Source organism: Candoia aspera, chromosome 1 (genome assembly GCF_035149785.1).
Source record: "Candoia aspera isolate rCanAsp1 chromosome 1, rCanAsp1.hap2, whole genome shotgun sequence".
Taxonomy (NCBI): domain Eukaryota; kingdom Metazoa; phylum Chordata; class Lepidosauria; order Squamata; family Boidae; genus Candoia; species Candoia aspera.
The window spans coordinates 159139511-159211599 of record NC_086153.1 but is presented as its reverse complement, the minus strand read 5'-3'; the positions used below and the strand labels follow the sequence as shown (position 1 = coordinate 159211599).

General features: G+C 41.4%; 1 pseudogene; it reads left to right on the top strand.

Annotated features, from left to right (window-relative positions):
• Window positions 1-45845: 45845 nt before the first annotated feature.
• On the top strand, window positions 45846-46493 carry LOC134495526 (uncharacterized; annotated as a pseudogene).
• Window positions 46494-72089: the final 25596 nt, after the last annotated feature.

The window sequence follows — 72089 nt, the reverse complement described above, 5'->3', positions numbered from 1 at the left end:
TCATCCTGTCTTAACTCCACATTCTTTACTCAAGATTGACCAAAATAAGCAGTTGATAAACAAAGCAGACAATAAAATGCCAGATGTTCTCTCAGCATGCAAACTAGGTTTATGATGTTCTTTTCAATAAATGTATATCTTGCATCTTTACTATATGTGCAACATACTGGTAAGCTATTTAACTCTGATTTTTATGAGGCAGAAATCTACATGTATGCCAGGATCTTACAACTCAGACAGAAGGTCCCCCCTCCCTCCATGCTCCCAGTTGCATGAACTTACCCATCCTATCCTCATTTTTTCACTAGCTCATAAATTCCTACATCAGTGCTCTGCACAGTGGATGCATTGGAAAGGGAAGTGGCCAGGCTGTTTTTCCTGCCTGTCCCATCCTTTGGTGTTCATGAACACACGGTGAGTGCTTGATGATAGTTTTTTGAACTTTCATGAAAGAGAGAGAAAAGTCTCTTGGGTTGCCTTCACTTTGCATCCATTGTTTCATTGTAGCTCTTTTCAAAATAGAAGGATAGCCTTTTATGCTGTTTGCTGTTTTCCTTCTGACAATGGCATATATGCAAGACTTCTGTTTAGGGGCTACTGCTGCCCAACTACACAAAACATCCAAAGAGTAGATCTGCTGGGCTTTCATTTGGACTAACATATTGAGAGGAATAAACAGGAAATACAATACGAACTTTGAGCTATTCAGCTTTTTTTAAAAAAAAAACAAGAAATCAACTTTTTTTGGTAACTTTTGTCTTCAAGGAAATAATTTCATGACTGTCATTTTTATATGATAATTGATTGCTCATGTTTTTGTTGTTTATTCGTTTAGTCGCTTCCGACTCTTTGTGACTTCATGGACCAGCCCACGCCAGAGCTTCCTGTCGGTCGTCAACACCCCCAGCTCCCCCAGGGACGAGTCCGTCACCTCTAGAATATCATCCATCCACCCTGCCCTTGGTTGGCCCCTCTTCCTTTTGCCTTCCACTCTCCCTAGCATCAGCATCTTCTCCAGGGTGTCCTGTCTTCTCATTATGTGGCCAAAGTATTTCAGTTTTGCCTTTAATACCATTCCCTCAAGTGAGCAGTCTGGCTTTATTTCCTGGAGGAGGGACTGGTTTGATCTTCTTGCAGTCCAAGGCACTCTCAGAATTTTCCTCCAACACCACAGTTCAAAAGCATCAATCTTCCTTCTCTCAGCCTTCCTTATGGTCCAGCTCTTGCAGCCATATCTTACTACGGGGAACACCATTGCTTTAACGATGCGGACCTTTGTTGTCAGTGTGATGTCTCTGCTCTTCACTATTTTATTGAGATTTGTCATTGCTCTTCTCCCAAGGATTAAGCATCTTCTGATTTCCTGACTGCAGTCAGCATCTGCAGTAATCTTTGCACCTAGGAATACAAAGTCTTTCACTGCTTCTACATTTTCTCCCTCTATTTGCCAGTTATCAATCAAGCTGGTTGCCATAATCTTGGTTTTTTTGAGGTTTAGCTGCAAACCAGCTTTTGCACTTTCTTCTTTCACCTTCATCATAAGGCTCCTCAGTTCCTCTTCGCTTTCAGCCATCAAAGTGGTATCATCTGCATATCTGAGATTGTTAATGTTTCTTCCAGCGATTTTAACTCCAGCCTTGGATTCCTCAAGGCCAGCTTGTCGCATGATGTGTTCTGCATACAAGTTGAATAGGTAGGGTGAGAGTATACAGCCCTGCCGTACTCCTTTCCCAATCTTAAACCAGTCCGTTGTTCCGTGGTCTGTTCTTACTGTTGCTACTTGGTCGTTATACAGATTCTTCAGGAGGCAGACAAGATGACTTGGTATCCCCATACCACTAAGAACTTGCCACAATTTGTTCTGGTCCACACAGTCAAAGGCTTTAGAATAGTCAATAAAACAGAAATAGATGTTTTTCTGAAATTCCCTGGCTTTTTCCATTATCCAGCGGATATTGGCAATTTGGTCCCTAGTTCCTCTGCCTTTTCTAAACCCAGCTTGTACATCTGGCAATTCTCGCTCCATGAACTGCTGAAGTCTACCTTGCAGGATCTTGAGCATTACCTTACTGGCATGTGAAATGAGTGCCACTGTTCGATAGTTTGAACAGTCTTTAGTGTTTCCCTTTTTTGGTATGGGGATATAAGTTGATTTTTTCCAGTCTGATGGCCATTCTTGTGTTTTCCAAATTTGCTGGCATATAGCATGCATTACCTTGACAGCATCATCTTGCAAGATTTTGAACAGTTCAGCTGGGATGCCATCGTCTCCTGCTGCCTTGTTATTAGCAATGCTTCTTAAGGCCCACTCAACCTCACTCTTCAGGATGTCTGGCTCTAGCTCACTGACCACACCGTCAAAGCTGTCCCCGATATTGTTATCCTTCCTATACAGGTCTTCTGTATATTCTTGCCACCTCTTCTTGATCTCTTCTTCTTCTGTTAGGTTCTTGCCATCTTTGTTTTTGATCATACCCATTTTGGCCTGGAATTTACCTCCAATGTTTCTAATTTTATGGAAGAGGTCTCTTGTCCTTCCTATTCTATTGTCTTCTTCCACTTCCGCGCATTGCTTGTTTAAAAATAATTCCTTATCTCTTCTGGCTAACCTCTGGAATTTTGCATTCAATTGGGCATATCTCCCCCTATCACTGTTGCCTTTTGCTTTCCTTCTTTCTTGGGCTACTTCTAGTGTCTCAGCAGACAGCCATTTTGCCTTCTTGGTTTTCTCTTTCTTTGGGATGTATTTTGTTGCCGCCTCCTGAACAATGCTGCCAACTTCTGTCCAGAGTTCTTCCGGGACCCTATCTACTAAGTCCAGTCCCTTAAATCTATTCTTCACCTCCACTGCATATTCCTTAGGAATGTTAGTGAGCTCATATCTAGCTGATCTGTGGGTCTTCCCTAATCTCTTGAGTCTGATCCTAAATTGTGCAAGAAGAAGTTCGTGATCTGAACTACAGTCAGCTCCAGGCCTTGTTTTTACCAACTGTACAGATGTCCGCCACCTTTGGCTGCAAAGGATGTAGTCAATCTGATTTCGGTGTTGTCCATCTGGTGAAGTCCATGTATAAAGCCGTCTCTTAGGTTGTTGGAAGAGAGTGTTTGTTATGCAGAGTGAATTGTCTTGGCAAAATTCTATCAGCCTATGCCCTGCTTCATTTTGTTCTCCCAGGCCATACTTACCTGTAATTCGAGGTGTCATTTGACTGCCCACCTTAGCATTCCAGTGTCCCGTGATGAAAATAACATCTCTTTTAGGCGTGTTGTCCAGTAGGTGCTGCAGATCCTCATAGAACTGCTCTACTTCAGCTTCTTCAGCATTTGTGGTTGGGGCGTATATTTGGATCACTGTGATGTTAGATGGCTTGCCCTGAATTCGAATTGAGATCATTCTGTCGTTTTTTGGGTTGTATCCAAGCACTGCTTTAGCCACTTTACTATTAATTATGAAGGCTACTCCATTTCTTCTGTGGTCCTCTTGTCCACAGTAGTGGATAAATTACAATAATAGGTGCATTTTCCTACCAACACTTATAAACCAACTTTTGAAATAGCCATTCCTCATGGTTTATGGCATAAAATAGGGCTCCAAATTCTTCATTGTTTACTGGGCGGGTCCGACCTTTCTCTCCCTCCCTGCCTGTCCCATCCTTTGGTGTTCATGAACACCAAATATATTCACAGATATCATGTGTTTAATTTGGTTCTGAAAGAAATTATGAGTTTTCAGTTAGACTCCAAATGAAATTTCATGTTCTGAGTTTATTTCCAGCAGGCTTTTATGACTAATGAAGTTAGTGCAATTCTTCAGATGCATGGAGTATTACCTTGAGGGAAAAATATACACCAAGGTGGGATTGTGGATCGGGGAAAGAGTAAACAGTGAACTCAGAGAAAAATTAAATTCAGGATGTATAATGATTACCACCTTGACAGGAACCATTCACAGAACTGTTGCCTTAACTAATTTGAACTTGTAAGTTGGAGCATAGTGTGAAGTAACGCCTCTTTCTTCCAGAAGTTCACACTTAATAGCTGACTGCACTTAGCACATTTGAGGGAGCTGAAATCCAGTTGGGTAAGTTTGTGGTTCAGCATATTGTGGGAACCCAGCCTTTATCTTGGCACGTGAACAAGGTCATTGTGTTTTGGGGGCATAGCATAGTACACTGTGATTTGTTAACCCAGAGTTAGAGATCAGTGTGTTGTGTGAACCCAAGGAAGGGGGCTATATTATTTATTTATTTATTTATTTATTTATTTTCTGTCCCACCTTTATTGTTTTTATAAATAACTCAAGGCGGCGAACATACCTAATACTCCTTCCTCCTCCTATTTCCCCCACAACAACAACCCTGTGAGGTGAGTTGGGCTGAGTGAGAGGGATTGGCCCAAGGTCACCCAGCCAGCTTTCATGCCTAAGGCAGGACTAGAACTCACAGTCTCCTGTTTCTAGCCCAGCACCTTAACCACTAGACCAAACTGGCTGTCTAATTAGACATGTATATATGGGAAGGGAATTGATGTCAGCCCTATAGACCAGACTAAGAAACCAATGCCATACAGGTCTAAACTATTTTTATTAGAACAGCTGTAGTAACAGAATCTTGCAAGTCTGAATGTACTTCCAACCTCTCTCACTTTAGCTTTGTGTGAATTAGGGAGAGGCCTGCTGGAGACATTTCCTCACATTAGTTGCTTAGAATGGACTTAATCCCTGCTTGTCTGATTGTTGCTTGGTAACAGATCTTCCTACTGTTCTTCAAGGCCATTCTCTGTGTCCTCTACAGCTACTGTACTCACCTATGTAGTCACCGTGTAACTGCTCAAATGAGCAGTAAATAAAACACCTGAAGACAGCTAGAGACATCGTTGCACTGGCAATTGAATGTGTTGTGATAGGAAACCTTAGGTACTGTTAATGTAATCAAAGTTAGTTCCTCGTTAACTTCAGCATTACATAAAGCTAGAGCATGATTTCATGATGGCATTGACTGCAATACATGTGTCCTGCTTCTCAGCCTTTTGACTAAGATCAAGTATAGGATCACATGTAGCATTTATTTGTCCCAAACCGACAGTTACTGGGCTGACATGGGTCTCATCCCTACCAGCAGACTGGCCACTGCATCTTCTTTAGAAGAATGTGTAAGTAAGCAACTGAATTACTTTTACAGAAATGAACACTCCTTCGGTCTTCCCTCTGTAGAGCCAAAGAGGCTGACCGTGTCCACAGTTCAGCCAGGTTTGTACTCACAGTTAGGCAATAATGTAGTTCAAACTGAGGAACAAAGGATATTACATCTAGTTCTCAGCCACGCCCTGATCCAGGAGGGACACATCTGTGTTTTCTCCTCCCTATGTCCTGAGATGAGTATTTCATGAGCAGCTCTGAAGCTGCTGCCTGGCATGCCATCTCACTGTGATTCTCAAAGCAATGGGGTGGAGAAGTCACCTCTGATTCAATGGTTGCCAGAGTTCACCCCCAGATTCCTCCTCCTCCTGATCCTTGGAGAAAACCCAGGTTAAAGATACGGACAAAGCTGAACCCTGGTAAATGGTCAAGGAAATATCAACGTCTATTTTTGGTGAAGATGAAGCTGGTGGTGATGGTGGTGATGCTGAAGCCTCAGCTTACATTACATTTCCAAGATTTAATGCTCTCCCCGCCCTGCAAAGAACCACTGGGGAAGATAACTGCATTAGGTGAACATACTTCAATACAGTTGAAATCACGAAGTATCTCCCATTGTGGGCTGTCATTGAAACTGTTTTGGATTTATTTATTTATTTTTCTATTTCTAGTACCTCTCTAAGGAGAAGGGCACCATGACACATATCCACCCATGTCATTGGAAAAATGAACAGTCATATTATTAATATGAACCAACAGCTATTCATATCTCTCTCTCCTTTGTTTTACCCTGAAACATAGAGCAAGTCATCCCCAGGGGCATGCATTTGTGGCATGAAGAGTGAAATTTACTTTGGAAACTGAGAATCATTTTGTATTGCATTAAAGTGCAATTTAATACTGAACTAGGCTGCTTGACACAGATCAACACTATTGATAGCACAATGGAATTTCTGACCTCCTGAATCATGACCAAAACACTGAGAGCTTTCAGTAATTGAGAGAATGGTCAGGTTTCATTCATGGGAAAATAAAAATATGAAAATATGTTTATTCAGTTCAATTAAATTGTTATCATTATTTCAAATATGCCACATAATCCATCCAGAAATGTGTTGCAATTCCACTGATCACAGCTAAAATGTATTTAAATTCCTTAGACTAAAATCAAAGTGCATTAAACGTCTTCATCTTTTGGCTAGATTATGAATTTAGCTTGGAACATAATTTTATTTAATAATTTGTAAATCTGTAAAATGGTATCCCAATAACAAATGGCTTAATTTCAAGGTAACCCGTTGAACATAAAATGATTTTAGATCACTGTACATTACTTGTTTGTTTTAAAATTCATTTGGAAATATTACAATATGCTTTTTTACCCTGAATGCTAAATTAGTGGAAGACGTTAGTTTTTAAAATAACAGCTCATGCAAATGCAAAATAATCAAAATCACAGAATACCAAGAACTACTCTAATTAACAGCAACCAGCAATTAATAAAAAGGGTTGATAGATAGGAATAATTTTACTTGCTCCCTTTGGTTTATTTGTTCACTCACTTCTGGCTCTTCATGACTTTATGACTTGCTCCCTAAAAAAGTCCTAATACCACATTTCACATAATAGAATTTCTGAGTCAACTTGCATATGCTAAATAGAGATTTTTAATACTAAATTTTAGTTAGTTGTTGGATTTACTAATGTTCATCTTTTTGGTATAAGCACGTTTCTAGACTATGATTGTGGGGTTTTTTTCCATTCATATTTTCAGAAAGTTAATCACAGTGATTTTAATTTCCTATCACATTGTCTCAACGCATAGGAACCTACTGGATGTTGTAGGGAAAAAAAGTGATTTGTCTGTCTGTTTGTCTGTCTGCATGGTAGAAAGCACTCATATCTCAAAACCCAATCTGATGCCATAGATGTTAAAAATATTATCTAAACAGTGCAAGTTGCTTGCTTGGAAAGTGTTTCCTTTAATTCTAATGAATGCAATGCTGATGTTCCCAGATGAAGAGAAAAGTCTCCGTGCACATTGTAATTGTATGCTTGGGACTGAACCATTTTTAGATTTCGATGACAGTGTTATTGTGGGTTCTAATATACTGCCTACAGTAGTCACACATGGCTGAGTTGAGAATCTCAACTGGAACATGCTGGAATATGAAGCATGCCAATGCTAGTATCAATTAGACAATGACCCAGAAATTCTTGGAAGAATGATTCTTCAGCTCTTTTCAGCCTCCAGGGCATCTAACCCTTCCACTGGGTCTTCACTGATTCCTGTGTTGGAAGCTGGAATAACTGGAAAATGAGCCAGTGGAAGATTTCGGCAGACAACAAAAACATTAATTACCATCCCTAAGAGAAACAAATCGCTCAGTTAAACAAATGAATAAGCAAAGCTCTTGGCCAGCTAACAAAGCACCGATTTCAGCTGAGACTATGATTAGGTTTAATATCCATTCCTGGACCAAAGTCTCATCTAGACAAATGTACTAGCATTTTGGGTTTTGTAAAAAAGATTGCATTTTGCAACAATATTTTAATGACATCTACCTACTTTGCGAGATCTCAAATTCTTCATGGCTCCCTAGGTCCAGAGGCCACTGTTTGCATTGGTTGATCCTTTTTGTCCTTTCTGAGTCTTATGAAAAATGTTTAATTTGCAGCTGCAATTATTGCATATTAAAATATTGATCCCCTAAGAAACCTTCTAACATTCCTTTTGGCATTTCGGAATCAACCACATCCAGACTTAAAGTGAATTATGGAGCCCTTACATTCTAAAAGAATCCAAAACACAAAAACCTATTTCTATTCCCTTATGCTAAAATATCTAAAAATAGGATTTTTAAAAAATTTCCTGGATCCAGAACAAACATTATTTAAATTTCAGTGAAACAAGAAACATCTATATGCAAAGATGGTACAAAACATCAAGATTTTTAAAATGCATCTTTATGACTTTCATGCTGTGATTGATGATTATGTTCATTTATTCCAGGTTTTAGCTAGCAGAAGTTTCCTTTCCTCTGAGAATCTTATAATTTTCCTCCAGTAGAAATAAATTTCTATTTTTATTGCAGGGTCTCTGAATTAGGCTAGATGTGGTCAGCTGTGGGCATTGGAGCAAGCAAGACATTTGTTGCTCCATTACATGTTAGTGATTTTGGAACTGCAAGTCCCAGAGGTATGAAATAACTTGGTTTTACTTTCTCCTAGAAGCAAAATTTTTTGACAAACATAGCCCAGTCTGAAGCACAATTTTAGTTCCTAGTTGCAAATTTATTGTGGACAAGATTTAAGGTACTACTTTCAGGGGCATCATAATAAACCACAGTGCTAACAATCTTGTGGACTAATAATGATCATTATCAGCCTGAATCAATCCATGGCAGGATGAAGACCTCTTCATTGAAGATTATGGACTGTTATCTACCAGTGGGTCCAGTGGGGTTGGTAGAAAGATGTTTTTCAACTTCCCAGTCAAGGGCTGAGACTAGGTGACTAGCCAAAGTGACCAAGCTGGCTTCTGTGTCAAGGAAGAATGAGAACCAGAGTGTCCCCACTTCTAGTCCAGCATCTTAAATACTATACCACATTGGCTCTCTGTGGAATAATATATATAAATATATTTGAATTTTGATATGTGTGTGGCCATTTTCTCACTGCAACTGGCCAACTGATAACAAAAGTATCCTGGATCCCACAAGGGATTTTAACTGCTTAATTAGATGGGACCCAGAGAATGCCTGTCCTGTCAAAGTTGGAGGGATGAACAGAAACAAAGACAGAAATAACCTGAGCCTGGGTCACACAGACCTTCTAGGCGACAACCAGCACCTTCAGCATGCTGTTGTTTGGTCAACACCCTTCTTCCTGCCACAGTAAAAGGCAGTAGGTAGCACCCTAAGCAGCATTCTGCTGATATCTTCATCACATGAATGATGATATAATTGGCAGTGCACTACACAATCTTTTTCATATGGTCTGACAGTGTTTCAGGAACTCTTATGTGTCATTCCCCACACTCTGTTGCCTTCCCAAGTTGGTTGCTGCTTTCCTGGTCCTGAGGAGACAGATGTGGTTGCATGCCTTTCTGGTAGTGTGACTAACATTTTTTTTTTTTTACATTTCTTTGGCAGCTATAGCTCTTCCAACTGAACATTAGAAGCTGATTTTCATTTCTTCAAACAGTGCTGGTTAATGTTGACACAATTCTCTAATTTCTGAAATCCAACCTTTCTGTCTTACCATGTTTTGTATTCCTGAAACTTTTGAGTTAGCTAGTTAATATTGAAATTCACTGGATGCTTCTCTGTCAAGTTTATTGTTTTAAAATTACAGACCAGGATATTTGGTGCATGTATATGCAAAATCAATCCAACCATTATGTGCTGTGTCCTGAGTTAATTTTCGATCATTTGGCTTCTTTCTGATTGAAACCAAATTAGACTAAACATGGAAAAGCTCAATTTCTAGTTTTTTATAGAAGTTCTCAAAAATGAAAGGTCTATGTAACTTACTGCCTTCAGAGAAAATCCAGGATGTCCTATTTCCATGTACAGCAGTTCCATTTGGTTTTTTTCTTAATATTTCTTCATGAAAAGAACCTTTGTTCAGAAGGCACAAGAAGGATGAGCTATTGAGCTTTGTTCCTTCGTGGCTCACTGAGCAAAGAGAAACCAGTTCTCCTCTTACCTGTGGATATGCAAGAAAGTAAGTGCAATTAGTTGAGAAATAATTAAGATATGCATAATTAGAATACTGTAGACAAATCAACTTTAGTTTTCTGAAAGAGTGTTCAGAAGGAATGTCTGATTAGCCAACAATTTCTAGATGGCTTAGATGGAGAATTGTGTGTTATTCAAAAAACAAAATATCATCATCATCACCAACTGCCACATGGTACTGATACGTTTAATGGCATGTCTGCCCATTTTCAGTATAAACTGTTGGAGGCATTTCTGTTACATTTGTCCCTTATGTATCCATAGCCAACACTTATCCATAGCCAACACATAAGCGACTGCGGTAGTGCCACCTGCAGACATTAGGGAAAAGAAAGCAAGGTGTGAGCAAACAAGATCCAAAGAATGGATCTTGAATGGAGGCTGTGTTCTGATATTCTGGGTCAGCTAGCACAGCTAGAAAGCTCACAGTCCTGCTTGTTTAAGGGCACAGAAGACCCATCCCATTGCTTGCACGAAGTTTCCCATTCTTCCTATGGAGAAACTCAATCCTCATAGATATGTTTTGGTGAACATGGAGATCTGATTCCATGAAATGAATGAGCATAATACCAGTGCTTGGTTCAAGAATGTATAATATCTGACATCAGTAGCTTAATTCAGAACCTCATTTCCATGTGCCTAGAATTGAATGATAGGGAATGTGCCTCTTGGCCATGTATTCTCCTTATAGTTCAGTAGTGGGCAACTCTGTAAATTTGGGAGCCATGCCCTGGTAAGTGCAGAAGGTAGTGGTAGTGAAGCAGAGATATCACCAGAGGGACAGGACCAGTGCTTTTCGATTTTTTGTGTTTTGGGGAGGTGGGTTGACGATGGGAATGAGAACAGGAGGCTGTGGGGAGAAATCCATTCCTACTTGTTAGCATTTTGATGACACATTTTGGTGTTTCAGTTTAGAACTACTTTTCTGGGTATGGAAGTGAGATTAAAAGGAGGAATGAAATAGCTTGCTGCTCCACTTTCCCATTTTCCTTTAGGGGAAAAAAAGAAAAGAAGGAAACTCATGTGGTGCTGAATTTCAGCCATTTTGTTAGCAAATTTCAGTAGCAATGTTGAGGTATGGAGGGAACTGCTGTAGTCCTCTGAGCATTTTAGTGGTAACTTCTGCAGGGGAGAGTCTTCTCCACCCTGTTCCCTGTGTTGTTTCAAATCATGATTTATTTATTTTTTTGAATTCTAAGTCATTTAGGAAGCCTTGAGGAGAAAGTGATCTCCCTATAGTGTAGGTTGAGCTCCTGTCTTTCAGAAGGCTACAAGTAAGGGTGGCAAAAGAGGCAAAGGAGCTAAAAGGTTTGTCCCCACCCTTCCTCTACAACCCTAAGCATATACGTTGGGTGCATATGTGAACTTGCTATTTTAAATGGTCTTCAGTGGGGAGAGTGCAACATCACAGAAGAAGCGTGTTCATTTGCTTGCTAGGAATCATTACAATGAGAAACTAATGCCAATGTCTTGCTATTAGGGCTTAATGATGAGTTCTTGTTCTGCTCTCTCTAAGCCCTAATGTCAGTCAGTTACAACAGGCAACTGGTTCAGTTGTTTGAGATTGTTGTTTGAAGTAGTATCATTGATAACAGATCAGATCAGTAATAATAAAGAGGTCTGTTGAAATGTTTGGGTTGTTTTGAGCTTCTGGTCCATAATAAGGACAGGCCACCTTTTTTTTTCCAGGGCTCACACTTAAAATTTAGTATTATTTTGCTTGCCAAGGGCAGTAATATCTGGGGATTGAGGTAACCTAATTTTGAATGAGATGGAAACAAATAAACTTCACCAGAAGAGCAGGTCTGCAGTTTGGAAGTGCTTCTTGACCTTCATCTGCCACTGGATTCACAGATAATTGTAGGGTTAAGAAGTGTATCTGTACAAGTATGGCACCAACTGTGACTCTTCCTGAGCTGGTCAGATTTACCAATGGTTATACACATCTTGGTTACATCCTGTCTTGAGTACTGCAATGTGTTTTACATGGGGCTGCCTTAAAAATATCTAAAAATTGCAAGTGGTGCTAAAGCACTGAGGTCATATGACGCCTATGCTGAAAGATCTGCAAATTGTCTTTCTCATTCTGAATATCCTTGGTTGCCTAGATCAGCCAATGAAGTCTTTTTGAAGATTCCCTGCTGTCAAAAACTTAGCTATCAAGTATGCTGGAGAGGGCCTTTTCCTCTGTGTACCCCAGGCTACAGAACACAGTCCTCAATGGAGTGTGTTTGGCCCCCGCTCTCCCAGTATTTAGGAAAATGGTGCTAAATAATTTCTTCTACCAAGCTTTTAATTATTAGTTGAACTTATTTTAAATGGCACTGATTTTAATTTTGCCTGGATTTTCCTTGTACTGTTTTTATGTTTTATAATGTGCTCTAAGCTGCCTTGAGTGACAGAAAAATGGCGAAAACATTTAATAGTTAAATAATTGATGCACAGGTGAGCCTAGGAAGTCATGACAGTGAATGGAATTTGAAGCCTGTTTTCTTCTTTTTCTTCTAATTTTTTTAATTTGGAAAGATATTATTATGAGACTCTCAAGCCAAATGAAGGCTTCACAAAACTTTTTGAGTCCATTTCCAACCAAAAATTAATAGAAACTCGTCAGCCATTATTTGTCAGTTTCCTCTCTCATTTCAGCAGCACAATCTTGGTGCTGCCAAAAAAAAAATGTGGGGAGAACTATACAACCTATGAATCTTTGGTGTCTAGCCCAGCTGATAGGAAAACATGGTGTTCTTGCATCTGGCTAGACCCTTATATCGTCCAGGCACACTCTTTCAAGTTCTGAAATGTACTGCTTAGTTCTTGATGGAAAATGTGTGATATCCTTTTCCCCAAAATTTCCTGTAAAGACAAAGACAAAGAAATCCTACAACTTCTTGATTGAGGGTATCAAAAATGTAAGGAGCCAGCATAAGGGAGATTTATGGCAGAAGAATATTGCGCCCAATCTTCTTTTACTCTTCAAATGTCTAATTAGTGCTTAATCAATTTTTATAATATAAAATCACCACTCAATAATACCCAATTCCTTAATTTTCAGCTCATGTAATATTCTTCTGTCATGTTGGAAACCCTCATATGCTATTTCCTGTTCTCTTTGGGGTGTTGAATCTGACAAGATTTTCCATTCACCATCTGCTCATTAAAATGTCAAGTGTTTTTAAGTGTGAATGAAAAACTGATCTCAGGTTTTTTAGTATTCCTCCCTGGAACAAAATGGCTAGCTGCTGCTGCTGCTGCTGCTGCTGCTTTCTCCTCCTCCTCCTCCTCCTCCTCCTTGATGGTGTGAGGTGATTGTCCTTAAGTTCCTTTGTCGGATCAGATCTGAGCTCTACCTCAAAAACTTATCCCCAGAGCATTTACTCTAGTCGTTCTCTCTCAGCCAGTTGCTCTCTCTCAGCCCAACTCGGTGCAATGTAGACTAGCCTCCTCATGGTGCACCCTGGACTTGTCACGGCTAAATAATCTACGCATCTGGCTGCTGGACATCAAAAGGATTTCCCAGCAAGAAAAAGCAGCATGAATATCAAACTGCTATGCCATACGATTAAAAAGAAAAATCTCTATCTATTATCTATCATTGTCTCTATCTCTATCTATCTGTCTATCATCATCTATCTCTATCTATCATATCTATCTATCTATCTATCTATCTATCTATCTATCTATCTAATCATCTATCTGTCATCTATCTCTATCATGTTGTTGGGTTTTCTGTCTTGGCTTTTGAAGTATTGTTAGCCCCCTCCCCCAAGACATGAGACCAAGACGGGTGGCTCTATTGTTTATACAAACAAACAAACAACAACAACCCCTCCCCACAAAATAGCACTACTGCATCTTTTTCCCATGCCAACCTAATTTTGAAAGACCTTCAACTCAGCAGCGTGATCTCTAGAGAAGCAAGTAATATCCAGATTCTGTGGGGGAGAAGGGGGTCAGTTTCACCACCAGCTCTTCCCCTTCCTCAGTTGCTGCATCAACACATCTGAGGAAGGCATGGCAAACAAACATGGAGGAATATGCTTTCAATCTGGCCTGAAAAACTTGAAAATAAAGCCCCTTAATCAGGGCCCACATTTATTTATTTTTTATTTTAGCTCTCAGTATATTCAGCAGCTTAAAGTTGAGGCAGTGAGATATTCCATGTGTATAATAGATCTCTTATGCCTACTTGATCCACATTCTATTCTTAATTTTTGTTGTTGTTGTTGTTTTGATAATAGCCAAGGCCTTATGTTAGCTGACTCTTCTAGACTCCTGTAGCTTTCTTGATGTTTCTGAATAATAACTTTATTTCAATCTAATGTTGGGTGGCTTAGTTCAGACCAGATTCCCACCCCAAACGTGCTATGGCTTGGACACTGCATTTGTTAAAACACCATAAAATACTCTTTCCCAATCTTGTGTCCTCTAGATGTGCTGGAAATAAAGTTCTCAGAATCCCTATTTGTTGGCTATGGTAGGTGGAGATTTTGAAAATTATAATCCACATATATCAGGAGACACTAAACTGGGAAAGATTGTTATGAAGACATTTCCTTCCTGTAAGCAATGTCATAGCTCATACATTAACCTCAAGCACCACCATAATTCTCTTATTGCTCATTGATGATAAGGGAGTCATTCTCAAAGCTTCCTTTATTGGTTGGAAATGTAGAACTTCAAAATCAAGTCAGGCTGATATGAGTTGGCTGAGACTAAGTTATCTCTTTGTGCTTTAATACGCTTTATAATTTTATTTTTCCTTTGGAACTCTAAATGTGCATACCAAGTGGAAGAGTCAACTTGATAGTAGAATTCATGACACACCCTAGTTGGAGATATCTTAGCTCCCTCATCTGACTCAGCCTTTTATTCTGGTCATGCTACTCAGTGTCGATTTTCTTCTACATGAAACGTGATTCAATCCATTTTCATATTTAGGATGATAGACAAGATGATCATTTCCACGGTTTAATATTTCACCAAGTGATCCATCTATGGGGAGTTTCAGTTTCTGTTTTCTTTAAAATGCCTTTCAACAATCATCTATCTATATCATCTAACATCTCTCTATCCCTGGAGATATTTCCCAATTTTATGTCTCTAAGAACATAGCATTTCAAATGGCACTTTGTGCTTTAGCCAATATCATATTCAGCTTGCAAGCTCACAACATGTTTAGGTCCTACTCTTTTTTTCCTAAACCCACATTCACATCAAACACTCAGTGCAATGAAATTCATAGTTATGTCTGATTTGCTTGATTGTATAAAATATCTTTAGAATGGTGTTGTTATTTTAGTTTCTAGTTTAGTGCTTCCACAATAGAGAATTTCCATGGATCAGACATGTGCTCTTTCACTCTTTATAGGACTACATGACATCATCATCCAAGTAATTTCTTCTTGTATTTTTACTTGAGTCTCTGGTGTATTTAGGAGAATACAGCTAGAAAAGTAGCAAAAACATATCTGTAGGTGCACATTGTTTTAATATGACTCTTTCGTGCTTTTAAAGAGGTACAGTAGTATAATAGTGAGTGAATAGTGAATGGGTTGGTGATGGGTGAGTGAATAGTGAATGGGTTGGTGATGGCTGGGCCCTGATGGCACCAAGAGCATGAGCTGGTGTACCAGAGGGCCTGCCATTGCCCTGTGGGTAACTGTGTATGTGTGGGTGAGTGGATGGAGAAACCTCTATTTCAACCTGGGGACTCCAGAGGTGCAGGAGCGGGGCTAGATGGATTTGGAGCCTCTGGAGGTTGTAGAGCAGGTTATACTATTGAGGTGGTGATGGGTAGGGGACACTATGGCAGAAGCTGGAGGGCGGGCCATCTTCGCAGAAGACGCCCCTGGTGTTTGTTACCGGTGGTGTGTTCTGGCCCTCTGTGCTCAGACCCAGGCCCTGGTCAGCAGATTCATAGGGGCCCTGGTCTCTGGCTGCTGCTACTTAACGCCAGGTCTGTTAACAACAAGGCTGTCATGAGCACTGATGGTGAGCAGGAGGGGGCCTCTATCCAGGAGGAAAACGCATGCATAGTAGTGAGGAGTTAAGCAGCCATTCAAAGAGACACAGAACAGACCTGCCTTGACTTTTGGGGTTTATCTGTCTGGGTTTTTCCCATGCTTCTTCAGTTTGTTAGGATTTTCTGTCTTATGTAGCAGTAATAAACACTAGAGACCCATTCCTCGTCTCAGCGTGGTTTCCTGCTTGTTAGGACATAGGCCCCCCTCATATGTGATTTGATCACAGAGGAGGGGGCAGACCTGGTGTGTATTACTGAAACCTGGCTGGGCCCAGAAGGGGGGGGGTGCTCCTTTCGGAAATGTGCCCAGCTGAGTTTACAGTATGGCACCAGCCAAGACACCAGGGCAGGGGAGGGGGGTGGCAGTTGTCATCCCAGAGTCTCTAGTGGCCTTCAGGGGCACTGCTCCACATGTGACCAGCTGTGAGACCCTGTTCTTCAAGTTGGGTTCCTGAGAACAGTTGGGAGTGTTGCTACTGTACCAGCCTCCATGCTGCATAGCAACCTACCTGCCCGAGCTGCAGGAGGCCATCTCAGGGTTGGCGGTGGAGTTCCCCAGGCTTATGGTTCTGGGAGACTTCAATCTGCTGTCCCTGGGGCATGCCTCGGAGGTGGCTCAGGATTTCATGGCCACCATGGCAGCCATGGGCCTGTCCCAGATTATTCAGGACCCCACTCGAGACAGTGGCCTCACCCAGACTTGGTTTTCTTGTTGGAGCAGTGGCAATGTGATCTGAGGGGAGAGTTACAGCTGTCCCCATTGTCATGGTCAGATCATGCCCTGGTGATCCTGAGATTCTCTTACACTGCCCCCCTCCACAGGGCGGCAGGACCCATTTGAATGGTCTGCCCCTGCTAACTGATGGACCCGGTAGGGTTTCAGAGGGAGCTGGGGGTTATTCCTGAGGATATGCTGCACTGTCCAGCAGAGGCCCTGGCCACCGCCTGGAATAGAGAGGCAGTTGGGGCCTTGGACTCCTGTGTGACCTCTCTTATCCCATCAAACCCAATACTCCCCATGGTTTACGGAGGAGCTGAGGGTTCTGAAGAAGATAAAGAGAAGTCTAGAGCACCACTGGAGGAAGACAAGGACTGAATCCGACTGAACATTGGTTAGAGCCGCTATTAAGGCCTACCTGGTGGCGATAAGAGTGGTGAAGCATCAATACTTCTCTGCACTTATCGTGTCCACAGAATGCCGCCCGATGGCCCTGTTTAAAATCATTCAATCCCTTTTGGGGAATGTGGGCCCAGTGACCCACCTACAGGGCCATGCAGAGGAGTTTTTGGAGCATCTGTAGGATAAAATCGCTTGGATCCACTCTACATTAGACTCCAAGCATGAGCCATGGTCCTTGGAGATACCAAGGGAGCGTACTTACCAAGTTATCTGGGAACAGTTTGATACTGTTGGACCTGAGGAAGTGGACAGGATCTTCTGGGCAGTAAATGCCACCACTTGTCATCTGGACCCATGTCCCTCCTGGCTGGTGAAAGCAGCTCGGGAGGTGACATGTGGTTGGGTCCAGGCAATGATTAATAAATCCTTGAGGAAGGGAGTGTTTCCAACTGCCTTTAAGGAGGTGCTGGTGGAGTCCCTCCTCAAGAAACCATTGCTGGACCCTACTGTACTGGACAAGTTTTGTCCAGGCTCTCAACTCCCCTTTTTGGGGAAAGTGGTTGAGAAAGTGGTGGCATTACAGCTCCAGAGGGTTCTGGATGAGACAGATTATCTAGACCCCTTTCAGTCAGGTTTCAGGCCCAGATATGGGAGAGAAACAGTATTGGTTGCACATATGGATGATCTCTGGTGGGAGCGGGATGGAGGCAGTGCATCCATCCTGGCTCTTCTTGACCTCTCAGCGGCTTTCGATACCATCGACCATGGTATCCTTTTGGGGCAACTCAGGGAGTTGGGGGTGGGTGGCATGGTTTTGTGCTGGTTCACCTCCTTCCTCCAGGGCCAGTCCCAATCAGTGGTAATAGGGAGAGATCTGATCCTCGGCCCCTCCGTTGTGGGGTGCTGCAGGGTTCAGTTCTCTCTCCTCTTCTATTCAACATCTACATGAAACCGCTGAGCAACATCATCTGTCACCATAGGATGAGGTATCATCAATATGCTGATTATACTCAATTGTATATCTCCATCCTGGGTGAGATAAGTGATGCATCTGGATCCAATTCAAGGTGTTGGTTATCACCTTTAAAGCCCTACATGGCATGGGACCAGGCTACCTGAGGGACCACCTCTTCCCCGCTACATCAACCCGTCCCACCCAATCATGCAGAGAAGGCATGCTGCGGACCCCGCCTCTAAGACAACTTCATTTGGCGGGGTCCAGGAAGCGGGCCTTCTTTGCAATAGCTCCCACCCTGTGGAACATCTTGCCCTGGATGTGAGGTTAGCCTCATTGCTCCTAGCCTTCCAGAAGAATTTGAAGACCTGGCTCTGCCACCTGGCTTGGGGCAGGGAGGAGAATAGTTATGCTTGGGGTTGGCTAGTGCCCTAAAGTACCCCTTCCACACAAGGACTGAACAAGATCATAGCCATCTGGACTTTATTTTTATCTATACTTATTATCTATTTGTAATTGTTTCTTATAGTGCACTTTTATATTTTGTAATTTTACTATATATTTATTGTTTTACTATTTCATTGTAAACCTCCCAGAGTCTCTCTGGTGGGAGGAGATGGGCAGTGACAAATTTGATTAATAAATAAATAATAAATATATAAATAATGTACTGCCTTATTAGATATAGCTGGTATTAACTGTTTATTTATTTGCTACCTCTTATTCTGACATATTAAATATATCTTTAAAATTACACATAGAAAGCATTGCTACCACTTTCTATATTGAACTATGAGGTTCATATAATTTTGTGTATTCCAACACTGCATTATTATCATTTTTCTTTATGCTTTATATCATTCCTGATGCTAAAGTAGGAATCATACTTTATAATGATGTTATGTCTTACTTTTTTTGCCTCTCAGGCTTTGACAACCTTGAGAACTGTCTTAAATCTAACCTCATGGAAGGCTCCTTCCCAGTTCTGAAACTTGAGACTCAGCTGTCCCAACCTTAAACCACCAAAGACAATAAGAGGAGACAGTAATCAAAGAATATTCAAGAATACTGAAGCATATAAAGTAAGCAAAACATTAGGCCTATTCAAGACTGTCTTGTATTATTTTCTTATACTGCCTTGGAATAAAGTCTTAATTACTCATACTGTGTGGTCATTGCTTCCGAATCCAAAAGAACTTGTCCCAGCCCAGCTTACATTCACCACTTTCTACATTACTCTGGAGCTAGACCTTGGTGGTTAGAAAGAAAAAAAAGACCATATGCCCCTTCTGCCAGTTAGGGAACCCTTCAAAGTCCACAAACATCCACCTCCAAGTTAGGTCTACACTGAAGTTCCATCCCATGGGAGGTTGTGACTAGCATATACAGGTTCTGAACCACCATTATTCACATCCCTTTTTGATGGTCTCGTCTCACTAGGGTTTGTCAAGGACAGGTTCATCTTATCTTTTGCTTGAAATGCTTTGTCTAGTTCTGCCAAATATGAGGCCTTCAAGGTTAAGGAGTATTTGCTCATGTTTGGTGGCAATGAAGCCATCTCAAGGTTAAGAAGTAGTTGTTTATATCAGGTGGTGCTGAAATAATTTCAGAGTTAAGGAGTATCTGTTCTCCAAGGCTTCTGATTAGGAGAAAGATCATCCTACTCTACACAAATGCTCTATCAAGGACAGGGCAAAACCAAGTATAACCCAAGTATAAGCCTTTAGTGATTAAAATAAATGCTTGCTTAATTCTGTATTACATATTAAATTTCTTTGTACCATAGAAAGAGGTACACCCCAGTATTCAATTCTGCCTCACCAATCTTCTGGTAAAACTACCAACACATGATTTACATACTGGAATTGACTGGGTTTAAGTGAGATTAAACATCAGAAAATGATCTGTTTTTTTTTCCTGGCCTCAAAGTAGATGTTGATTTTCACACGCACACATGCACCACAGAGTGGGCCCTAATATTTATATCTGTCTTCACCTGAGGTAGTTTACCTGAAATACAATATGTAGTTAAAATGAAATTTCAATTGGGAGAAAGCATGTCAACATGTTTCTCCCTGTCCTACCACATGCAATATGCTGATATCCCATTGTTAATGCAATATACAATAATGCCAGGGTTAATGTAATTGGTGTCCTCCATGGCTCTTTGTAAATGTTTCCCTACTACTTTCTCAACCAACTTCCCCAGAAAGGGGAAGAAAGGGTAAGTTGGAGATAGGATGGTAGTTCTTAAGTAGAAATGGAGATGGCTTAATTGTTTGTTCAATGGGTTGCACTGCCCTAGACAGACCCGGTGCATAATCTGGGGGTCCTCCTGGACTCATGGCTCCTGCTCAAAGAGCAGGTGGAGCCGTGGCCAGGAGAGCCTTTGAGCAGCTACGTGCTGTGTACCAGTTATGGCCCTTCCTGGATCGGGAGGCCCTTCGAACAGTCACTTATGCCCTTGTTATCTCTCAGATAGACTATTGCAATGCACTCTACAAAGGGCTACCCTTGCAAAGTATCTGGAAGCTTCAGCTGGTCTAGAATGCAGCCCCATGGGCTGTTTTTGGTGCCCCTAGAAGGGCACATGTAACACTACTGCTGCGCGAGCTGCATTGGGTGCCAGTTTGCTTCCGGGTCCAATTCAAGGTGTTGGTTATCACCTTTAAAACCCTATGTGGCATGGGGCCAGGTAACCTGGAGGACCGCCTCTTCCCCGCTTCATCAGCCTGTCCCACCCCATCATGCAGAGAGGGCATGTTGCGGACCCCGTCTATAAGAGAATTCCGTTTGGTGGGGTCCAGGAGGCGGGCCTTCTCTGCAGTGGCTCCTGCCCTGTGGAACATGCTGCCCCCGGAGGTGAGACTGGCCCCATCGCTCGTGGCCTATCAGAGGAGTCTGAAGACCTGGCTCTGTCACTTTGCTTGGGGCAGAGAGGGGAATACATGGAGAGGGTTGCTATAGACCACTCCTCCCACATATGGACTGTTTTACATTCTCCTGCCACTTGGACTTTTTACTTTTTTACTCTTATTTATATTTATTTATTAGAATAATTTTATATTTGTATATTCTATTTTACTGTGTGGTTGTTGTTTTAATTGATTATTGTAAACTGCCCAGAGTCCCCAGATGGGAGGAGATGGGCGGGGACAAATCGAATAAATAAATAAACAAATAAATAAACAAACCATGACTTGCCAAATCATCTCATTTTTGATACAGGCAAACAGATCATGGTATATTTCTGGAACCACCCATCCTTTGCCTACCATCCACAACTGGATAGTGAAACAAGAGGACATACATGCCCTGGAGCAATGAAGCACTGCCTTTATTGTTATGTTAATTACCCGCAAGACTACGGGCTTGATCTTTTACATATGACCGAGTTCACTTATAATGACAGGAAAAGAGAGAGCACACAGCATTAAGCGACATTAAATCAAATCTCCTTTTTGTCTTGGCTCTGCCCTTCTTTTGGCCTTGGACTCATTTTTAGAGGGTATCTCCCAAGAGGCCACCCAAGCCAAGTAGGGCCCTCATCTCCCCAAATGTACTTCCCTACTTTAGGTGTGGCTTCAAGTATCCTGCTGACTAGAAAAGTAATTGTGGAGATGAACACTGTGGGTAAAAGCAGCTGCTGGAATCTATCTGTGCTCTCTCTCACACAGTACTGGAGCACTAGTGGTCTATATCAGGAGTGAGCAACTTTCTTGTAACCAAGAGTCAAGTTTTATTTATTTGACCTTTGAAACATTGGAGCTCATGCGGGAGGGAAAATAACAGCACTTACATGATGAGGTAATTACACAAATGCTACTGCTTACATACTTGCATCAAACATTAGGACACAAAGGCATAATAGCAGTATTTGTGTGATGCTGCTGCTCCAGGTGTGCCATCATTTTGACATTATCATGGTTTCCTGTGGGTGCTGCTGCTCTGGAGACTTCAGGGAATGTGACTTTGACTCAGTGATGTTACCAGAGCATGTGGAACCAAAACTTTTCAGCCCTTTTAAAGGATTCTACTTGGAGAGTTCAAGAGGGAAGCCCAGAGCCAGCATAGGAGTTCATGGCAACCATGGACCTGGTCCAGGTTAATGACAGCTCGACTCATGGTGGGTCATAAATTAAATCTGTTTTCTGTCTCGGGGTAGTGGTTGCCCCTCACTGCAGGGAGGGACCTGTTTGGTTGGTCCACCCCTGGTAATTAATGGGCCCAGCAGGGTTCCAGAGGGATAGTTCCTCAAGCACTGGTGCATGGTTCAACCAAGGCCTTAGTCACTGCTTGGAATGAGCAAGCAACAGTGGCTTTGGATTGGATTGTGCCTATGCAGACTCTCTCTGCGCATAGATTCCAGAGGGCCTCCTGGTTTTCAGAGGAACCGCGGGAGATGAAGCAGCATAAGAGATGCCTAGAGCACTACTGGAGGGAGGGAGACAAAGAGAGAGTCTGACTGAACACAGTTGAAGGCTTCCATTAAGGACTACCTTGTGGAATAAGGGTGGAGAAATGTACTTATGTCTTCATCCTTATTGCCTCTGCAGATAGCCACTCAGTGACCCTATTTTGGATGATTTGGTCCCTTTTGGATAAGGAGGGGTCATGGGAACCTTTGCAGGGCTACTGTGAGGATTACCCAAAACATCTGTCAGATAAAGTTGCTCAGATTCACTCAGAGTTAGACTCTGGCTGTGCTGGTCCTGTGGAGATGATTGTGGCTTGGTCTTGTCTGGTTATCCGCACTGAGTTTGATCTGGTTACTCCTGAGGAAGTGGACAAGGTCCTTAGGTTGCTGAGTTCTGCCACCTACTGTATATGTTAAATCCATGTCCCTCCTAGGAAGGGATGCGTAGCTGGATCCAAGTGGTTGTAAATGTTTCTTTGTGTGAGGAGATGGTTCCATATGCCTTGAAAGAGTGGTGGTCCATTCTCATCTCAAGAAGTCAGTGCTGGACCTGTCAGTGCTGGACAACTTTCAATCCATGCTCCAACCTTCCCTTCTGGGGGAAGGTTGTTGAGAAAATGGTAGGCCTACAGCTTCAAAGGGCTCTGGAGAAAGTGGATAACCTTGACCCATTACAATTAGGTTTCAGGCTGGGATATAGTACCAAGACAGTATTGATTGCACTTGGCGACCTCTGGTAGGCTTGGAATGGGGATGATGTATCTATCTGGCACTCTTTGATGTCTCAGCAGCTTTTGATACCACCAATCATGATATCCTTCTGAGATCGCTGAGAAGATTGGCAGTGGGAAGCATAGTTCTTCAGTGGTTCTTCTTTCTCCAGTTCCAATTGGTGTTGGTAGAAGGGAAGCAATCTAGCCCTAGGCCTTTGCTTTATAAGATGCTGTAGAGCTGAACACTCTCTGTTCCTATTTAACATCTACATGAAACTGCTCAGAGGGGTCATCCATTGGCACAAGATCATGTATCATCAGTTTGCTGGTGACACTCAGTTTTATGTCTCTGTCTCAGGTTGTCCAATTGCTGTGGAGGTGCTTTCCCATTACCTGGAGGCATATGCATCTGGGTGGGGAAGAAACAGATTTGGCTCAACCAGTCTGAGTGGATGTGGGTTTTAGCCCTCCCCTCCCATCTAGTAATACTACCCCAGTTAGTGTTATCCAATCTGGGAGTCCCCCTGGACTCAAAAGCAGGTGGCAGCCATGGCCAGGAGATCCTTTGCAGAAATACATCTTGTGCACCAGTTGCGCTGTTTCCTAGATTGTGAGACACTGCTTACAGTCACTCACATCTTAGTCACTTCACAGTTGGACTATTGCAATGCATTCTACGTGAGGCTGCCCTTAAAGAGCATTTGGAAGTTTCAACCAGTGCAGAATGCAGTGGCACGGTATGCCCATGTACTGTAACACTGCTGTTGCATAAGCTGCTCAGCTCCCAATAGGCTTCTAGTAGAAACATTGGAGGTAAATTCCAGGCCAAAATGGGTATGATCAAAAACAAAGATGACAAGGACTTAACAGAAGAAGAAGAGATCAAGAAAAGGTGGCAAGAATATACGGAAGACCTGTATAGGAAGGATAACAATATCGGGGATAGCTTTGACGGTGTGGTCAGTGAGCTAGAGCCAGACATCCTGAAGAGTGAGGTTGAATGGGCCTTAAGAAGCATTGCTAATAACAAGGCAGCAGGAGACAACAGCATCCCAGCTGAACTGTTCAAAATCTTGCGAGATGATGCTGTCAAGGTAATGCATGCTATATGCCAGCAAATTTGGAAAACACAAGAATGGCCATCAGACTGGAAAAAATCAACTTATATCCCCATACCCAAAAAGGGAAACACTAAAGAATGTTCAAACTATCGAACAGTGGCACTCATTTCACATGCCAGTAAGGTAATGCTCAAGATCCTGCAAGGTAGACTTCAGCAATTCATGGAGCGAGAATTGCCAGATGCACAAGCTGGGTTTAGAAAAGGCAGAGGAACTAGGGACCAAATTGCCAATATCCGCCGGATAATGGAAAAAGCCAGGGAGTTTCAGAAAAAGATCTATTTCTGTTTTATTGACTATTCTAAAGCCTTTGACTGTGTGGACCATAACAAATTGTGGCAAGTTCTTAGCGGTATGGGGATACCAAGTCATCTTGTATACCTCCTGAAGAATCTATATAACGACCAAGTAGCAACGGTAAGAACAGACCACAGAACAACGGACTGGTTTAAGATTGGGAAAGGAGCACAGCAGGGCTGTATACTCTCACCCTACCTATTCAACTTGTACGCAGAACACATCATGCGACATGCTGGGCTTGAGGAATCCAAGGCTGGGGTTAAAGTCGCTGGAAGAAACATTAACAATCTCAGATATGCAGATGATACCACTTTGATGGCTGAAAGCGAAGAGGAACTGAGGAGCCTTATGATGAAGGTGAAAGAAGAAAGTGCAAAAGCTGGCTTGCAGCTAAACCTCAAAAAAACCAAGATTATGGCAACCAGCTTGATTGATAACTGGCAAATAGAGGGAGCAAACGTAGGGGCAGTGAAAGACTTTGTATTTCTAGGTGCGAAGATTACTGCAGATGCTGACTGCAGTCAGGAAATCAGAAGACGCTTAATCCTTGGGAGAAGAGCAATGACCAATCTCGATAAAATAGTTAAGAGCAGAGACATCACACTGACAACAAAGGTCCGCATAGTTAAAGCAATGTATTCCCAGTAGTAACATATCGCTGTGAGAGCTGGACCATAAGGAAGGCTGAGAGAAGGAAGATAGATGCTTTTGAACTGTGGTGTTGGAGGAAAATTCTGAGAGTGCCTTGGACTGCCAGAACATCAAACCAGTCCATCCTCCAGGAAATAAAGCCAGACTGCTCACTTGAGGGAATGATATTAAAGGCAAAACTGAAATACTTTGGCCACATAATGAGAAGACAGGACACCCTGGAGAAGATGCTGATGCCAGGGAGAGTGGAGGGCAAAAGGAAGAGGGGCCATCCAAGGGCAAGATGGATGGATGATATTCTAGAGGTGACGGACTCGTCCCTGGGGGAGCTGGGGGTGTTGACGACTGACAGGAAGCTCTGGCGTGGGCTGGTCCATGAAGTCATGAAGAGTTGGAAGCAACTGAACAAATAAACAACAAAATGTATCATATAATTTTAGCTGCTGTTGTTTTTAGTCTACTGTTTTTAAAGTTATTTACACTTTGCTGCTTTACATAACAATTTATATAACACCAACTTCCATGGAAAAGGCAGCTTACAATTAGCATAAAACACATGTACCAAAGCAATAAACATAAAAAATAAAGCCCACTTAATGCAAAATGAACCAACTCTTTTTAAAAAAACCTAAATGCTATTAAAAGGGGAGTCCATCATCCACCAACTTATGGCCATAACAGAATGGTCTTTACAGTCTTCTGAAATATTGATTAGATTGGGAGCTCTTTGAATCTCCATCTAGATCCCAGCATAATCTCACAAACATGTGAGAGTCACCAGCTGGAACATCTTCACCTCCACTTTCCCAAAGGTACAGGTTGTCCTGTTCACATGTAAAGTTGTGTAGCCACTTTGGGTTCCAAGCAGTTACAAAGGCAGGCAGAGCACTGGCATGTGCAAGCACAAATCCACACCAAAAAGGCTCAGAAGAGGACAAGATCTTACCTGAACAAATTTAGTCCAAACAGAATCAATGTATGGGTAGCATAGTCCAGAAACAGTCCAGGAATTTGGATGTGAGGCAGGATAGTCAGCCAGTCTGGGGTCAAGGAGCTAAGATCCAGAAAGCCCACAAGAATCATGGATGTAAGAGCACAGAGCTGAGGTTGTTCCCAATGGAGAAGCTAGCTGCTCATGGTTGCTCTGGCATGGTGTAGCCCAATTAAGACTGTTGCCACTCTCAAGGAGCTGAGAAGAACATCTTTGCTCAGCATCTGGAGTTCTCAGGTTGGGCTGTTGTTTGGAATCAGGACCTTTGTCACCTGACATTTTCTGCACCTGCTTCTGATGATTGCTGGTGGAGTCATTCTCAGATTCTGAGGCTGATATTCTGGTGCAGATTCCTCTGCCTCTAAAGCTAAATAAGGTCACTGGACAAGAATCTGTAGGTACGCAATAAGTGCAGAAAAGTAATCATGAGTCACTCTTCTAATCATCACTGCATACTCCCAACTATGAGTACGTAGTCATGTTTGGTCACCTTCAGTGTTGATTTCTGCCATTGTTCCTCTAGGCATCTTTTCTGTTGTTTCATCCTCAGATCAGGTCTAGAATGTGACCATTGATGCATGTAATGCCTAAGATCACCTGGGACCAGTCTACAGTTGCCATGGAGGCAAGAAAATCCCAAGACCCACCAGACCTCACCCCAGGGCATGGAAATTGGAGTCCCCCAGAGTAGAAGCCTGGGGACACACCAACACCAGCTGAGCCATGAGATCCAGGGGCTCAGGCAAGACTGCTGATAGGCAGCCAGGTGGATGGTACATCAGCAACTGCCCTTGCTTATGTCTGAGGTCTAACAGATAATGCAAGTAAAGCCTAGATTCAGTCTAAATGTTCTTTCTTATCTAACTAGCATATCAGCATTGTGACTTTCTATTCATCAGAGACTTGATCAATTCTTGGGATGGAAGGAAAACACAGATTGTTTTGTCTTACCTATTGTAACATACAATGCTTTTATATTTAGGGAATAACATCTGGACTTTAGTTCATGTACTCCCTCCTCTGCACTGTAACAATGGAGATCAGATCTGACAGGAAGAAAATGCTGCCTAGATTGCTTGGAGTCAACAACTTTTACAGAGCTTGGACTGGCACCATCCTGCATTAAAGTATTCTTAGGATATTACAATGTCTGGAATATAATGGAAATTCTATCACAGCCTATAAAGGAGAATGATTGGAATGAAGATACCACTTTCCTTAAAAAGATTAAAAAAAAAATCCATCTATCTGAAAAGATGAGGATGTGTTTAAATATTTTCTCTGCCCTACCTACATATGAAAGTTTGTCTTTTTCATGTGGCTTGTATGTCATGCATCGGATGAACCAACTCTGTTTGCAGGAGTGACAATTATATCAGGTAACTGTGTAACTCAGGAGACCATTATAAATATACTTCTTACCAATTAGGAGCTATTAAAACCCACTGGGTTACATCATTTGTTGATGTAAATGGTCAGATTTACTTCAAGAAATTTACCTTGGCCAATGGCAAGAGAGCTTTGTGATCAATATCTTGAATGGAAAAGACTGAATGGTACTTCACTGGGTCAGTCCTGTCTCGTTCATACATTTAAATAAATGAGATTATCACAAGAACCTGGCAGATTAGGATGTCAAGGCTCCATGCTAGTTGGCACAGTGGTAAACACTGTCTCTCAGTGCCATATTCCCAGACAGAAACATGAAATCCCATGTCAGTACCAAGGTTTAAATTCTGGGTCTCTTCTTTCCATGTTTTTGAGTTAAAGGACATTTGGCTGCTTTTACCCAAGCCTTAACATTATTGCTCACCTGTCTCTTGTTTGGAAAAAGAAAAGAAAAGAAAAGAAAAGAAAAGCTCTCTGGCAGGAGAATCAGCCACATCTATCTCACCAGCTTTCACTTTTAACCCATCTCTCTTTCTATCTTTATCTCCTACTCCCCTTTTGGAGATAAGTCTGGTCCAGGAGCATCTGCCTCTCCCTCCCTCCATCCGTCAGAGACTGAAAGGTGTTGGGCCCCTACATTCAACTGGAGCTGACAAAGTCCCCCCTCCCCTTGGCTGTGCAACTTACTGTAGATGGGACGGAATGTTTATTTCTTTTCTGGCTGGAGTTGGAAAGGTTTGCTCATCGTCTTTTCTACCCTTGTCAGGCACTCCCAAGAATTCTTCCTCCAGTCCCAATGGGGTAGACACTGCAATGTCTCCCTCCACATTTTGAACCAGCCTTCCTGACCCTCAGAGGCAAAACTGCTGGCTGGAGTCCAAACAGGATTTGGTCTTGTGAGGGTACTGCCAATGGAACTGCTAAAAGAGCCATAGCTTTGTCTGTCATCTGCTGCTTCCCAGGATCTGTTTTGTGGGTGCCCCTTCCAATTAATTAAATATTCCTGAATGTCCAAAAGGCATGGCCACCTCCTGGGAAAAGAGGATTGTAACTTCAATGGGGGTGGAAGTTGAAGACAAAAGGCTACAAGATAGACCTATGCAAGTACAGGAAATGTTACAATGAACTTGACATCCAACTGATAAGAAGCCAGATGTGATCTGCAACAGCAATGCTCTCCTGGCAGTGATGGCCAGCAGAGTACTTGCAGGAGGCTTTGCTATGAGTATCTTTGAGGAGTTGGTGTATGGTCTGCAATTCCTGGAGAAAATGGGAGGCCTCTAAGAAGGGGGAAACGCTGGGAAGCATTCGGCAATAGGAGCAGGTGATCACTAGGGCGAGGATTTCTATGACCTAAAAATGTTAGAAATAACCTTTCTGTGACCTTAAAACTGTTTAAATATGACCAATTAAACCAAAACTATGACTTTTAAAGCAAAAATATGACTTTACAATTTTTTGGAAATTAGCACCCGATTTTTAAAAATCTGTGCTTATACACACACAAACACACACACACAAATTAAAAGGTTTATTCTTCTTCACTTCCAGTGCAGAAGTGCCAGTACTGAAGGAATCAAATGAACATTTGGAGAGTAAAATGGTCATCCCTGGATTAGTCTTCATGAACAGCAGAATTGCACTGGATGACCACGTGCATCTTGAGGTTGTCAAACTCAAAACTCCTTCTGTTGTCCACCAGTATGTTCTTGTATCTGGAGAAACTCGGTTCGACATCACAAGAGGTTATAGGAACAAATCTGAAAAAAGCAAACTCATCTGGAGAAAATTCTGGCCCGAAGTCTTCAAATTTTGCTTGACAAAATATGACCAAAATATGATGTTTGTTACAAAATTAAGTAGAAATATGACATAACACCTTTAAAAAGTCAAACTATGACTTTTCAGGCAAAATAAAAAGCATCTAATTCTCACCAGATTACTCTAAAACATTTTTTAACTTACTTATAAATTCAAATAAAGGTTCCAGAAAAAATATGACATATCATAAAAATCCTCGCCCTAGTGATAACCATACACGCCTTGAAATAAAGTCTTGAACTGAGTTATAATGTAGATTTAATGTTCATAATTTTGTTACAGTTTGTTAATATTTGTATGGATATTTTATTGTACTTTATTTTATCTTGCTATATGCTGATCATTAGCCAAACTAACATATCTCTTACACACTCACTTTCTCTCTGAGTTATTATAAATGAACACAGACATATAAGCAAGCCAACTGTCTTGCTAGTAGTTAATTTAGCAATGTAAGTATTGCTCTAAGGCAGTATTTGTTCCCTGTGTTTCACCATCCAGTTGTGAATGATAGACAAAGGATTGATAGAGTTGTAATATAACAGATGAAACAGTTTTCCAAAATATATGGCATAAGTTGTTGGCCTCTATCCAAAATGAAATCACTTGGAAAATCATGGTTCCAGAAAACATGAATGAACAGATGAGCCATCTCCACTTTTACTTCGCAACTACTGTCCTATCTCCAACTTCCCCTTTCTGAGGAAGGTTGTTGAGAAAGTGGTAGGGGGACTAATACAAAGAGCCCTGGAAGATATGGATTATTTTAATCCTTGGCAGGCAGGACTCAAGTCTGGGCAGAGGTTACTGTCATAGATAGCCTGTGGCACAGCAGATTCCTGTCCTGTTGGATCTCTCAGCAGCCTTTTATACCGTCAAGTAAAATATCCTTCTGGGCCACTTGTGAAGGTTGGGAGTTGGACACACCATTTTCTGGTGGTTCTGCCTGGAAATGGATGGTTCCCACCAGTGGTAACAATGGTGAGGGGTTCAGATCTCAGGCATTCCATCATTGGATGCCCCATGGCTAGGTCCTATTACCAATCCTGGGAGATATCAACTGCTGTTCATGGTCAGGTATCATCAATATGTTGATGATATCCAGCTGTGGATCTGTATCCCAACCCAAAGGGGGAGGTGATAGAGGTCCTGGGGAAAAACAGGCTCAGACTCTACCCAAGCAAGATGGAGTGGCTGTTAATTTAGAAGTCTTTTGATTCTGAATTTAAATGCAGACTTTGCTGTACTGTAATTGTCAATTAACTTAGCAATGATCCAAAAGCCTGTTTGATGTTATAATTGATTGTAATATATTACTGTTCAATTGTTGTTTTATTCTGTCTGCACTGTGCTTAGTTATAAGTTATCCTCCTCCAGGGTAATACCAACTTTGACCCTTGAAAGGGTTGTATTCCTCCAGAAGAGAACAAGCCCACAACTTGAGGATTCTCCTGGACTCCCAGCTCCTGGAAGACAAGGTGAAAGCAGTAGCCATGGGAGACTTTGCCCAGTTGCAGCCTTTCCTGGATTAGAGGCATTGATGATGGTCACACATGTCTTAGTCATCCTGTGACTGACTCCTGTAATTCACTCTATGTAGAATATACTTGAACACCATTGGAACTTCAGCTGGTCCAAAATGTAGCAGCTTGCGTGCTTACTGATCAGTCCTACCACCATCGTGCTATACACTTACTGTGAAATTTTCATTGACTACTTGTTCGTTTCCTAATGCAATTCACAGAGATCATTACTAAAGACCTATAAGGCTTAGGACCTGGGTATCTAAGAAACCACCTTTCTCAAGTGGATTCTGCCTCGACAACTAGGGAGTGTCTACTGAAGGTCTCTTCCTATTGTGAGGTATGACTGAGGGGGGTTTACAGGGCACATTCCTTCCTTTGCACCCCTGATGCAAGAGTGGCTCCTACTCTGATGACATTACAGTGGAGACATGACTCTTTCAGAATGCCTTCAGAGGTTGGTTTCATATTTTGTACATCAAACAGAATTGTTGAGGACTGTGGTGGTTAGTAAATCAAAGAACCAGTCAATATTGCTTAGCAAACTTCATTCCATGCCTCAGTCTCTCTCTCAGCTCTACATTCCCAGGCAGACATAAGAAGGTTATTTCGTGTAAGGACCAAAGCTGGCGAGGCAGGAATAGAGGAATTGGGAACAGACAAAAACACTGTAAACACTGCAGGTACTATCAAAAGCCAGGTCTGAGAAAAGAGTTACTAGAAGTCCATTATGATGTGAAAAGCTGGAGAAACAAACCTAGCTTTTAAACCTTGGGATACCTAAGGCTTTTTTCTTAAGCACTTAGAAGCTGGTCTTTATCATAATTAAGGTACTTTTTTGTGTGTGCCTTTGAATCAGTATTGACTCCTGGCAACTGCCTGGACAAATCCCTGTGGTTTTCTTGGCAAGGTTTTTCAGAAGTGGTTTGTCATTGCCTCTTAGCCCTTCCTAAGAGAGAGCAACTGGCCCAAGGTCACCCAGCTGGCTTTGTGCCCAAGGCATGACTAGAACTCATGGCCTCCCAGTTTCTAGCCTGATGCCTTCACCACTACACCAAATGGTCTCTCTAGGCACTATGTACCTACAGTGAAATATATCTATATAAGCCTTGTCCTTGATTGCAGGTAAAACCTCTTGAGTGTGAATTGGAGCTTTCAGGAGAGAATGATTGCAGTGGCCTGGATGTAACCCTGAGAGATACATAGTTTTATTGCAGAGAAGTAGGGATCCATCCATACAAAGAACCACACAGGAATCCTGCTTTCCTCCCCTTTCTCTATCAGTCAGTTAACCCAAAGATTCAAAACCTGGGCCTCTTCCTTTGGCTTAATAGACTTTTGCCCATTTCTTTTCTTGCCTTGAAGCTCTCTGCATCTGTCTCTGGTGTGAGAATCAGGTGCTCCTTCCTCACCAGCTTCAACCCTTACTGGTTGATCTCAAGGAGCAGTTCAAAGCTGTGATGCAAAAGGGTGAAATTTGCTCACTGGTTGATAGTTCCTTTATGCTAAGGCTGTGCAAAATTCTGAGGGGTAGGTGGAAGATGATTCAATCAAAATGTCCAATTTTTAATGAAACTTGGAACAGTTTGAGGCTATGTGTACCTCACTCTTCTGGTAGAATTTACTTAGGCAGATGTGCTTGGAGAGAAGAGAGTGAGAGAGGCTCAGATTTATTATGCTGAAATTTTAAAGCCTGGTTTATTCTTTACAGTAGCTCTCTGTAGCTATCTTTCCTCAAATCATCCCCCTTTGTCCTAATCCTTCCTTAACCCTCAGTCTATTTGTCTGACTTATAGGACAGCTCTTAATGTCTTTGTTTTGCATTTCTTCAGCTTTTTCAGTTCTGCCTTTCATTCCCTCTTCATTCCTGTTTCTTTCTACAACTTGTCAATTCAGTCTTAACTCGTACCATATGAGTCATCTTCATTGCATGAGTAGGTTTGAGATAAGTATACTTACTTTTATTTTGCTCCATATAAATCTGATATTGCCTCATATCATTGTATACATATGCAATAGTGATAACACACATGCTTGTCGTTTATTTTTTTAAAAGAATCCTTGACAAGCAAGCATAAATGCATCATTCTCAGAAAAGATTAGCACTATCAATAAATTGTATCTACTAGTGGTAGGCTAATAATCTGCCATCCTAGAAAATTGAGTGGTTTGGATCTTTAGTAAGATCTTACTCTTTGAACAGATTTTTCTTTAAAAATTGGAGTATGGTGTCAGACTCCACAATCAAATGACTTCTGAATTGTCTGTCATAATGAGTCAACGCGTATCCAGAAGAAAGATGGGAGGGGGGAACTGCAAGGAGTGTGAATCACAGTTGTTTGGGCTGGAAGGGGGGAGTCAAGGTCGTACTGCCAGAGACATCTGCAGCTGGTATGGCTGACCGTTGGAGGTTGGGTGAGAAAGGAGCAGGAGGGGAGAGTGGGGTGCTGGAAAATTTTAGTGAGTGAGTTTAAGTGAGAATCTTTTAATCGCAGCTTTTCTTCTGATCTCTACACTTGTTCTCAATAAACCTCATTTCTGCATATTCCAATTGTGCATGAGTTGGGTCAATATTGGGACTGATGATGTCAGTTCCTACATATGGCTTCCTTAATTGTTATATTTTGGGAAGTTTAGAGATTGTTCTTCTGTTCTTTTCTTATCCCTGCATCTTTGTCTTTAAAGAGGTAAAAAGGAAATATTTCAAAATATTATTGCAGTCAGCTGGCATAAACTTTACAAGGTGAATATGTCTATCATTCCTTCTATTTTCATCATAATCTACCAAAATATGAAGCCACTGCAGGCCTTTAGATGCTTCTCCATTTCAGCCTGTGCTCAAATCTGTTAACAAATAAAATCATGAATAAATTCAGATTGAATCATTCAGCTTTGAATCTCAAATTTGAATTGGATTTTGGCTGATTCACATCCTTAATATATTCTTAGAAAAGGGTTACCCAAGGCTTGACTTCAGATTACAATAAAAGGGAAGCAATAAAAAATCTAAGGGGAAAGGTCAAAGCGCCCTATTGGATTAGATTAAATTCTTGACTGCCTTGCAGGGAAAAGTCCAACAAAATCTGTAAATAAAGCGTGAGATCAATAAACATCTTTTGTCTGCTGATAAGATTAATGCTGAATCAGGCAAATTGCAGTGATGCCCAAAAGATGAAACATGGGTGATGATGTTTTGGGAAGTATGTAATTCATGGTGTTTGGGAATAACATCACTGAGCAAATGTCATCATTATTTCTCCCCCGCCCCCCATGTCGTCAAAGGTATATTGCCTTTAAATCAAAAACTACAGCATGTTATTGTCACTTTGGGGGAAACTCATTTTTGGGTGGGGAAAAAAGAAGCTGATAGAGAGGACTAATTGAATAAAAAAGGCCTGTTGTCCAGTTTAGAGACAGCAGTTGGCAACCATTTCTTCCTGTTAAGAACCAGATTTCCTCTTTAGAGCTGCAGAAAGAGCGGGGCTAAAATAAAGAAGTGGAACTAGCACTAAGGGGATAGCTGATACCCCCTTTATTCTTTCTCCTGCCTTCATTTTTCCCTCCTTTCTATTTCTGACAGGCTTTTTTCTCCTTCATTCTCTTTCTCTTTCTGATGTCCTGCTTGTCCACCCAGCTGACAGCTTGCAGAGCCTGGAAAATGAGGCTGGGAGCCACATCCAAGATTGATTTTTGGTCTATGGCACAGTAGGATCCCCTCTTCCCTCCGGGGGTCCCAAAGTGCCATTCCTGGTTTGCTCTCCTTTTGTTGGGCTGCCCTGTTTAGATGAGAAATTATTTTCCAAAGGGAGCAGAGAGTTCACAATCTGGACTTTAATTGATATTGTCTGCCATTGGGCAACATAGTGCTTTTGGATGGAAGGGATCATTTTACAATAAATAATCAGAATGCACTGATTAGGTTTTCAAGTCTAGGACTACAAGGAATAAACATATTTAGGCCAGGAGAGGGGAGAAAGGGGAGGGGTGTCTTTCTAACATATTGCACCTCCATGTCCCTGAACAGGCATTTCTTTTAACTACTCAGCTGTACAAAAGCAGCAGAATTGGAGACATAATTTCAGTTTCAACAAGTCATCAAACATTGTAAAAGTCAATTATATAAACATTTGGATTTTCTGACATCTGATGCCAGGGCTGTTTGGGCAGCCTAGGCTCACAGTGGAGGTTTCTAAACAGGCAATCCAGTTTTCCAGGTAATTAAAAATGTTTGTATAGGCTGGTAGATTTATCTTCTGAAACCATTTTAGCACTACTGCTCTCTGGAGTGGTATCAGTTGACAGAGTGCATAATCTAGAACAGACTAATTGCTGCATGATTTCTAATTTTTCTGCAGCCCATGTAAATGAGCCGGAGTCTGCACAGGTGGAACCTATTAGAGAGAATGATTTTGCTCTCGGGTTGCTATCTGCATTTGCTGTTGTCTTATCAATGCCAAAGAGGAAGTCTGCTGTCATGAAAAGCAGGCAGGGGAACAATGTCTGGCTGAAAAGTCCTGTTTCATTACTTTTTCATTCATACGGTACTACCTGCCTAATGGAGTTTTCCAATGATTAAGCCAGGCAGAGCAGGAATGGAGTTTTACTCAAAAGGCCATGCTGCTTTAGCTTAAGCCAAGGAAGCATCCCCATTTCTGGCAAGGCAACAAGAATGACAATTCAATAATATATGAATTGAATAATGCAACGTGATCAACTGTACGGGTATGAAATAGGGATATTGCAATGAATGAAAATCCCATGTTATAAACTCATGAAATAAACACATTGTTCTTGCATTCTCAGAACACTTCCCCTTCCCCCAAATCTTTCCAGCTTTACCAAAGATTGGCACAATATTTTGAATGGTGGATTATGTAAGTGCAACAACAACAACAACAACAACAACAACAGGAAGTTGTCTTCTCCCAATCAATTTCATCTTTTCATGGGGTTATTCACTTGACCAGTAAAGTTTGTCACAACTCTTATTGGCTGTAGTCCCACAGAATGCTAAACCAGATTTTTTTAAAGCTATGGTTTGTGTAAAAAGTCATAGTGCCTGGCTTGTACATAGTGCTAAGCTATCATGGGCACCAAGTAGTCCAGGTCCAGTAACAAAATATTCTGTCATCTCCTAGTGCATTCCATTTTCTCCTGGGAAGAACCAACCCTTTCATTTTCTGGAGAGTTTGGTGAGTTCTTGGAGACCAATAGTATGTTCCAGAACTACCACTGCACATCCCTGCCATCATCTGCCCTATGAGAAGCCTCTCCAAAGTTTGTGGTTCATTTGCTTTTAAACACAATCAACTGCATTTTTATTTGAGAATTTTTATCTTAAAAGTTGGAATATAAACCATTGCAACACGAAATAAAAAAGTAAACAAGTAAACATTATTCAGTGAAAAAAGTAGATTAGCTTTATTCCAGGTGTCTGTACTAGCCACATCAGAGGATATCCAAGAGCCAGGTATGGAAAGTCCATTGAGAAAACAAGCAGTTGGTCTTGCTGACAAACAGAAGGCTGAGAAACAAGCATCCTCAGGTTCTACCTTGGCATGAGGCTACCCAGTGGTAGTAGTTTTTGAAACAGAATTGTTATTCACTAGGCAGTTGATAAGGAACAGCATCCTCTTTGATTAACTGGTGACTATGCAATATGCACCAAAATAAAATGTGTAATTTTAATAAAAGTGGGAGGTGTTTAAAAGTAATATAATTTTGATAACCTAGAGCATAGCAGTTGTGGTCTCTGCTTGCCAATACACTGAACTGTTTTTAAGTCCATTAGGGTTAGGGTTATACACTGTAATGAAATGTAAAAGATAAGTTCGTCCTCTCCTTGTACACATTTGAACCCTGTTCCCTCATTCCTTCAAATTTTCATTGCCTTAAAAAAAATGAGAACCCTGCATTCTTTGGACAAAAATCACTGTGGCCAGGCTCTTAAGATACCACCTATCTGAAAGACACTTTTCCTGAGACTGCATGGATACCATGATTATCTCGAAAAATCATCATTAAAAACTGGAAGAAGGGAAAGAAAGTCAATATTCTGAATGGGAGCACTCCCAGAATGACAGATTGGAGAGTGAATTGTGCAGATCAACAGTAAAATTGATTAACAGTGCCAAAATAAGACACTCATGCTAACCTGCCCTTTGTTCCAACAGCTTGAACATTAGGACTTTTAAAACTCAGAGCACTGTCCAAGGAAGGGATGGGCCTACCACCTCAGATGATAGAAGAAAATGGACAGATCCTTTAAATATTATTTCAGTAACTTAACAGGGCAAAAGGAAATCACAGATCTCAAATTTGCCCATCAATACTTCCTTACTATAAAAGGATGATTTCTCTCTAAAAAATGCATCAAGCCATATGAACTAGCACATATAACCAGATCTATATTCTTCTCTTCTCCCCTTTTTTTGGTATTCCAACCCTGAACCACTGGTTTAGATACCGAAAAGATAACTTCAGATTATAGCTTATTTTGCAAACTGTATATAAAGCTCTGCATACCTGCCTTCCTTTAAAACACAAACAGCAGCTTCTAAGCTGCAACCAACCTGCGACCTGTAGCTGCAACTTTTTTCGTGTTTTCTGGGCATGTCGTCTTTTCCTCAAACACTTACAATCATAGAATGCAGCACTTGCCCCAAATACAGAAGCCTTCTCAAGGAGACCCAAACTGTATAGATGCTGTCCATGACTTCAGCTAAAATCTCATGTTTTGGACTTGCTGCATTACACTTCTGATGAGAAGAATTGCAAATATTCATCCCAATGAATCTGTTCCTTAAACAGATGAATTTTTTAGTGCCTGTAGAAGAATGGTTAAAACAGGATTGCATGTCATGAAGAAAAAGTTGTTAAGATGTTAAAAGGCAGAACCCTGTTGATGCTACTCTTTTTCCTAATAAAGAAGGAATATACAGATTAAAATGACAAGGTAGCTACTCTTTTTCCTGATAAAGAAGGAATATGAGGATTAAAATGACTTCTAATATATATGCATATATTGCATATTGCTATCTTTTTTTCTAGGCTCTTAGAATTCTAGTGCTGAATGGTTCAACACTGAGCAGAAAATAAGACAGGAATATATGCTGGCTCATTTCCTTTTTTAATGCATGTATGGGTAAGTTATGCCTATAATAACAAGAGATATGTTAGGGACAAGAATACATAAGCACTTCTGTATTCAGTTGATGCCAGGACCTGACTGATTTGCAGTGAATATTAGATCGAATGATACTGTGAGAACTATGGATCAGAAATTGAATGCATTGAAAACCAAGGTAACTGTGCTTGGCAGGGAAAATGGAGTGCATAAGTGCAAGTTAAATATAATTGTTGAAAAAATAGAGCAATTAGATGAATTTGTATATCTTGATAGAATATTTGCTAAAGGAGGAAAAATGGGTGGATAAGTCTTAAGATATGCAAATGCTGGTAGAAAGGCAATGGATAATATGTAGACTGTTAGGAGGAATGAAAATTTGTAACAAGTAGTGAAAAATTTTATGTATAAGAGTTTGCTTTTGCCCACTTTATTATATGAAAGTAAGAGCTGGGTATATCAGAAGAAACATAAAACCTAAGTTGAATGCAGTGGAAATGAGTTACTTAAGAAATGTATGTGGTAAAACAAGAAGCAATCAATTCACGAATGGTTGATGAGTGAATGTGGACTGAATGCAAAAGTCAGTGGCCAATATGAAAGAAGTACATTAGGATAGTTTTGTCACACAGAGAGAATGAGTAAGGATCAAACAACAAAACAAATGCCAGCAGGCAAAGTGAACGCATTGAGGGGAAGGGGAAGATGCAGAAAGCCACAGCTGGATTAAGTTGACGACAACCTCAAAGGAAGAGAAGTAAGAAGCTCAAAGAACAAAAGACAATGTACAAATTGGTGTATGGATGTACTAGAGGCAAGGATGTACAGCAAGGATAGAAAGGTATGGAGAGGCATGATTAATAGCATTGCTGTAAACTAAATATTCTTTTCTCTCCTGCTTTTAATTTTTTGTTTAGTACTTCTTACTCATTTTCCATACTTCATATTACTTTCCCAGAAAGGGAAGAGTGTGATGGGTATGTACATATGATATATACACCATGACCCAGATGCCCTACTATCAACTGTTCCACTTTTCAGTCAATTTAGGGCATTTATTAGCTATTATATCAGCAATTCCCAACCCAGATCTTAATGATGCAGGGATAAAGAAGGACATTTAAAGAGTTGCATCTGCTGCAGAATTGGAGAACTGAAACTTTCTTCCATGCATTTTTCCTCCAATTTTATCTAGAAAAACTGGGATTTGAGGCTACCATCATCCACACCTTTTTAATTTCAAGAATGAGCAGCTCTAATATGTTCTCTATAGACTGCTTTTAAAATATGTTCTGGAACTGCAGAATGCAGCAGAATGCTTTCTGGGTGGCAACTCAGACACCATTCATTAGCTTTGTTTTTCAATAATGGATGATCCCTATTAGTGACTATGGTTCAACTCAGGACAAATTGAGGAAGATGTCAGGTTTAAAAAATAAATAAATAAATTAGAGCCACAATGGCTAAGGTCCTACATATTTTAGGAAACACCTCTGTTCCTGTTATGTCTTCCAAATCCAATATCCCAAATTAGTTCAAAGTGCCCTAAATTAATGAAATCCTCCCAGTGATGCATATCATGGGTGGAGGGGAAGAACTGAACTGTGCTTTCTCTTTTCATTGGAACAAACTTTCTAAAATAGTCATTTTGGATGAAGCTTGATTTTGCAAGGTTTTTTTAGTGGAGATTTTACATATTTTTGACTGTTATCCTTTGTAGCTTTACTTCTATAAAGCTATAAATTTTGCTTTTATACATGTGTAATTTTGTTTTTAAATTTTGTGCCAGTTTAGACAGCTTTCCCCAAAACCCCTAGGAAATGAAGTTATGAATGTTCATAAACAGTAATGTCAACTTGGACAGGAGCTCCATCTGCTGAATAGACCAGCCTTTGCTAGGGTCTTAGTAATCTCAGCGGTGGATGCCAGGCACATCTATACTAAGCAGCAGGAAGCAGAAGAGAACAAAAATAGACAGCTGAAAATGAAGATTTACCTTGAACAGATCTAATAAAATCAACAGCACTTAGGTGGGCCATAACTTAATTCAGTGGATCTACTGAAAGCATAATTAAGTCTGGATCCAACCTGCCGTAAGTGATTGGTCTCTGAGATCATTATCATACAACTGCATGGTTCCGTTTTCTTTTTAGTGAACATGCTCAATGTTGAAATGATGTAACATTCTTGTTACAGATGTCTTCCTCATGTGGCAATCTCTAGAGGCTAGTGGTCATTCTTCATATGGCATTAATAAGTCTAGCACAATTCTTGGAAAAATGATGGCGTTCTCTGTGACTGTGCATTACACAGTCTTGTGATATAAACTGGGCTTACTTGTAGCTGGGCCAGATTTTCCTTATGACATTTTGGGTGGCTTCCAGCTGCATTCGAACAACCATCCACAGTTCCTATGTAATCTTGCTTCAGCTAAGCTTAATTATAGTTAATGATGAGCTTGGTAGCAATGTGTTTTTTTCAAACCTGAGATGCCTTTGAGCTGTAAATGGTGTTGTTGACAGGGGGAGTTATTGCTGTTGTTTTAATACATTCTTCAGAGAAAATCTCCTGCTTTGATGGTCCCTGAAAGAAAAGGACTTTCCATGACATTAAGGTCTAATAGCATAATGCACCAATGCCAAGGGCTTTAGGGAGCCATAAAGGCAGCAAGACAACTGCTTGAAGGTACATGTCTGGTTGCCTGGCCAACTATAATGTAGTCAAAACTGAATGATCCCAAGGGAGCGGAGCTGTCAATTAAGAGCTGGCTTGCCATAGCCAAAGGAACCAGCAAGAGACATAAACAGACTTTTCGTCAGTCTCCAGTAACTAGTGCTTTGATGTCAACAAATTGTTTAGTTTTTAGATCATGTTCGTTTGTTGTCTGGACTTGGCTCGAAGAGTCTTCTGGTCTTCTTTCTTTGTGGCCTCAAGCATGTCTTTCTATTTCCATTTGTCATGGGTTGTTTCCAGCTTGAGCTACAAATTCTGTGGCTTCCATGATATTTTCCACTGCTATTTTGTCACAGCATCAGGTTCAGAGAAGCCCACACAGGCTGCAGCTAAATGGAAGGAGACAGTTGTGTGGAAAGAAGCTTCCTAACCCTCTCCCTTCAGCTGCTTTTTCAACCCCACATTGCTTATCTGAGCTGGCATTTTCATTCCCTAAGCACAAGTTCTGGGATTACCGTGGCTTCCCTAAATTTCTCCATATCAATTAAAAGTAGCTTCTTCATTGGTCAATATTGTGCTGAAAGGTATTCAGGCTATGGAAAAATAAGACAGGTAAGCAAGCTCTGTTGACATATTCTGCTTTAATTTGATCATTAGGGATGGAATCTGATCTTTGAAAAATCTAATGCAAATTAATCTTATCCTTTGCTCCCAAGTAAACTGCAAATCATAATGCAGTGCAGCCCTTCTCCTCCCCACCTCCAGAAGTCCAAACATTATTTAAAAATGAGGTTTTTAGAATACAATGAAGTTGGAAATACGTACTCTGAAATAATATACATTTACTATCTTTTGCAACATAGTACTCAAAATCATACCTTTAACAATGATTTTGTACACAAAGAATAAATACAGATTAAAGGAAGAAGGGGACAGAATAATAAGAATAAGAATAAGAATATGCAGAATTGGCCCAGACCAAAAATATGCAGATATTTCTATCCTTAGTATTTCAGAAGCAATCAAAATAGTATGGGAAAGAATGAAGAAATGTCACGTAACTTGTTTCTGTCTTTATAAATTCAGAAGCAGTTTGATGGAAACAGCCAAACTAAGCAAGCAATTAATACATATTTTCCAGAGACATAGATTAAATGTTTTAGCCTTATCTTTTATTTGAATATCTATTTTAGGTTTATTGCCATGTTTTCTTTGTTGTTATTTTTAAAATTAACCTATTTTTTCTTTAAAATAATCCAAAGTGTCTTACAAAACAACTCACAATAAAATAAAAGAGAAAAAGTACTACGCATTATTAAATTAAAAGGCAATCTTAGCGCTTGAACTGAGCAAACTCTGCTTTTGGCCTTGGCCAAATATGGAGCAGGGCTGCAGATGAACTTCACAGGCAAATTAAAAAGCTAATAAAAGTTTTAAAGCTCTACATAAGTTCAAATGTATTTCAGGTCAAATGCAACAATGGAACTTTTTTCCAGGAAAAACAACTACAAAGATGGGGAATCTTGACTGATGTGAGTGATTTAATCCTAGCTTCCAAGTCTTTTGCCTGCTTAGAATTGTCCCTCCCATTCAGGGGCTGAGTCCTCATATTTTTTCCTCTTTTGCCATAATAGAAATAGTTTTCAGGTCATTCTCTCCACACACAAACACACGCCCTGCCCCATGTATGGATCTCTGCTATTGTATTACATGATAAGATTTTCGGTAATGAGGGGAGAACCCAAAGCCTCAGATCTCACCAAAGATAGGATGTTCTCTTCCTTTCAGACCAACTTCTAACCCAAGTAAGTCAGTTCAGGAGTCATTAGCTGATGATCACTTTCTGTGTAAATAGACAGAAGATCCCATAGGTCACATACGCTTGGCAAAGGTAATTGATTGGGGTAGGGAGGTGGGATGAGTTCAGAGAGCTTGAACAGAAAGCTACCCAGTTTCCTGAACTGTATTCAAAGAGAAGCATGTGCTGTATTAATCCACCCAATATGTTTTGAGTCTTGCTTCACCCACTCAGTGTTTAGTATTGGTATCAGCGCTGGATTCAGTGACTCTGGGGAAACAGGAAAAGGAGGCTTGATGTTGGAGGCTGACAAGCTACAGAGTCACAGAGATTAAAGGGACCAAGTTTTACCAGCAAACATTACAAATACCCAACTTGCTTAAGTGAAGCCAATTATGGTATTATTGCCTCCTTTGCACTATGCACAGTAGGGATGTCACTGGATAATGGTTTGCATGTAGAGTTAATCACTTTGATGCATTTCTGACTGATCCCAGCAAATTATGTTTTGGTTCCACTATATTAAACACAAGAGCAGAGGATTATCATTAATAAATCTAAGGCACAGCATGCATAAATCTTGAATAAATCAAATATCAATTACATAGGCAGTATCTGTTGACATCTGCTTTCATCAAATAATATATCTGAAATAGGTTTTATTCTACTTTACTGGAGTCCAAGGAATGCATGCGTAGACCCTGAGCTCCTAAGAGTTGGGTTTATCTAGGCATGCTGTTGCGTGCAGACCCTTTTTATTGCCATTTATTTTTATATATAAATAGGACATTGGTTTCACATGGTAGCTCGCCTGACACATAGAGAAGATTTATACTGTATCGGGGAAAGCTCTGGTGTGCCATTTCTGCATGGATGTGTATGAGCCAGTTATTGCTAAATTCCATTTTGAAGTAATTTACGACTGTGTAGCTTCTTGGACTCCTGTGTCTTGTCAGATGCTTTTCCCCCATGGGGTGGAGCTGCCTTGGGATTTAGGGATGGTTGTGACAGCAGGTGAAGACGACTGAGTTTGATCAATGGCTGATTTCAAGGGAATTGTGGAGAGCAGGGATTAAAAATGGGCAGAGCCTGTGAAGTGAAGAGCACTCAGAAGCCTGTGGGCAGGGTGAGCATATAGCTCTACATGCAGGGCCTCGTCTCCCACAAACCAGCTGGGCGTTTCACGGCCTCCTCTGCTTGCAGGAACAGGCCCTGAAGGAGTTGTACAGAGCAGGAAGCAGCTCCGCAGCTCCCTCCCCTCCTTGTACTTTTCTCCTTTCTTTGGAACACGCAGGGCTGAGGCCCATCCAGTGTTGGCCAGCTGAAGCTCAAACGGTGCTTTCTGAGCTTTTGCAGGGAAAATGGCCCCAGTCCAAAATGAGGTCTGAGGTCAGATCATGTTAGCTACTCACTCAGCAGCTGGTCTCCTAGCTTTGGATCCCACAGTTGTGGCTAAATGGAGGCTGGGTTGTATGGGTTGGCGGCCTAGTTATTTTTTTAAAAAGATCATTTTTGGAAAAAGCTTCCCAATGAAGCTTCCAAATTAAACAAAAAATGTAATTAAAAGCTTTAAAACAGCAGCAATACAGTTGAAAAGAGAGGCTTCTAATCAGTCCTCTCCACAGAGAGAGTTTCTTAATCACAATGTGACTTTGTAATATTGCATCATCCTGTACCTATATGCTCCTCATGGACTCCTTTTCTGAAAATGGGTCCGTTCATAGCCAAAGTGACAGCCCCCATGCCCAACGGAGAGGGATCCGCAAGCTTTTCCCCAGGAGACACTGATTTGGCATGAGTGTTGTATATCCACGGTCGGGATCCTTCCCCCATTCACCTTTGCCCATAATATTTCCACATTCTCCTTTACCCCACCTGCACATACTCACCTGCGTGAGCTAATCTCCTGCCCTGTTCTGCAGCCTGAACGGTGGGGTGGATCTGGGATGAGCCTGCAGCTGGCGTTGCTTTAGCGAAAGAAGGGTAGTTCGGGGGAGGGTTTTCTTCTCGTACTATTATTCTCCTGTGGCTCCTGAAAGGAGTCCTTTCAAGAAAAGAGTAATAATGTAAGCAAGCCGCCCTCTCCACAGTCAACAGTGAAGGAACATGAAATGTAAGCTGTGATTGACTGTTTTACAAATTACTCATTCACACCCTGAACCCTCTATCACATTCTCCCCTCTATCCTACCTTGCCCTACCCTTACATCTATCCTATCCTATCCTATCCTATCCTATCCAATCCACACAGAATGCATAGGTAGAACACTATTGCTGAATGAGATCTCTTCTAAGTGTAGCACACAGGATTGTTTTTTTTTAAATATGTGGTTCCCCTCTGAATATCTTTGACATACAGACTTGATGGATCGATTATATCGTATTTATTTTCTGCATTTCTACTCCACGCTTTAGTCGGAAAGCCATCCAGCACCGCTTACAGATCAAGAAAAAGAGATAATCCTCAAGCTTACATTCTAAAAAGGCATGACATGACACAAAAGGAACAAGGAGTGTAGCAGGAAAAGGAAAATAGGAATAATGAGGTCCCAGTGCTTATTGTTATAAGGATCTTAGCTTCTCTTTCTTCCACTGCCTGCTGGGTTTGCTGCAGGAGGACCATCAGGAGAGAGATAAAGCCTTATGGTGCTAGGCTAACTACTGGTGGGCCTGCTTCCTTTCTATTATGGTACTGCAGCCCAGTGGAAAAGTTTAAAGGATCAGAGATACACCCAAAAGAGCCATTTTATGAGCTCCTCAGACAGAACTGGGCTCTTGCCAAGCCCAGAGCTGGCTGTGATTTTGCAAGCTCTTACATGCAGCTGCTGGTAGATGTGAGCCATGATCCAGCTCAGTTTGGAATGTTGGGCTGCCTGGTTTTGTTGTCACCACTTTACTCTTGAATCGCAGGTCATCTTTCAAGGAAGCATCACACCCAACACATAGTCATTTGTCTAGAGGGGATGAGACAAATGTGCTCACAGTAACGTTTTCTTTTTCAGGAGGAGAGATTCAGAGATTCTGAGATACTTTTGATAGTATCACAGAAGAACAAAATACATGAAGCATTTCAACGTGATTTATGTGCTATTACTGATCATATAACCCTTCCCCCAACCCCATGCACCTTCTTCAAATTGTACCAAATTATACTCTAGAAGTCCTAAACCATAGATGTCCATTTTATTTATTTATTTATTTATTTATTTTCTTTAACAAAAGGAAACAAAACACAAAGTTACATACATTGTCAAAAAGAATACACAACAAGTGCTTAAAAAATAAGTGAAAAAATACAACATAAAAAAATAAAATATATATATAAAGTATATGTTGTTACAATAGATATGGAATGCGGCCCCCAAACCAATGGAACCATCAGCATTGATGGAGAAGACTTGAAGAAAGTAGAGCAATTCAAGTACCTCGGCTCCCTCATATGCAGTGATGGCGATAGCTTTCCAGATGCCCACGCCCGTGTCAACGCCACCTGGATGAAGTGGCGCCAGGTGACTGGAGTCCTCTGTGATCGTCAGATGCTCCTATGCCTCAAGTCAAAGATCTACAGAATGGTAGTGCACCCAGTCACCCTCTACGGATCAGAGTGCTGGCCAGCAGCAGCAAAGCACGAGCAGGCCCTGCAAGTGATGGAAATGCGAATGCTCCGATGGTGCCTTGGACTAACATGATTAGACCACACCATGAACGATGATGTCCAACAATGACTGGGAGCTGCACCAATCATGGCAAAACTGCAGGAAGGAAGGCTCAGATGGTATGGACACATCATACGTGGCACAGCAGACTCGGTGGCGAGAACAGCCATGTGCCTGGATCCTGGCAGCCGGCGGCCCCATGGTAGACCCAAGAAACGGTGGATGGACCACATTAAGGAGGATGTGGAATGCATGAATGCCACCCCTGAAGATGCCTTGGACCAAGTCAAATGGAGACGGATATGCCGACAAGCAGACCCTGCCATAGCATGGGAATAATGCTAGGAAGAAGAAGATGTTGTTACAATAGATGTGCATTTTTAAGTGTTTTGTAACAAAATCTCAGGCATGCTTGTCTGAAATAAGATGGAATGAATTCAATAAAACTTACTCCCAGGTAAAGTTGGGAGCCCAACTTATCAAAATGGATGGACAAACCAATTTACTTCCTGTTTGCAGTAGTGGGAATGTGTTTATTCATAAATCCATTCCATCCAATTGCTGCATTTTATCTGCAATTTTATTTTATTTCTTAATCTGCATGGAAAAGCTCACTTAGTTATATAGTTAAACTTGTTTTACTTAACTATACCTATCTGAACACACGTTGATATATGGAGGGAGCTGAGAATGTCTTTGCAACAAAGAAATGCAACATTTGATGAACAGCTATGTTCCTACCTGCACATGAATGCTGAAGGTGTGGAAAAGATTAGTTCACATCAAATTCACTGAGAATGAATTCCTCAAGCAACCCTAATTCTTCCAAGAGAATCTTCTTCTCATCACCCATTACAAGCTATGCTTTTGACCACATTAAATATTGTTGGAAGCCATTCTTTCTATTCTAAACATCAGCCCCACTTTGCCTAGTGTTGCTTAGAGATAAATTTCAAAGCACTGCGTGGGTTCTGTTCTCGTGAGTACAGTAATGGCATCATTTTAAAGGACCTGCAATGTGTCATGGAGTTTCTCCTCCATTTTCCACTCTGCCAGGAGATCCCAGGAAACTTGTAGTAACAATCCACATTCTAGGATCAGGGTATTGGAAGGGCCATTTACTACTAAATGAATCTACTTGGCAGAAGTGAGGCCTCTCTGGAGGCTGATCTGTACATGTCTTGTCTGTGGCTGTTAGATAGCTGAGCAGCAAAGGGAAAGCCAGACTGTACATTACAGGGAAGTCTGCCTGTGGCTTCTTTTTTGTAGCTTAAGATACCGGTCAAAAACTGTCCTGTTTCAGTGGGACTTCTGGAACTGAATTTTGGTGGGTCTGTGAATTGATATGAGTTTGGATGGTTTTTATATTCTTTGAAGAGTTGAACAACAACATTTATGTTACTGCTGTTTAATTTGGCATGTGTTGTATTTTGAGTCATATTTTTGTAATGTGCACTTCTGTATTGTACATTTATGGGATTTTACTCTTCGTTAAGTTACCCTGAGTGGAAGAAAGACAAAGGACAGATTTCTTTCCATCTCCTTCTTCAGCATGATTTTTAATGCTCATCTTGAAAGCATACAAACTGCTGCTCCAGTCCACTCAGAAGTCAATTGGGACAAAGTTGCCATTGCAGACACAAAACTTAGAGTAAAGACTTGTCAGACATATTGGGCAGCTAGGATAGGAAAATGAGACAAACTCAGGAGACTCTTTTTCCCATCTTATGGATCCTTCATATCTGTAATTTTAAAAGGAGGAAGGGAGGGAGTCTAAAAACATGTCTCTAGCTTGGCCTTTGGTGTCCTGCTTGCATCCTCCTCTTTTCTCCTAAGCAGTTGTTGCAGAAGTCAGCACATTTCACTTCACCAAAGAAAGGCCTTCCCAGGCATCTCATGATTCCTTAGTGATTGGGACATTTATAGTGGTTTAAACTCTTCTGGGTTAGAGTCCACTTCATTTGAATGTTCCATCTCTGTATCAGTTACCCCAAAGGTTGGTGTGGATATCACTCTCTTGATGGTCAGCCTTACACTGTAACGTTTGCCTATTCTAAAACACTCTCAGACTCATGAGCAGGAATTCAAAGATATCTGATTTATTAAAGAATAGTATGCAGGATCACAAAGAAAGCTGAGAATGATAAAAGCGTGGCCAAATGCAAACTAAAAACCCTTGGTGCAAATGAGATCCCTCCCCCCGTAGAATCTTCCCAAATTCACAATCCCAGGTGCTCCTAACGGCTTCTGATAGTCTGCAGGAAAAGTCCTTGAACAGAGCACATAACCCAAACACATTCCATTGTAATGAACATAGATACAGAGCTTGGTACAAGGTTTCACAGCAGCTCCCTCCCAAACAGAAACGTGCGTCAGCACCATGGCATGTGAAACGTTACGATGTATAAACTACATTGAAACAGTGAACATGACATACTGCCCCCCAAAAGAAAGAAAACACTAAGCAGCAGGCTTCAAAGGGTAAGCCAAGTGGAAACAGCAAATTAAATCAGGAGCATTAACGTGGCGAGCAGACACCCATTCAGGATGAGGAAAATGTTTCCATTGGACCAGATACTGGAGGGTGCCCCGAAGCTTGCAAGAATCAACGACCTCCTTGACCTCAAAGTGCTGTTGACCATCAATCATGATCGGAGCAGGAGGAGGAGGTTGGGGATGCCAGCGGGAGGTGTGGTGGATAGGCTGGAGCAAGCTGCAATGGAAAACAGGGTGCAAGCGTTTCAAATTGTGAGGCAGGTCCAATTTAACAGTAACTGGATTGATAAGACCAACAATAGGGAAAGGACCAATAAACCTGGGAGCAAGCTTTTTAGAGGGTTGTGGTGACTTGATAAATTTGGTAGATAGATACACCTGATCCCCAATCTTGAAGTCGTGTTGCAAGTTACGATGCTTATCGGCTTCAAACTTGTAAGCAGCCTGGGCATCAGCCAAAGCCTGTTGAATCACCGGCCAGGAATCAGCCAGCTTAACAGCCCAGTCAGAGGCAGAACATGTTTGGGAAGGGGGTTGTGGCAGTTCAGCGATGGGAACAAAGTCGTGACCAGAAACCACACGAAAAGGGGTTTGCCTGGTACTTTGATGGACAGCATTGTTGTAAGCCACTTCAGCAAAAGGCAGTAACTCCGCCCAATCGTCCTGATGGTAGTTAATGTATGCTCTAAGAAACTGTTCAAGGGTGGAGTTTAAAATCTCAGTAGATCCATCAGTCTCAGGATGGGATGAGGTGGACAGTGCCTGTTTGGTGCCAATCAATTTTAAAAATGATTTCCAAAACTGGGAAGTAAACTGTGTCCCGTGGTTGCTGACCAAACGGGAGGGGCTACCGTGGAGACGGTAGATGTGGATGAGAAATAGGCACGCCAATTGCGGGGCAGACGGGATGGATGCACATGGAATGAAATGGGCCTGTTTGGAAAAAAAATCTTTTACAACCCAAATGACAGTTTTCTTCTGCCTGGGAGGAAGATCCACAATAAAATCCACAGAAATCTCGTCCCAGGGACGGGATGGGCTGGCCACAGGCTGCAGAAGCCCCTGTGGTTTCCCCCCTTACGTTTTGACATTGCACAAACAGGACAGGAAGACACATAGTCTTTTACATCGTGTCTCAAGGTAGACCACCAGAATTGACGATGAACCAAATGCAATGTTTTAACAAAACCAAAATGCCCAGCAAGTTTATCATCATGGGAACACTATAAAATGTCAGGACTTAAAGTTTTGGGTACATAAAGGTGGTGTTCCACCCATGCCAGCCCGTTTTCAAAAGAAACAGTGTCTTTATTAGCTAGTAACCAAGTGTCAGATTTCAGCGCCTGGAGAAAGTCTTTCTGTAACTGGCAAGGAACTTGCACTTTCTGCTTCCCAGACTGGGCTGGGGGCGGGGTTGCCTGTGCACAGGTCTGGCTCCAAGTGACAGCAACTAAGCCCAGTGGTGGTTCAGTGAGAACAGTCCCAACCACATCTGCCACATGGTCAAGGTCCTGAGGTAAACGTGACAAAGCATCAGCCAGAAAGTTTTTCTTTCCTGGAATAAATTTTAACTGGAAGTTAAAGGGACTGAAAAATTGAGCCCAGCGAATTTGTTTAGGACTGATACTCCGGGGGGGTGGGGGGGGGGTGCAGAGGGCTTCCAAATTCCTGTGATTGGTCCAAACCTCGAATGGGCATTTAGCGCCTTCCAGGAGGTGACTCCAGGCCTCCAAAGTGGCTTTTACAGCAAAAGCCTCCTTTTCCCAAACATGCCACTGGCATTCGGTTTCAGAAAATTTTCTGGACAGATAAGCACAGGGTTTTAAGTGATTTTCAGAATCTCTCTGTAACAATATAGCCCCAACTGAGGAGTCAGAAGCATCAACTTGGACCACAAAGGGGCGTTCAGGATCGGGGTGCTGTAGAATAGGCTCAGCAGTGAAGAGGGTTTTCAACTTCTCAAATGCTGCCTGGCATTCAGGTGTCCAATTCAGCACTGCCCCAGGGTTTTTTACTTTGCATGTCTCCCCCAAGTATGGAGTAAATCAGTGAGGGGCAAAGCAATCTCAGCAAACCCCTGGATAAATTGGTGATAGTAATTACTGAACCTGAGGAAACTTTGCAATTGCCTCCTGGTGCGGGGAGGTTCCCAACTTAAAATCGCCTGAATTTTTTGCAGGGTCCATTTCAATGCCCTTGTCAGACACCCTATAGCCCAGATAGTCAAGTTGGGTTTTGTGAAACTCATATTTGGAAAGTTTGGCATAGAGTTTGGCATCTCTAAGCTTGCTTAACACCTGTTTGAGGAGGCGTTCGTGTTCCTCCTCGGTTTCAGTGTAAATGAGAACATCATCTAAATAAACCAGGACCCCTTTAAACAAATGATCATGTAATACTTCATTAATCAATTGCATGAAGACTCCGGGCACCCCTGCCAACCCAAAAGGGAGGACTTTGTACTGAAATGAACCCAGTGGGCAATTAAAAGCAGTTCTCCACTCATCTCCAGCTCATATGCGGATGCGGAAATAGGCTTCACAAAGATCGAGCTTGGAGAAAATCTTGCCCTTAGACAAGTGAGCTAACATGTCCTTCATGAGCAGAAGAGGGTACTTGTTGCAAATTGAGATGGAATTTAACCCCTGATAGTCCATACAGAGTCGAAGCGTGCCATCTTTCTTTTCCCGGAATAGCACAGGGGCCCCAACTGGGGAATTTGCAGGTTCAATAAACCCCCTTGACAGATTTTTGCAATAAAGTCCCGTAATGCCTCAAGCTCCTTCTGAGTCATTGGATAAATTTTTGGCTTGGGCAATTGAGCATTGGGAACCAACTCTATTGCACAGTCAGTTTTCCGATGGCGGGGGGTGGGGTAGCTGATCTGCTTCCATTTCCCCAAAAATGTCTGCAAAGTCTTGGTATCGATCAGGCAAGCCTTCTAAATGTGCCAAGCTAGGGCGCGGTGTGGCAATTGCAGCCCTTCCAACCCCCGCACGTGAAGCTCTCTCTGCTGTAGGAGCTTGGTAAAACCCATCTTTAAAAGTCACAGTTCTGTGTTTCCAGTTTATATATGGTCTTCGATAGGTCAACCAGGGGATCCCCAGAATTACCAAGGGATTGCCAACAGGTGCTACTACGAATTTTAAAGTCTCACGGTGGCTGTCCATTTGCATTGCGACAGTTCCAGTGAAATGGGTTGCCAGCCCCCCCACCCTACCATTGAACCATCCAACTGTGTGAAGATCAAAGGCTGCTGGAGGGGGAAGCTAGGCAGGTCCAAAGCAGCAACCAGATCAGGGTGAATTAGACACCTGGAACACCCAGAGTCAACTAAAGCCCAGACTTCTGTAGTCTTTGTGTGGGAGCCCAATTTCACTTTTACTGCTAAAGTGGGACAGTCAGCACTCACCATAGCATCCTCGTGCCCATCCTCCTCCACCTGCCCGCGGGTGCTCTTCATGGCAGGTGGCTGGCATTTCCTGCCAGCTCCTCAGAGTCATCTTCAGCCTATCCCGGGAAGTAGAATACTTCCTCAGCGTCAGCTGCGCCCTTGGCTGCTATCATCCACCATGAGGGGGGGGGGGCAATTTGGCTGGCAGCTTGCCCGCTCAATCTCCAGCCTTGGCTTTTGGGCAATCAGCTGCTCGATGTCCTTCCTTTCCACATCGGAGACACTGATCCCTCGCATAGCGCCAATCTCTCTCCTCTTCCCAGGCTCTATAGCCTGGCCAGGCAGCAGTTGCAGCACTTCAGGGTCCCCTCATGGTGGCTGGTGGTTTTTCAGGTTGTCTGATTTGCATGAAGGTATGCTGGGCATGCTCAGCGTTGCCAGCCAGACAGATCCATTCGTACAATGACTCTGGGTCGTCTCTACACAATGCCCACCGTAGGACATCCTGCTTGAGTCCCTCTTTAAACCGTTCTATTAAGGTTGACTGAGACCAGTCGGGGATTTTCCCAGCTAAAGCCTTAAACTCCAGGGCGTAATCAGCTACAGACAGCTGGCCCTGGGTAAGATCCTTCAGTGCCTTCTTAGCTCTTGCCTTGGCCAGAGGATCCTCAAAATGCAGCTTGAATGCCCCCATGAAGTCCTCGAAATACTCAAGTTCAGGAGAGTCAGCCTCACTTAATTGAACATACCAGTCAGCCGCTCGGCCCTTCAACTTGGTGGCAATGGCAGTTATCTTAGCCTCTTCGGAAGGGAAGTATGCTCCAAACTGCCTCAGGTAACTTTTAGCATTGGTTAGAAAGAAAGATAACTTGGTTGGATCCCCATCAAACTTGACAGAAAAGTCTCTCACCCCCACTCCTGTTGGAGTGGAATCAGCGGCTGCTTGAGTGGTTGGGCCCCAGGTTACAGTAGTTCTCCCTCTTCAGGGTGGGGACACTGGCGGTCGAGCTCTGCAGGGTGGAGATTCATCCCGAAGCCATCTCCGGCCCTGCTCTGCTGGCGGTCCAGGTGGGAGGATGGGGGATGGTTGCGTGAAGCTGGGATCTCCTTTGCGCCTCCCCTGCCCCCACAATGATAGAGACAGGTTTCTTAACATGTACTCCATTGATTCTATTTTGGCCTCCACCACTCTTAGCCTTTCAGGGGTTTGAGATTACTTCCTCCCTCGTGTATTAGGCTGTCTCTCTGTTGATACCATGGTAGATTCTACGTCTGGGGTCAGCAGGAACCAATACTTCCAGGATGCCTGGGACATCCCTGGCTGGGGTTCTCCCATTTCATCCCAGGTGATCAACTCTGCGGGTGATTCTCTGGGTGCCAGTTGCTCTGGTTCTCCCCCATCGTCAGATTCCTCCACCTCAGGGCTGGAACTCGAATCCTGCCAGAAATCTGAAGGTTCTGGGGTGAGGCTCAGTTCTCCGCTCTTGACCGTCGACTCAGGCATCAAGCTAGCTAGCTCCTCAAGTGCCCCGGTCGTGAGCTTGGACTTGGCCATCGTTAACTATTTTCCCTCACAAGCAACTAATCTTGGTAGGAGCTAACGGTACAACTTTGGTGATTCTCAGCCTTATGTAATGATTGCCTATTCTAAAACACTCTCAGACTCATGAGCAGGAATTCAAAGATATCTGATTTATTAAAGAATAGTATGCAGGATCACAGAGAAAACTGAGAATGATAAAAGCGCACCAAATGCAAACTAAAAACCCTTGGTGCAAATGAGATCCCTCCCCCCATAGAATCTTCCCAGGCTCACAATCCCAGGTGCTCCTAATGGCTTCTGATGGTCCGCGGGAAAAGTCCTTGAGCAGAGCGCATAACCCAAACACATTCCATTGAAATGAACACAGATACAGAGCTTGGCACAAGGTTTCACAGCAGCTGACCCTCCCAAACAGAAACGCGCATCAGCGCCATGGCATGTGAAACGTTACGATGTACAGTGCACCTTGAAACAGTGAACATGACATACACATCATCAATAGTCTGCTGTGTCCCAGTTTTTTCTTGTTCTCTACTGTAGGAATCACAGCAAAATGCTTCAGAAAGATCAATTGTCATATCCTGGAAATTAGCATGAGAAGAAATTCTTCATTCCATCTTTGGAAAGCATTCCTCATGTATCTTTTGGGATTTTAACAATTTTGCTACTGTTGATTTTATCAAACATTTTCAAAAGAATGCATAGCTCCTGAAATGATGCACTTTAACTCTTTTTTTTCTGTCATAAAAAGATATTTTGGTGTTGTGCTTGCTTTTTAATTTTTTTTTACTCCAAGATTAGGTGAATTTATTTTTAGTTCATATCAACATCTCATTCCTTCTTCAAACATTGTTACTTGGTACTTCAGACAGACAGTGTTCCAGTCTTGGATGTGTGTGTATATATGTGTATTTATTAACATGGACAGCTATTATATCCATAGGGCTGAAATCAGATTTCGCGCATAGTTAATGTATGGTTAGCTTTCCATTGTTACACCTGTGCAAACATGGGTGTAGGTAACTGAAAGCATGAATGGATTTAGCTTTCCCATAAATTTAGGAGTGGTTTTTGATTCCTAAGCAAATTGAAGCTAGAGTACAGTATAGCCTATTAAAGTCAGTGAAATGTTTTGCCATTGATTCTAGAGAAAGGAACATGAATCACACTCCATACAATATCTAGCAAATTAATACATAAATGAAACAACATTCCAACACATAATAATAAAGGATGCATTAAAAAAAAAACGCTTGTGGGTATCTGGAATAATTTTGTGAATCCTGACATTTCATTTGTGGATGGCTGAAATCGAATGGAGAGGAAACATCTTCCCTGAAGTTTGACTTATCATTTTGATATATTTTATAATCATGTGCAATTGTCCCCCAGTCCTTAAGAATGTCAAGGAAATATCATCTCAGAATAAGTTTACTCTATAGGCTGCCATTCATGATATTCCACAGTTCTTACACTATTCTCCTGAAAGCCTTCTCAGAAGTCCTTTACCTGAAAGGCCAATGCTGAAATGTGATTTTCAACATGAAAATGTTGTCCCCAACAGCTTTTTGTGGCATCACAGGCCCAGAAAATTATGCCACTAAATTCCTGGGGCAAACTACTAAAAAAAAAAAGGGGTGGGTGGGTTGCTATTTCCCAAAATTTGTGGAGACATTAAAAAAGTATGTAATCCTTCTTGGCTAAACATACTTCAAAAAATCAATTCATAAAAGATTACATGTCAAAATTCCGTTTCACCAATGGCATCATTTCAGTGGCTTCTCAAATCTTTTCTTTTTTTCTTTAAAAAAACACCTTGTGGCCCTGACTGCCAAAAGATTATATGCTCCTGCACCTAGTAGGAAAGAATGTCAGTATTAAATATCCTACACAGTTGTTCAACAGATAGCATTAAACAGTAATGTAAAAAAAATAAATAAACCAATTGGCACACTCCAGGTACTTAGGAATGAGTTCAAACGAGCAGTACAAAATATGTATGGGCTGATTTATGCATCCCAAACTTGTGTAGGTATGCATAGTAAATGTCAGTAAAGGAACAAATGACAAATAAGGCTTTGTCTATCTTCCTAGAGAGAGTTTGAGTTGTTTTCTTTTTCCATTTATTTAAAATTTGGCAAAGTGTCCAGCACAACCGTATAGTCATAACTGTCATACACTATGTACCATAAGCAATAAAACAGCATCAGTATGGAATGGCTGAAACAGGAGCTGACAATATTAACCAGTTGAGATGCCCAGACAAACACATACACTCTTGATCTGGCCTAACAAATATTGCAGTTTTGGCACCTGTTGAACTTCTGTTGGGAGGGAGTTTTGCATTGTATTTTCCTTTTTCAGTTAAGAATTTAAAGTGGAAGACATTGTTGACTGTGTGCTTATTGTAGTTTTCAGGAAGCAAAACTCCCCACACTATTTGTTATGGTCTACTCCTTATATGTTCTTATTATGCTTGTGGATTTTCTTTCTTTTCTATCACAAGATATAAGTCCATGCTGAAGCATATTTATTTGTTTGTTTGTTTGTTTGTTTATCTAATTTGTCCCCGCCCATCTCCTCCCATCAGGGGACTCTGGGCGGTTTACAACAATCATTTGCTCTGCTGTTTCCAATAAGACCTGATGTATAACATGTGGCTTGGCCCTGATACTAAACTTCAGTTTGCTGGAGTGAGTTGAGAGTGGGCTATGCAGGTAAGCAACTGGGCAATGTGAACTGAAACACATACCCTCCCAGATTCATGGATCTCTGGTTTTTGCATGGTCATTCTCTACTTTGGAAGGCATACAAAACTATATGTACAGTATTAGGAGAATATAACCCTGTCAAACTTTGTATATGAGTGAAAATAGCATACAAAAAACAGAGGAGGAGTATGCATCCATTAGACAAAACTGGATAAAATATACTGTACATTAGGAGAAATGCACATATAAAAATTGAGCTTTTTGTGCAAAGTTTATGGGGAAAACAATTGACATGAAATAAAATGAAATGAAGACAGAAAAAGTCAGAGATACCAACATCAGCTTCATCAGTTTCTAATCCTGATAAATATTTCATTCTCCTAAAGGTTGAACTCTGGCTACTGAGAAATATGTGATAATCGGCCTGAAGCATACCACCTGGATTGTAGGATTCTGTTATTAAATGGAATGTATGCCTAAAAATAAAAGGCAAGCAAAACTCATTTACTGGGCAATACAGGCATAGAAATGACATCACTGGAAGCCGATCAGAAAGCACACTTTCTCTCCAGAATTCTATAGCCATTGAAGTCATCATTTTCTGAAAAGTATTTGATACCAGAGCTGTGTTCTCCCAGATGTGATTTCACCCATGACCCTACTTGGTTCTGGTAGAAACAGCTTACTCAGATCTACTTGTTTCAGAAATGTAAATCATAAAAAAAATCCAAACAAGCAAAAACAGAGATGAAAAGAAAAATCAAAGCCTACTCTCGCCCTCCCTGTTACTAAAGTTCTTATTCCTAGTAACAGAATATCAGTTTTAACACTTGAAATCTCAAAAGGCAGGCTTTCCCCTCCTCAGTGAGAATATGGATGTGAAATTTTGCTTTATTGGCTCAAAACCAACTCCTTAAAACCAAGAGGATTTATTCTTGAAAAACTAGTGTTTCTCTTCACCCACCATGAGAACAATTATTTTAAACAGCTCTAGAGAGTAAGAGCATTCTGGGAGTGCTAGCAAGAAAGATGGTAATGATATCACACTGGTTACATCACATTCCTGGATTATAATGTCATTGGTGTGGCTCTATTTGCTCTACTGCTTAGACACCAAGTAGGATGCTAGAAATTGAAATGTCTTCTTCCTTGCATTCGGCTGTTTTCCCGAACTTGCTCAAGTCTTTTCGTTAACAGATGAGATATGGCTGGTCAGCTGTTTTGCCTTTTCTAAGCTTTCGGTATGTCAGCAATGATAAGCAATACAGGGCCAGCCCAGCAGACATTTTTAACAGCCATGGCAGAAGGCCTCTAACACATGCAGGTGACCTTTTCTATGATTCTTGCCTGAGAAATGAGAATTGAAATCCAGAGGTGAACCTCCATTTGTTGAAAGCACTGCACCAGCTACAGTCTCCTTTCATAAAATATCTTGTACTGGCTTAATCAGTACCATTGCCAACACTTTCCCTTTCAGTCAGTGGGACTGAGGATCCTGCCTTCTAATGGTTGTGGGCTTCAGAAACAAACCTGCATTTTTCTGTCTTACCACTTTCCACTGAGAGAAAGGATAGCTGTTCTGCTCTGCAAAACATATTTGAAGACTAATGTTTTAAAAGAGTATATCATATTTTGCGAACAATTCTATATTTATCCAATGTTTTGTTCTACATATCGAATATAGTGGGTTCACATATTTTGGCTATTGCCCTTCATGGACTTACTTTAGAGCAAGCACTACTGAATACAGTGGAGCTTATTTCTGAACTTACATGCCCAATCTGCTGCCTTATAAAATATGGAAGGGTGGGTTACTCCATTTTCTACAGCATCTAAAAGATGAAGAGACATTAATGTGAATAGTATTGATTTGAATCAATTGATCATTGGAGGAGTATAGAGGATGGAATCATCAGTATTGTCAAAGGCTGATTATATTGAGAGAATCCTCTGTTGATAAGAGGCAGCAGGAATTGTATTTTTAATGCAACTTTCGCAGATTCCCAGTTATGATAAAATAGTATGATGAAGTAACAAAACTGCAGCTTTTCCTTCCATTTAAGCATTTAACTGCTTTGTCTTTCAAATGACCCAGGAATCAGCCAGTCTGAAAAAAGGGATAACTGGATTAACCAAGAAGTGATGATGTCATGCCATGGCTTCTCATTGGATTTGAGGCACAAATGAACTGGGCTTCATCAGGGCTTTGCATTTCACTCTAATAAAGATGTAATGCATGCAATTTTAACCCCATGGAAGTTTATTCCGAAGTAAGTTTGTACCTTCGAGTCAGTGTTGACTCCTGGAGACAGCCTGGACAAGTCCCTGCAGTGTTCTTGGCAAGATTTTCAGAAGTGGTTTGCCATTGGCTGCTTCCTGGGGCTGAGAGAGAGAGAGACAGGCCCAAGGTCACCCAGCAGGCTTTGTGCCTAAGGCGGGACTAGAACTCCCGGTCTCCGGGTTTCTAGTCGGTCTTACCCCTTTGCAAGTGTGTATCAAGTGAATTTTTAACATGCATCCAGTACAAACTTACTTAGGAGTGACTCCCACCAAACTGAAGGGATTTCTTCTGCATGCAGTAAATCTGCTTAGAATTTGTATATTGCATTTGCTAATATCTGTTTCTGACACCTGCCTTTTTCAAATGCATATTTTTGTAAAACAATTTCTCTTGTAAATAAGGATTAATCTTCTAAGTCACTGAGAGATGTTACTGATTCGGTGATGTATAAAACTGATAGATAAATAAATAAACAGAAATGATGGGGAAATCTTTAAAACACCCCGAATACTAGGTCTGCATAGAAACCACAAAGAAACCAGAGAAGTTCTTGGAATTGGGGGGGGGGAGGTATTGGGTGGGTTTGATTTGGTTTGGTTTTTGGTCTAGCTGCTGGTATTATTTCTCTGTGTGACTTTTAAAATACAGAAGGATGCTGAACATTGGAAGCAGTCTGACAGAGCAATCTTTTTCTCAGAGCAAACGGCTCACTGAGAAATAAGCCCCATCAAGTTGCTTGTCTGTCTTAACGGTGCTATTATAAGAAGGGGAAAAAAATGTTGGGGCTCGGAATGGGTTAAAAATCTTTCAGTTCATTTCTAAATAGCATCTTCATTCAGTTTAGATTAATATAAAACATTTACTTTTCTTTCTTTTCTTTGGATGTGTGTGTGTGTGTGTGTGTGGGAGGCATACAATTTGAAATGTCATCACATTGTCGAAGACATTTCAAAATGCTTCTGGCACTTTATTTATTTATTTGTTTGCCACATTTATAGGCTGCCCACTCAGAGTGACTTGGATGGCATGCAGATTAAAAACATAAAAACTCAAGTAACAATCAAAAGTATAAAAAAGAAGAAGAAAAGGATGGTTGAACAAGGAAGCAGCAACACCACCACCACAAAACCAGCATACAAGAAGCCCACACCATGTCTTAACCTGACACCCGGGGAAAAAGCTAGGTCTTTAAGGCTGATCTAAAAGAAAGCAGGATTGGGGCTGTTCAGATCTCCCAGAGATGCTGCTCCAGAGGGCAAGTACTGTGACAGAGGAGACACATCTCCTGAGTCCCATCAGAAGGCATTGCTTGAAAGATGGGACCCAAAGCATGCTCATTGTATCAGATCATACAGGAACAGCAGACACCACAGGAAAAAGATGTCCATCAAATAACAAGGCACTATGCCATGAAGGGCTTTATAGATGGCAACAAACACTTTGAATGATACATGCATTTATCATATTTGCTGCAGGTGGTATCCTGAAAGTAGGAAGGTATGATTTGCAATATTTGAAAGTAAATGAAAAATGATTATATCTGTATCTATGCTCCTTCATGGTTTGATCTTATGGATATTGATTCAGAAAAAAGTTCTGTTACATTCAGTGGTGCTTACTCCCAATAAGTGATAATAATGATGGTGATGGTGATGATGGTGATGATGATAAGACAATACCTGTAGTATTGTTGCCTAATACAGTTGGAGGTGCCAAGCCTTCTACTAGTATAGAATCTGGGAAGTGAGAAGGCTATATTCTATAAAGAAGGTTAGGTATTGCTTACACCCTCTTTCATACACACACACACAAACACATACACACACACAAATACCCCCCCCCCATCAATCAATCAAGCAATCAATCCAGTATTTCAGAGCCAGTGGTAGAAGAATTAAGGTATTCAGTTGGGACTGAGGAGGCCAAATGTAAGTCCTCATCTGAATCTGAAGTTCACTCTGTATAACGTTGTACCTGGATACTGATACCCTGGAGAAGATGCTGATGCTAGGGAGAGTGGAAGGCAAAAGGAAGAGGGGCCGACCAAGGGCAAGGTGGATGGTTGATATTCTAGAGGTGACGGACTCGTCCCTGGGGGAGCTGGGGGTGTTGACGACCAACAGGAAGCTCTGGCGTGGGCTGGCCCATGAAGTCACGAAGAGTCAGAAGCAACTAAACGAATAAACAGCAACTTTGTATGTGCTGCTGTATCTCAGCCCGACCTACTACATAGGATTGTTGTTCTCAGAATAAAATGAGAGGAGACCCACACAGGAACTGCCTTTTATGTCCAAAGCAAAAGCAGGATACTAATTAATTACTCACAAAGAAAAACTACTGTATTGTACATTTGAATTAAATGTAGTTGAGAAATGTGGGATGATTAAAAATATTAAAGCTATTTTGCTCTCCTCCCAGAAAATCTTAAAAATGAACACTATTTTATAATAACAATCACAGCCAAGCAGAGAATGAACTATCTGTGTGATAGATTGGACAGATATCAGCATTTTCCTTTGCTTGGTTGAATCAGGCTCAAGTCAGAAGAAGAAGATATGCAGAGGCCACCAGAAATAGACATATCTCACAAGTGGTTTCATTCATTTGCTAATATGTCTATCAAAACTGTTAAAGATTTTCCCCAGTAGATGAGCAGCTGAAATTAGATCCCCACCCAGAACGAGGGATTCTGATGGTCACAAAGCTTTGAAAAGTGGTTTTGCTACAGTAAATGAAAATTAGGGTCATGGGGTATACTTCATAAGAGCAGCCAGCATTTCAGCAGAGAGCAAGTGAAGCCATTTGTATGATGGCTCATATATTTTGACCGTGTGACAGCAAAGAGCCCTGTAGGCAAAATTCTTTCATCCACTTTCAGCATTGTTAGCCTGAGATGAGGAGGAGGATTTCAAAAGGCAGGGAGAAATTTATTTGTATTGTTGCAGAATGCAGCTTCCAATCACCAGTCACTGCAGGAAAATAACATGCCATTTCTTCCTTGCTTTCAATGTGCAAATGCACCACATATGATCTATATCATAGTAGTCTGCACATTGAATGAATAATCAAGTATCATACAATGACAATGGAGAATTGCGAACTAGAAAGGCCAAGACAAAGTGGTGCAGAAATACTGACTGGCTAATCTGTGGCTGGGAACATTGTTCAAACTCTAGAGACAGACCAGTCTGTAGTGCCAGGTCTCATATTAAATTAATTGCAAACGTTTTGCCAAAACCACAACCACTTTGTGGTGCAAAAAAAAAAAAAATTCATAGCAATGGTGGTTTAGACCACCTATTGTGCTCCAGACCACCCTCCCCTGTTTAACCCCCTCTGCATCTGGGAAGACCTTTTGCCACCTCTAGAAGTTCCACACGTTAATGTACAAAGGCATCTTTCACCATCCCTTCCCAGCTCCCAGTAACAAGCTGGGCAAAGGGAGAATGATAAAGTCATTGGATATCTATTGAGCCACACATATTTTATTTATATACAGCCAGTCAGTATGGGTTCATAGTGGTGTACAATAAAAAACAAAATAATCATAATGGAAGAATTGAAGAAACTTACATTTAAAACCCTAACAACCTCTCATAAATTAATATACCCAGAAATCATAGTAATAAGCGGTACACAGATGACAGAGCTTAAATAAATGATCATCTGAATGGCATAATTTTTAAGGTTTTTCTAAAGGTCAGAAAGGAGGTGCCTACTGGATTTCTAGTGGGAAGCGGCTCTACAGGGTAGGCACCACTAATGAGAAACAAACTGTTCTTGCTCTCCTCTGTACCTGACATGGGGGAGGAGACTTCAGCGACCCAAATTGGGGTGCCCATGGTAGACAGGTGGGGTCTACTTGATGGAGATGGTCTTGCAAGTACCCAGGTGCCAAGCCATGCAAGGCTTTCAAAGCCAAAACGAGCATTTTTAATTGGGTCCATAAGCCTATCATGCCTTCTCTGACATGGCACCTGCTCTCTGGAATGGCATCCCTCCAGGGGTATGTGTTGCCCTGACTCTAATCTCCTTTCATTGAGCCTTGAAGACCTGGCTCTTTCCCCAGATCTTGGAATGAGGAATTGTTTTTAGATGACTTTTTATTATTAGGCCTGATTTCTTTTTGGTTTCTGTCATTTTGATCCTGTCTTGATATTTTACTGGATTTATTGTATTGTCTGCTTTTCTTGTAAGCAGCCCAGAATTGGTTGCATTGGGTGGCTCCGTGAAACTTGATTTAATAAATCGACAATGAATTAATAGCCAATGCAGAGTCTGCAGCACCAGTGTTAAATCTGAATGGTGGCTCTCGCCCACCAGCAAGCAGCCAACAAAAACCTAGCATATGGCACAAACAATCAGATCTTTGAGATGATCTAAACACAAAGCAAAGGAAAGTGATGCTCTGCTGTTCTGGGAATGTGACATATTAGAATGGAAATGGAGACAAGGTCTGCATAATTAAATTTCTTCTCACGTAAAAAAGGGACGCGGTGGCGCTGCGGGTTAAACCGCTGAGCTGTCGATCGGAAGGTCGGCGGTTCGAAACCGCGCGGCGGGGTGAGCTCCCGTTGCTCGTCCCAGCTCCTGCTCACCTAGCAGTTCGAAAACATGCAAATGTGAGTAGATCAATAGGTACCGCTTCGGCGGGAAGGTAACGGCGTCCCGAGTCGTCATGCTGGCCACATGACCCGGAAGTGTCTATGACAACGCCGGCTCCAAGGCTTAGAAACGGAGATGAGCACCGCCCCCTAGAGTCGGATTCGACTGGACTTTACGTCAAGGGAAACCTTTACCTTTACCTCACGTAAAAAATTCTAAGCATACACATGCTGTGGATGAACAAATTTCTTGAGGATGAGCCTTAACTGCTGGTCTCTGCATTTCACAGTCCCAATCTTATCTCTGTCTCTGAATCTGGGAGAAACTTTATTAACTCTTTGTTTGTAGGAGTAGCTAGAGTCAACCTTCTCTAGAATGTAGACTTTTTCCAGAACTCCATCTGGTTGCTCTTGTGAGGAGATACATATTTTGGGTCTAGCCCACATACATGTAAAGACATAAACTGAACTTTAAAGGTTGTGTGCAGATTCTGCCTATTGCCACTGTCACAGCAGTGATGCTTCAGTCATAGCGTGGGGAGGGGAAACTATCTCTATTGAGTTTGTATTGGTTGTGCTTATTGTAGACAAATAAATGAAGTGACAGTCTTTACCATGAGATGTTATTATGATGCTGGTCTGATCTGTGTTGACTAGCACATCAGAGCTCTCTGTATCTAGACCTCTCTGCCTAACACACTAACTTTTCAGCTGTGGGTGCATCTAAATCAAAGGACCGTTCTTAATTTCTTAACAGATGGCTCAGGTCCACTTGAAAATTACATGGAACTATCTGGAAATCCTTCAGATTTTCAGAAGTTATGCCAAGTAAATGAAAAAGCACCAGGTACATGCTGAAATGCTTGCTCTTCTTCATCCCATGACAGGCTCCTGTCAATTATGCAGAAATAAGCTAACATGATTTGGCCCAAATCTTTTCCCATGCAAGACAAAATTTCTTCTGTCATTGTTCTTGCTGCAGAGTAAGGCCAAACCAGTGGAATACCACTTTCCATTATCCATAACCTGAACAAAGAGACCCACCTTCATCAGCTATCAAATGCCAAGCAGTCTGCATTCATGGACTTCAATTTAAAAATAAACAAATGCAAAACAGACCAATGACTTAACTGTTGTGCACACAAGCTCTTGCCACGGTCAGTCCAGATCTCATTTGTACAGAAACAAGAGATTACTATCAAGGGAACAGAACTGGACCAAATATGTTTCAGGGCTTCTCTTATGGAACTAGGGCAGCTTACGTAGTTAGATTGCTCATAGGAGAGCTGGAGTGAACTCAATGAGGTAAGGGTAGTACCTGCCTCCTTATCCTGTTAAGTACCTGGAGGGGAAATGTTGCATGCCTTACCTCACTGGTTATCATTATTATGTCATCCAGATCAATCATCTGCAGCTCAATGCATTATAAATGCAGCTTTGATCATTCGTTACACTTTGTTAGTATTTATCAGTCCCAGGACTGCTTTAATCTGAAACAGCAAAGCAAGAAAGCCTAGTCACCAAGCGCAGTCTCTTAATTTTAAATATACATATTTTTTTCACACACACACACACACACACACACCTACAGTACATACATACACACACATCTAAACAATGGAGAACTATTCAGTCCAAGCTGCCCAAAGAAAACATTGCAAAAATCATGGCAAGAGTGAAACTTTAATGAATGACAGGCAAATGGTTATCTGCCATTCCTTCAGGAGATAAGACGGCTCCTTCAGAACCAAGGGGGCTCTCTCAGCAACAATCTCCTGAAAGAATTCAAGCCGTATGGAGCATTAAAGCAGGTTCACATAATGAAAGATGACTGTGATTCACTTTGCTACATGAATGTCAGTTGTTCTGGAGTGGGATCATTCTTATCACAGAAAGACAAAACGTGGTGCTGAAAGCAAATTGTCTGAGTGAATAGCTGATCCCTTCTTACATAAATAACTGCAGCTGAGACATGCAGGAATATAAGTTTAAGTACAATTTAAATTCACAGTCCATTTGCAATCAGCTCCTCTTTTCCTCCTGCTTATGAAAATCAGGTCATCTCAGCAGAGTTGGGGGAACCAGCTGTTTGCACCTTCAGTTCAGCTCACATTTGGTACATTAAAAGCAACAAGTGAAAGATTGGGCTATAGCTCAATGGGAGATTCAATGCTTTTGAATGCTGATTTCAACAAAAATTACTTTTATATATATGACAGGTCAAACTGTCATGTAAAAGGGAATCACTTGCTTTGAATTAGTGCACTGAAAGAATAAGAAACGAATATTAGCTCCTAGTTCCCATCAAGAATATGAGTCTCCCTTTAAGTCTCTGAATAGAAAGAAACGTCTTATCATCTCTCTTTCTTAAACAGAATGGCTGAAAACCTATGTATTCTTCAGAATGTCAGAGTGACACTCCACATGGGTAAATAGTTTGTACATATGCCAGTGTGAAGGTATAAGCAGGCATGATAGGCTCTAGTGCACTAGTTCATTTGGGTCAGTTGGTCTTTTACTGCTGCTCCTGCTGCTGCTGCTGCTGCTGCTGCTCATGGACAAATAAGAATGAGAAAGACCTGCACCAAGCCCAAGTAGGAAGTTGCACCAGCTTTGTGGACACTTCTCCATGGGGCTTTGGCATGCTTGGTGCCATACCCCATCCCAGGTGTTATTTATTTGTTTATTTGTTTATTTATTAGATTTCTATAGTTGCCCTTCTCAGCAAGTGACTCAGAGTGGCTTATTTATTTATTTATTTATTAAATCTTTATCACCACCCATCTCCTCCCAAAGGACGGACTCTGGGCAGTTTACAAAAAAAAAAAAAAGTTAAAATTCGATACAATTATAAAAACAATAAATATAAATATAAATAAACAATAAAAATATAAAATATAAAATATAAAATATGATAAGATCCAGATGGACTGAGAAATTCTGTATCAATCTGTGAGTTTAAAGGGCCATTCTAGGGGACTAGCCATCACCAGGAATAACTATTCCCCTTCTCATTCCAGGCATGCTGGCAGAACCAGGTTTTTAGGGTGTTTTTTTTTAAGTCCAGGAGAGAGGGGGCTTGTCTCACCTCTGGGGGAAGAATGTTCCAGAGGGCGGGAGCTACTGCAGAGAAGGCCTGCTTCCTGGACCCCGCCAAGTGGAATTCTCTTGCAGATGGGGTTCATAGCATGCCCTCTCTGCATGTCTGGGTGGGAGTGGTCAATGTGATGAGATGGTCCCTCGGGTAACCTGGCCCCATGCCATGTAGGGCTTTAAAGGTAATAACCAACACCTTGGATTGGACCCAGAAGCAAAATGGGACCCAGTGCAGCTTGCACAACAAAGGTGTTACATGTGCCAATCTTGGGGCACCCAAGATTGCTCACATGGCTGCATTCTGGACCAGCTGTAGCTTCCGGATACTCTTCAAGGGTAGCCCCATGTAAAGTGCATTACATGCCTCTATGTTGTGCCCCATCCCTGCTGTTGGGTATCTAGGCTGATTTATTTCTAGGTCAGCTGCAGTACAATAGAAATGGCAAGAAGTCCAGTGTCAACTTGTAATGCAGAGTTTGTTCTGCAGAGTTAGGGGACTCTGACATTTTCCCACTGACAAGAACTCCCAGCTCTTGGGCTCCCTCCCTTCCTCAACTTTTGGCCAGCCTTGAGCCAGGCAGTGGTGCTGTGGCAATTTGCACACCCAACTCCCCCTAAAAGCTACCACCATATCTACTAAATATAGCATGGGAGCAAGGGGCTGGTGGGGAGCCATTTGACTGGAGGGAAGAAAGAGGGATTGTCAATGTTTTGAGATCATCTATGTTTAGAGGACCCATGGGTCAACCTGAAATGGTTTCATGAGATTTGGTGCTGAAAACAGGAGTGGCATGGAAGGCTCCTGCATCTAAGAAGAACTGCAACTTTGGAGTTTGGTGATCCAAACTAAGATAAAGTTTTAAAACTTACATCAGAATTAGCCCTAGGAAGAGAGGCATTGCCCTATTCCAGACATACATGCACAAACATCCACAGCTGCAGAACAGATAAATCCTGCAAAGTCACCTATAGATAGGATTTCCAGAAGTCATATAACGCAACCATTTACTGGTAACTTGCTCAGCACAATTCATGGAAAGATGAATCTGAATTTCTCCAAGGTATTTACAGAAAAGGTATTTTTAATTCCATAACCAACACATTTCTTTTTGTAATCTGTTGGGTTGTTTTTTTTTTGCAAGTCTACAAAGGGTGTATAAACAGAAGGATGAAAGTGTATGTGTGTGAACGTCTGTTATACACACATATGCATAAAGACAAACACACAGAGAGAGAGAGAGAGGATATAATGGATAAGGGCCAGGGACACATGCTGTGGGCACTCTCAGAACATCATTGCCATGATAGAGCTTACCGGTTCACTCTGTGGCTACATGATGAATGAGCGTGGCCTGTTACTAAAGTCCCATTTTCCAGAAAACAAAGAGGGGAGGTTGTTCTCCACAATGATCTTGACTCCTCAGGATGTTCTACAGCTTACCTTCACCTTCTCTCTGGGCACTTTTGTCCTGGGCAGAGAAAGCTGCTGGTTTTATTTTCTGGAATAAAGATGATGCTTGAGACTGGTCTTTCTTCTATAACAGGCCAGCATAGACGTAATAATGAAAAGAGAGGCTGGCCTTTTGTTTTGCTGCATGCTGATTCCCCATTTCTTGAAAAATAATGAAACTCAGATTGGGCAGAGAGCTTGGCAGGTGTCAAGGGAAGACTCTCCAACACTTTGTTGCCAATGGGCTTCAGGATGCCCACCCTGCTGTGAGCTTTTCAGAGTTGGTTCTAGGGAAGCTGCCAAAGTAACTCTGCACTCTCTGACAATGGGGAAGCTTCTCAGCCAAGATGTTTTAGCTGCCTTCCCCCAGCCTCTGGGCCTTGGATAAATGGCATTTTAATCTACACTCATTCACAAAGAAAATTGCAGCAGTGCAATGTTTCAACAACATACAGCAGCATATATTATTTGTTCCTTTGAAGGGCAGTATCTGCCAAACAAACTCAGAATTCAAGAGGCCACAATTTTGTAACCAGCAACAGATTGCAGCAATGAACGGAGTTGAAGAAAAACAGGTTAAAATGAGTTCAGCATTGTGTGGTTTTTATTCAAAATATTTCCTACTGTAAAAAATTAAATTGGAGGGGGACAGGAGGGAGGGAGGGAGGAAAGGGGAGAGAGAGAGAGAGAGAGAGAGAGAATGGTGCATATGAATGTACAATTTTGCAAGACATTTTGCTTCCATGATCTTCAGTTGAGGAACCAAGCAGAAACTTTCCTGAAATACTTTATATGCCTGGTTCAGCCAAACTTCGTTAAGATGCCTACCTTACTAAACATAAGGAAACTAAGGAAAGCCTTTTGGGGCAGACTAAAAATCTAGCCTTCTGACTTCATAGTGACCAAGATGATAACAACAGGAAGTCCCAAAACAAGACTTGAGTGCAATAGTGCTTAGCCAAACCTGTTTTCCAGGAAACAGTTCTGAGAGGTGTATTGGCTCTGATACAACATGTTCTGGATGTAGAAAGACAACAAGACCAGGGACTACTGCCCAGGAATGAGCAGCCAACCTTATATGTTCAGACCAGCGAGATACTTAAACAATGTTACAGTATCCAAGCTGAGAAGGGCTTTAACAGTGGCTCGATTTAATGCTCTTCCTTCAGCCATTTTGGAAGGCAGATACAAAAGAATTCCATACACTGCTCAGTTATGTCCATGTGATACAGGCGCCATAGAAACAATTGCCCACATTTTACTGCACTGCTGTTTTTATACAGATATTAGAATCCCTTTTATTTCCCCTCCATCACCTGGTAGGACACCCAAGCCATTCTGATACTTTCTACATACAAATTCTACTTTCTGATCAAAAGGACTGTACCTCTCTGGATGTTGCCAAATTCTGTTAGGCTGCTAGTAAGACCAGATTAAAGCTGACTAATGCCCTTTCCTCAATATAGAATAACTGTGCCTAACTTTTGAACAATACTAAATAAGTATATAAAGACAGATATATGTCAGTTTATTTGATTTGATTTTAACCTATTTCTATCTTAGAATTTTAGCTCTATGTCTTAATTTTATTTAATGGTATTCTGTTTCTTAGTTCTAGAGATGTAGCTTACACTGGTAATAATAGTGACAATAATATTCTGCATTATTCTTTTAGCTTGTGTTTTATATCTGGTCTTCTTCCTCTTTTACTTTTGAACAGTTTGTCAATTGTTTTGTTCTATATTGGTCTTTGACTGCAGTAAACTTTGACTTGACTTGACTTGACTTGACTTGACTCTGATAGTGGGAGGTAATATATAGTACAATTGGGCAAAGTAGTTGAAGGAGTCATCTCACTGAGTAACATCCATGCTCCTGAACAAAGCACCTCTCTTTGAATTATTAAAACAGCTGTGTCTTTTGCAAGGTTTCCAAAGCAGCTTTTGAGCCTTGCAAAAGATGTGGTTGCTTTAATGATCTGAAGAGAGGTGCTATGTTCACACTCCTATACACTGTGAAGTGCCTCTTTAGAATGCTTTGCCCAGCCCTAATATCATGTGTAGCTGTCTCCTCCACTGCTTTTATATAAATTCCTTTTAAATTCATCCAATTTGGCAACATCGCTATGCTGTGTGTGGTAGCAAATCTATACTTTACTTTTTGTTGTTTGTCCTCAATCCATATGCTTATTTTTCATTGCACCCATATTTTTATTTTTGATTGTCCTGAGTCCCCCATAATTTGCCTCACTGGCTCTTGTTTTATGAAAACAGGAGAAAAATTCCCCTCATCCAACTTTTGCTAGATTGTAAACAATTTATCTTTATCATGGCTCCTTTTACTTACTTTTTCTCTAAGTCAGAGAATGGAACAGTTTTCTTATGTTTAGGGTTGAGGTGGTATGACCAAGGATGTCATGAGATCACCCAAGTGGGCAGAATTTGATTTTTCTGCTCAGTATTGTTTGAAGATTAAGGCAGCATTTTTTTTCACCAAGTGGGCAAAATAAAGGCATCAGTTTTGCCTTTAATATCTCCCCCACTCAAATGCCAAAAAGAAAAGGGGGGCAAAAGTTTGGTCCAGCACTCCAGTGGTGTTTAGGGGACCTGAAAAGGGTACTGGAACCTGCATGTCCCCTACAGGTTGCCCATCCTTGCTAAAAGTTGAAAAGCCCCCAATGATGTAACCATTATTAATACAGGAATAGAAGGAAGGCTTTTCAAAGCTTTTGATTTCAGCCAAGAAAACTGGAGTTCTTAAGATCCAAATGAATTGTCAGAGAGACACTTGGCTTGCTTTGTACTCAATGTACTAAAGACACACTGTATGCTAAGTTGGGGAAACATTACCAGCCTCAGGGTTGCATTGCCTTTTGGGAACCTACCAGAAGCCCATATGTTGGATCAAGAGGGTGGTTGGGTATACAGCCCAAGGTGCATGGGTCACAGAAAAAGTGGGCAGTGCAACTATTTTTCACTTGTCTCTCACACAGCATATACACATATACATATAAACAATTAATACACACAAACACACACACACACACACATAAACACAAAGACAGGAATACCCTTCATTTCATTTTCCCTAGTCCTGGCTTCTTCCTTCAGTATGTAAAGAAAGAAAGATGGTTTTGTGCACTGAATCAAGCCATAATCTGATTTATTTGGGTTTGGTCTACCGCATGGTAGGGATAGAACCACAGTGGCTTGTAAACCATGATGGCTTGGTGTGTTATATAAATCTAATATGACAACCCAGCCACATACACACTATTCACAATCCCTTTCCCACTTTTTCTCTCTCCTCATTTTTCCTTGCTTCATTCCCTAGTGTCATCTATCTTTCTTTACCATCATTCTCTAATTCTAAAAATGTCTCTAGGAATGTGAGGGTCAAGGATGACTTTCAGACAGATTTCTGTTGAAGCCATTGTGATAAGAAATTTGGGAGAAAGCCCTATATAGCAGGCATGGCTGTCCTTGAGGGTGGGAGCAAGGGGGGCAACTGAGTTCCCATGTGTCATGATATGATTGTTCAAATGACACAAATTACATGCTGAACATCATGTGCATCATGTGCATTATGACATTGTTGCACAAATGACATAAATTATATCATTTGCATCTGTCACATCACGATCCGAATGACATACATATATCATTTGCACCATTTCCAATGACTTTTACTCTTGGAAGATGAAAAAAGGCCCTCCAGTTGACACATAATTTTGAGGAAGAGGCAAACTTGTCTTTCCATCAGATAAAAATAAATATGAATATGACTTGGGAGTGTGTCCTAGACAGTGTGGTGTTGATTTCTGAGAAAGCCTCATAAGAGTATGCTGTTAGCTCAGTATCTACACAAGAGAGTATCCAAGGGGTACTATCATAATTTGGTAGTGTTGGTAATCATTGTAAGGTATAAAAATGTATTGCCAGATAGAACATTCCCATTTATAACAAATGCTTTCAATACATTTGTTCCAGTTTTCATATAACTAGAAATGCCTTTTAGTCATGCCACTGATCTTGCCACAACCTTTCTGGAGGTCTCTTTTTCTAGGCTCTTGTAATTATAGCTCTCTTTCTTGTGCAGTTAATTTTCCTAGAAGGAATAGAAATTATTCTTTGACATAACACAACATAAAAACGTATTATTAAAGCTTGACTGTATGGGGCAAAATTGAGGCATCTGTCATATTTGTAAAATATCACCTTACACATTTCAGTGGTATGCATTCACTTACATTCACTGGCTGTGGATTATGTGCGTCTCCCTGCCCCTCTTGTACCCCCTGACCCAGGAGTACACCCAAACTCTGCCATGAAGATTCAGCAGCAGAATGGCTGATATTCAGTTG